This window comes from Punica granatum, chromosome 7, assembly GCF_007655135.1.
Source record: "Punica granatum isolate Tunisia-2019 chromosome 7, ASM765513v2, whole genome shotgun sequence".
Lineage (NCBI taxonomy): Eukaryota > Viridiplantae > Streptophyta > Magnoliopsida > Myrtales > Lythraceae > Punica > Punica granatum.
Window position 1 is genome coordinate 16735230 of NC_045133.1, and position 70443 is coordinate 16805672.

At 38.0% G+C, this 70443-nt stretch overlaps 7 protein-coding genes, 2 long non-coding RNA genes and 2 other non-coding genes across 21 annotated transcripts in view; 6 read left to right on the forward strand and 5 right to left on the reverse strand.

Moving 5' to 3' along the window:
- The first annotated feature begins 9568 nt into the window (after positions 1-9568).
- Positions 9569-18020, forward strand: LOC116214837. Of its 10 annotated transcripts, none has more exons than XR_004158355.1 (10): positions 9569-10503; positions 11237-11277; positions 11367-11445; positions 12627-12695; positions 12793-12975; positions 13063-15032; positions 15433-15661; positions 15770-16025; positions 16389-16520; positions 16771-18020. It is a non-coding gene; the product is annotated as an uncharacterized LOC116214837 (long non-coding RNA). The 10 variants fall into 10 exon arrangements; XR_004158354.1 differs by having other exon boundaries at positions 11241-11277; XR_004158358.1 differs by lacking the exon at positions 12627-12695 and having other exon boundaries at positions 9570-10503; positions 11241-11277; positions 13063-14827; positions 14923-15032.
- Positions 18021-19239: 1219 nt separating this feature from the next.
- Positions 19240-22025, forward strand: LOC116213525 (transcription initiation factor TFIID subunit 11). Its single transcript, XM_031548510.1, has 5 exons — positions 19240-19918; positions 20632-20719; positions 20954-21053; positions 21151-21278; positions 21381-22025. The coding sequence occupies exons 1-4, from the start codon at positions 19617-19619 to the stop codon at positions 21276-21278; spliced, it is 618 nt and encodes a 205-aa protein (XP_031404370.1). The 5' UTR covers positions 19240-19616; the 3' UTR covers positions 21381-22025.
- Positions 22026-23055: 1030 nt separating this feature from the next.
- LOC116213527 lies at positions 23056-25765 on the forward strand. Of its 2 annotated transcripts, XR_004158097.1 has the most exons (5): positions 23056-23275; positions 23382-23443; positions 23540-24217; positions 24335-24504; positions 24701-25765. It is a non-coding gene; the product is annotated as an uncharacterized LOC116213527 (long non-coding RNA). The 2 variants fall into 2 exon arrangements; XR_004158096.1 differs by having other exon boundaries at positions 23056-23443.
- A 657-nt stretch (positions 25766-26422) lies between these two features.
- LOC116213524 (uncharacterized protein C3orf26 homolog) lies at positions 26423-30296 on the reverse strand. Its single transcript, XM_031548508.1, has 6 exons — positions 29927-30296; positions 29578-29773; positions 29343-29415; positions 27388-27437; positions 27041-27154; positions 26423-26910 (listed from the first exon to the last, which is right to left on the reverse strand). Exons 1-6 carry the CDS (start codon positions 30243-30245, stop codon positions 26775-26777), a joined length of 888 nt encoding a protein of 295 aa, XP_031404368.1. The 5' UTR covers positions 30246-30296; the 3' UTR covers positions 26423-26774.
- LOC116215764 lies at positions 28712-28793 on the reverse strand. The gene has a single exon (XR_004158564.1). It is a non-coding gene; the product is annotated as a small nucleolar RNA Z122 (small nucleolar RNA).
- On the reverse strand, positions 28980-29063 carry LOC116215763. Its single transcript, XR_004158563.1, has one exon. It is a non-coding gene; the product is annotated as a small nucleolar RNA Z122 (small nucleolar RNA).
- A 6714-nt stretch (positions 30297-37010) lies between the features above and the next one.
- Positions 37011-38354, forward strand: LOC116214436 (SUN domain-containing protein 2-like). Its single transcript, XM_031549842.1, has one exon. The coding sequence runs from the start codon at positions 37011-37013 to the stop codon at positions 38352-38354; it is 1344 nt and encodes a 447-aa protein (XP_031405702.1).
- Positions 38355-45842: 7488 nt separating this feature from the next.
- On the forward strand, positions 45843-48093 carry LOC116212631 (pirin-like protein). The gene is made up of 7 exons (XM_031547260.1): positions 45843-46245; positions 46350-46399; positions 46545-46583; positions 46695-46723; positions 46829-46891; positions 46996-47099; positions 47454-48093. Exons 1-7 carry the CDS (start codon positions 45998-46000, stop codon positions 47938-47940), a joined length of 1020 nt encoding a protein of 339 aa, XP_031403120.1. The 5' UTR covers positions 45843-45997; the 3' UTR covers positions 47941-48093.
- Positions 48094-49637: 1544 nt separating this feature from the next.
- LOC116214038 (ras-related protein RABA5c) lies at positions 49638-53459 on the reverse strand. Its single transcript, XM_031549260.1, has 2 exons — positions 52958-53459; positions 49638-50225 (listed from the first exon to the last, which is right to left on the reverse strand). The coding sequence occupies exons 1-2, from the start codon at positions 53289-53291 to the stop codon at positions 49909-49911; spliced, it is 651 nt and encodes a 216-aa protein (XP_031405120.1). The 5' UTR covers positions 53292-53459; the 3' UTR covers positions 49638-49908.
- Positions 53460-63592: 10133 nt separating this feature from the next.
- Positions 63593-64926, forward strand: LOC116214961. The gene is made up of 2 exons (XM_031550498.1): positions 63593-64582; positions 64696-64926. Exons 1-2 carry the CDS (start codon positions 64389-64391, stop codon positions 64862-64864), a joined length of 363 nt encoding a protein of 120 aa, XP_031406358.1. The 5' UTR covers positions 63593-64388; the 3' UTR covers positions 64865-64926.
- Positions 64927-67977: 3051 nt separating this feature from the next.
- LOC116213016 (transcription factor bHLH128) overlaps positions 67978-70443 on the reverse strand; it is a 2797-nt gene continuing 331 nt past the window's right edge. The window contains 6 exon segments of the mRNA XM_031547814.1: positions 67978-68496; positions 68948-69016; positions 69241-69306; positions 69758-69889; positions 70226-70340; positions 70342-70443. The exon segment at positions 70342-70443 is cut by the window's right edge and continues 331 nt beyond it. Coding sequence (XP_031403674.1) covers positions 68443-68496; positions 68948-69016; positions 69241-69306; positions 69758-69889; positions 70226-70340; positions 70342-70443 — 538 coding nt within the window. The 3' untranslated portion in view covers positions 67978-68442.

Here is a 70443-nt window from a genome sequence, read left to right on the forward strand (position 1 = left end):
CTAACTAGCATATATGTTCACCTGAGCAATCATGGGTTTGATATACGACTACTCGTTCATTATATTTCAAAAAGTATTGAAGAACTTTATTATTAAAAACATAAGGTATATTTTCTGGTTCAGTTTTGGTTAAGTGATAGATCAGTAAGTTCATGAAGTGAAGGATCTCAAGATTTCATCGTCTCCCAATGCTTCTAATTTCTTGATATTCTGTGTTTTGCTTCAAGAAATTCTCATCATCATTATTGCAGGGGAATAGGATTTGGATTAAAAGTTCAAAAAATATAAGGTGTATTTTCTGTTCCAGTTTTGGTTTAGTAATAGATCAGTAAGGTCATGAAGTAAAGGATCTCGAAATTTCATTGTTTCCCAGTGCTTATAGTTTCTCCATGACCTGTGCTTTGATTCAGGAAATTTTGATCATCCATTATTGCCGTGGAATAGGGTTTGGCTGAGTTGAGTTGTTCATTCCCGGTCTCGTGATCCACGTAGTCCCGAGGAAAGATGACTTCCTATTCGCATACGGAGAAGCTGGAGGGCCCAGGAGTCAGGACACCGGAGTCTGTGGCTGACCGACAAAACTTTAGGGATATGGGCGTCGTACAACAACTCCAACCCCACCAGTAATAGAAAATGTAATGGTAGAACTGAAGTGATAAAAACGGAGGGTTAGACTCGCTGATAAGTTGACAACAAGCAGTAAGTCAAGTTCAGGGTTCGATTCTCTCGGGGGTTGATATCTGGGGTTTAATTGGCTGACCCCAGGCCCTACAATACACTACCCGGTGGATTAGTCGGTTGATGAAAGTGGGTCTTGATTTGTCATCAGATGATGATGATGTCCACTCCTGGCCCGATGCGCTTAACGACAGGGTCTCCCTTCAAATTAGCATTTCTTAGGGGTAAGAAAATATCGACAGGTGAAAATTTTTCTTTACCTTTTTTGCTCTTTTTTTTCCACGGAAATCAATTTATATTTAGAGTGTAGAATAAGGCAATTAGACAATTGATTCCTTCTAATTACAAGTGACATATACATTGTCAGTGCAGATTTAACAGACGTCTTTATGTGTATTTGTTTCAACTTAATTGTGAACTAGCCAGTTATACTTGCGTTACAGGAGATCAATTATTATGAAAGAGTTATTTTGAGAATATTAATTAAGGTATCGGTTCGAGTCTTGTGAATGGAGAAAATCCATGATGTGAGAGTTTTGATACTTAATGGGCCGACCTGACTCGACTTGATTAGTCAGAGTTAAATTGGGCTTCTGGACAGCATGATACCGAAAAAAGAGCTATTTTCATATATATATATATATATATAATGTAACTTGTTGCCTAAAATTTGAAAATATTAATTAGTTTATGTTGCCAGAATAGTTTTAAATAACGTCCCAGATTTTCTATTTGCATAATTTAATCTAAGCCATATTAAAATAATATTAAATTCATCATATTGAGTTTGCTCTATTGAAATAAAACTTTGAAGAGTTTTATTCAACATGATGCCTACAGGGGAGAATGAGAGAATGGGGAACATAAAGAAGCTCCACTCTGGTCACACAGGGCTATTCCTGTGCATATCATCAAAATATTAGGAACAAATAGCAGGAAAAACTCATTGTAGTTTGTGGATTATTAATTTGAAGACCTATCTAATTATTATTCATGTTGTTAATCCCAAGTGCAAGTTTGTGAGGAGAGTGAAATAATAAGAAGTTAAGTTTGAGATTTTAGAATATGTGGCTATTAATGGAGAATAGTTTTGTTATTATATATTATAAAACTTGAACTATATTGAAAAGCAAGGTTAGTTTTAATATTGAGTTTTTAAAATTTTTACATATTTATTTTTTTATGTAGATTTGATTTTAATGTAATTTGGAAAATTTTTAATTAAATAATAAAAGTAATTAATTCCATGAGCAATAAAAGATAAATATCAACCAATTGAAAGGATCAGCGGATTTGGGGTTGAGTGTTTAAAATTTACGTGGCATTATACGTAGAGTCTTGTATTTCGCCATATTACATATTGTATAGAATATATAAATACATAGATATAACTTAGAGTCGACATCACGATAATCTTTAGTGGCTAATATTTTTTTTTTCATTTAACAACGGCAACACATAAAAAAATGGATGAAAATGATAAAAATAAAATTAAGTAACAGATATTGTTAGTTATTATGAGAGAGTTATGCCAATAAAAATGTCATAGAGAAATGGATTAATCATTTTAGGATCATGATGGGATAATTAATGAAATTAATCAAAGCATGCTCACTCAGACTTTAAACATCGGAATTTTTGTTGAGTAAATCATCACGCTTGCTTTCAGTCATCCAATGCTTTAATTAAAAAAATAATTGACTAATAATCTTCTGGGCATGAAAGAAGTGAAATGGATGAATATGTGTGTATGTATGTGTTCTGGTCACTTAGAATTAGACAAGAAAAAACGGATTGATGAGATCACTTGGCTTAAAAAATGAAATGTCTCCCACTATGATGTCTCTATTTCAGTCGGATAGGATTGAAACGGTTAATTAGGATCAATTTGCCTGATTAAAGGATTATTGCACGAAAATGGACTAGCCAATACTCGTTCATGTTGGATTAGTTGATGAAACCGGTAAATCATGCTCACTTGGCTTTAAAACCGGTAAAACGATGTGGATAGTTCATGATAGGTCACGGCCATGGGTGCCGACTTGCTAATTTCCACAATTTCGCTTTTTAAATGGGATCCCATGCTCTCTTTCTCTCTGTTGTGTTTGTTTATTCGGAGCCGAGTGGTGATAGGATTTATCAGATATTGATGTGGTCAACTAGGTGTAAACGGGATACGAAATGAATTAATTGAGTTTGCATAGTTTCGGCTACTTAGGGGACAAGTAATTAAATTGATTAATTTCTCAAAATTGGATAGGAGAAATGAAAATTGAGTGTTATGTGAAGTGTATGCGTGTTGATTTGCTAAATAATCGGTCAATTGGAAGTCTACATTGGATAATTGCATACACACGACTCTTAATTCGCGGGATTGGGAATTTAATTACACGTTTAGATTACTGAGTCCAGGATAAACATGGAAAGACTCCAACGGTCTTGAGGGTAGGATTCTTAGGATTGGGGTTTAAAACCGACTAAAGTCCTCGCTTGACAATTTAAATGACTTAGCGAAATGGATGGGCAATTTTGTCTGAATAAATTGGATTAATGAATAAAAATAGATAATCACTTAAACTCGACTTTTAATTTATGGATCAAAGGAAATAACTCACTAATCGAGTCATAGGATTAATAAGTCAGTCATTTGATCTTGAGGTGCTAGGAGATTTTTAGATTTTTGGGAAATTTTTGAATCAAGTAACTAGGGATTTTTCCAAAAGAAATTGGAATAATTGGTACACACAAACTCGTAAATAAAAATGGATAGACTTAGGAAACCAAACTTAGATTTTTCTAGGATAGGGGTCTTAGACCCATTTTCTATTCTTCGAGCTCTAGGCTCACTTTCGACCCACTTGGCCCGATGAATGTTGTAAATAATGTATGCATGTGAATGTGTGTTTGCGGGCAAATGCCTTCTCAATTCGTAATTTTTTTTTGTCATTATTTCCTGAAAATACTAATTCATATAATAAATACTTAAACCCATAAGAAAATAGAACTCATAAAAGACTCGAGACTAAGTAAAAAATGTTCAAGCTCGATAAGGACTTTCGACCCAAAACTTGCAAACAATTGGACTTGGAGTAAAATGGACAAGTTAGGGAATTAAACCGGTGCATGGGTACCAATTTGGGCGTACAGATTTACTAGTACGTAACATGGCTCCCAAACTCAATTTGTGGTTCAAGACCGGCAATTCAATCTCTAGGTGGTTAGTATCTTGATCACTTAGAGGTTTAAATAGATGGCTTACCGGCCTATAAAAATGGTTAAGTGGCGACTCCTAAACCCCGAGTCCCAATCTCCGATCAAATCTAACATAATCATTTCAAAGTCGGTCGGGACTTAAAAACTCCGTACCGACACTTTATATCATGGACCCAGGCCTAGTTGCTGAGATAAGGCTGTCACTACACATCCAATACAATTCAGAAACAACATTGCTATGACCAAAATGAAAGAACATTAAGAATTATCAAAAATTAAGCAACCGAGACTGATATTTTTGGCCTATTTCTATTAATCTAATTGCGAGTTAGAGTACCATCTAGATATTTGTCCTAAACTAACACTATGTGTGGATATTCTTCATTAAAGGGTTTGGAAGGTTATGAACGGTTCAGCAGATCCCCAGAGACTTGAAGTACAATGCGGAGGAGTTCATACTTTTAAAGGATTATACTTAATATTTTAAGTGCTTTATTTTTTTAGATAGAGTAGAGCATGATATAATAAAGTGGACTTAAATGAAATAGAACATGATTCTAGTAAAGTGAAATTAAATGGAGTAGAATTAACCTTTAATGAGTCAACCCGACTTGATTAGATTAGTCGAAGCCCAATTAGACTTTCGAATACAAGAGTTTACACCGAAAAAAAAAATCACTTGCAATAAAAAGGAATCCATTAGCTAGTTGCCTTCCCCTTCACTCCGAATAGAAAAATGACCTCCGTAGACCCCCCAAAAAAAAAAGAAGAAGTCAAAAAAAGGTAAAGGAAATTTTCTCCCTTTTTGCCTTTAATAAAGGCTAATTTGGAAAGCGTTTAATGAAGAAGACTGGGGCCGATTGACTCCGTCACCATCCATCCGCCACAAGTCCATATCATATCATCTCTCATATATAATTAATTCTATATAATAATCATTAGTTCATTCATCTCTACCGTTAACGTTTGTTCATTCGTTCATCTAAGATTGAGTACCATCTAGATCTTAATTATCCTAAACTAACGCTATGTTTGGATATTCTTCATTAAAGGGTGCGGAAAGGGAGGTGTTTGGAAGGTTATGAAAGGCTAAGGTAGGCGCTAGCGACTTGTAGTAAAATGTAGAGGAGTCGTATATACCTTTAGAGGATTATAACTAATATTTTAAGTGGTTATTTTTTAAACAAAAATTTTCAGCATCTACATCTATAATATATAATAGCGAAACGAAAAAGTATATTCAACGAGGTTGTATCGTATGTCATCGAAGGATTAACTCAAGTCCTTAGCTCTCTATTGCATAACTTCATCTACAAGGAAGGTTCATTCTAATTAATTATAAAGATAATCTCTAAAAATATTACATAACCATTTAAGAAGTTAATATTTTTAAATTCATACACGGAAAACTAGATAAGTTGGAAAAAAAATTAGCTAAGTGGAAATATCTTCTCACATAGAATTTGCGACAATCCTCTCCCTCTCTGTCTCTCTATTATCTTATTTTTTTAAATAATTCCTTCTCTCTGTCTCTCTGTTATTCCTTCGCTCATTCATCCCTTATTATTATTATTTTTATAATTTTCCATGAAAATAATTAATCGCCGAAGAGTTTTTAGTTGGGGGAATTATGGAGGGTTATGGAAGGGAGGATAACTTATTCTTCCACCTGCACTTCCTTCGATTCCGATTCCGATTCCGATTCCAATTCCAGTTCCTCTTCCCCTCTTCCAAGTTTTCCCCATGAAGTAAACAATTTTTTTAGGTAATTCACAACTAAAGGACAAAATTATGCCATGAGAAGTTGGAGGACCAAGTTATGCTGTTGGTATAGGTTTGATCAGGACCTAGGCTTTTCTTTTTAATTGTATCATCTGGCTAATGCGCGTGGTCTTAGCTATCATAAAGGGCTAAGGATCGAACTAACTGGCATATATGTTCACCTGTGCAATCATATGGGTTTGATATACGACTACTCGTTCATCATATTTCAAAAAGTATTGAAGAACTTTATTATTAAAAACATAAGGTATATTTTCTGGTTCAGTTTTGGTTTAGTGATAGATCAGTAAGTTCACGAAGTGAAGGATCTCAAGATTTCATCGTCTCCCAATGCTTCTAATTTCTTGATATTCTGCGTTTTGCTTCAAGAAATTCTCATCATCATTATTGCAGGGGAATTGGATTTGGATTAAAATTTCAAAAAGAATTGATAAATCCTCTATTATTAAAAATATAAGGTCTAATTTTCTGGTTCAGTTTTGGTTTAGTCAGTAAGGTCATGAAGTGAAGGATCGCGAAATTTCATTGTTTCCCAGTGCTTATAATTTCTCGATGACCTGTGTTTTGATTCAGGAAATTTTGATCACCCATTATTGCAGGGGGATAGGGTTTGGATAATAAGTTCCCTTTCCTGAAGGAGGCGGGCACGAGAAGTACCACCATTGGTATTGATGAAAGCAACCTCACGAGTCCTCTCCTGGAGTTCCATTGTTGAAAACTCTGCTTGATAATCCTGTCTCTGAATACTTAGAAACTGTCCCAATAACCGACAATTCCTCGGACCGGGACCTGGCTGAGTTGAGTTGTTCATTCCCAGTCTCGTGATCCAAATAGTCCGGAGGAAGAATGACTTCCTATTCGCATGTGGAGAAGCTGGAGGGCCCAGGAGTCGGGACACTGCATAGAGCTTCAGAGTCTCTGGCTGACCGACAAAGCTTTAGGGATGATATGGTTGTGTGTCCTTGAATGATTCGGGGGCCGGGGCATCGTACAGCAATCCCGACCCCAACTTTGTGGTCGTCGATGCCCCCAAAGGATGCTGGCGACCAAAGAAGTGGCGTTTGGGCTACCGTTCGACGCACCCGGCCCCTCCCTCCCCCACCGGATGTACTTCATTCGAGCAGATCCTTTCTTTTTTATTTTCAAATTGAATTTTTTTTTTGAGCAAGGATTGGGAGTTCTCGGTTGTCCATATTTACAGGAAAAGTAACTGTTGTGTGGATTGGCTTACCGAGAAAAAGTATCTTTTAGTTAAAAAAAATATTAAAATAAAACTAAAATCCGCATCAGCATCCGTTAATAGAAAAATGTAATGGTGAAACTGAAGTGCCAAAAACATGACAACTTGATGATCAGAATTAAAAAGATAAAAGGTTTAAGACTAAACTGACAAAAGCTTCAAAAGTTGAGGACCAAAATTGTCTTTTCCTCTTAAATAAAAGATAGGGAGGATAACTTTATAAAATCAAATAAAAGATAACTGCAGGGGACACTATGACCTGTTTACTTTTAGAAAATTACTTTTCACTTTTCATTTTTATTTTTCTTCTCCTTTTCTAAATTTATTTCTCCATCGAAAAATATAACAGAATGTTTACTAATGTTAAATTAGAAAGCTTTCTAATGTGATAATAATTGGAGTAACCACCATAAAAAGAAGATATAAAATAAATTTATAAATAGAAAAGTCAATAGAAAAGGAAAGCTATTAATTAGAATATAAAGAAAGAAATAATGGGCAAATGAAAAATTGAAGAACTAATAAAAGAGCTTCTCTAATCTATATATAATTTAGAATAATGGAGAAGAAATTTTTTTTGGAAAATTATTTCAATTCAATATAAGTAAATATATTCTTTGTAGTTTTCCTATTTTTAGAAAATTTTCCTAGAAACTTGAAGAATTATCCTGAAGTAAACGGGCTCTAAGTTTTCCCTTTGGGACAAAATTACAGCAAGCCCGGGTTGAGGCCCGCACAGGAAATATAAGGACCTTATCGAAATATTTGGATAAGTCTGAGGATTCATTTGGATAAATGAAAAGATATGCGAATCAATTCGAGGAAGAAGTTTTGGGCACCGATACGTATAGGCCCCCATGGCGGGAAAATCTTCCCGCGAGCGGCAGAGAACTTTGGGAAAATCTTCAAATGAGATCTCGGAGGTCTGCTTCAACGGAAGATGATGATGATGACGATGATGATTCGCATCCCACGGACTGTTCCTGTCTGCAATTTCAACCAGCAGAGGAGAGGAAACGGTAAGACTCTTATTATTGAATTCCCTTTTCCATTCTGTTCAAATTGCAAGTGGAAGGGTTGGTTGATGTTTATGGAACTTGATCAGGTTCTCGTGGTTGATTTCTCCATTTTGAGCTGGGATTAGAAGCTAATCGTTGCAAGGTCTGCTTGTTTGCGGGTTTTGCTGCATTCCTAATATGAACTAATAGGTGTGGGAATACAAACTGCGGTAGCACTAAGGCCGGATTTAGTATGGACTAAAGGGAGTGGAGTTAAATCGTCATGTGAAATTGGACATGTCTTTGTGGGAAGTCTGTTCCGCTTCCCCTTTCCCACTCCTCGCGCTGGTTGTGACGGAAGGACGAGCATGTTAGTCTGCAGGGTGAATGCACATGGAAATGTTTTAAGTGTACAACTCCTCGTCATGTGAATTTTAGCTCGGACCATATCTGTAGTTCATGCAGTTGAATCTCGGTGGATTTTCATCCTTTTCAAGTTGCTTCTTTGAGTGCCGTCCCTTTGCGATCAATAAGAAGTTGTAAAGCTTCTGCCGAGATTCGCAAAGACGGAGAGGAGATTCCTCTCTTAGCTCAAAGATGCTTTGCCTTTGCATTAATGTTTAACATGCTAGCGTCTTTATTGCGTGCTTGAAAGAATTATGAGATCCCAAGTGCGTGATTGAAATGCAATCTATGAGATAGTTGACTCTCTCGGTTTTTCTGTTGACCACCTTTTGCGTATGTGCAATGAGATCATTTGGCTTTCTACACAACCTTTTTTCTCCAAATCAAACGTGCCCGTGATTTCTGCGGTTACTATGCTTTTGAGGAAAAACCCCTTGCTATGCTAAAAGTTCATAATTACAATCTCTAACGTTCATGTGGAGATGGTTGTAGCTGCCTTTGGCCTTTTGAACTATTCATTTATTGAAAATCTTGTTGCTCTATGATAGTATCAATCTTGGGACTAAAGCTAGTATTCTTACTGAAAATGATAAGAACAGTGATGTTTGGGCTTCAAAAACACCTCTGCCGCATGGTTTTGTTATCTAATGCTTTCTTTCATCAAGTATAAATGCTCTATGGAAATATCGTCAATGAGTTCCTCCTCTTCTTGCATTTCAAGTGCATATCTAGTTTGCCTTGTTTTGTTGCACATTTTTCTAGATTTTTAAAAACGAAAAAATATTATTATTTAATGATGTAAATAGAGGCATAAATGATTTGCCTTTTGTCAAGCAATACTACCATGCAACGTTGTTTATATTAATTTTAACTTTCCAATCAAGGTTACCATGCAGGGCAACACGAGGCATTAATTCCAACACCGCTTCTTGTATAGACAATAAGTTGAGGTCTCCTAGGAATGGCTGTTACACTGCAATGCGACTTTTGTAAGGAGCAGAAGAAGAGGGTGTGTTAAATCTCAGAGAATACTCCGGCAAACTTCCTGTTACCAGATTCTATAAGGCAGGTGCTTTGATCTTCCTTTTGTTTTTCTAATGCAAAATAGTGCCTGCAATGTGTAATGATTCTGATTGCTTTGCGATAGATGTTCTGTGATAATTTCATTTTTGAGGATGTTCCTGAATGTGTTGTGATAATACCATTTTTTCTATGATATTTGACATGAAAACCAGTTTCCTGAGTGATTTAATGGATCTGATGATGCTCGCAAAAGGAAAATTGACGGCATGCTGGAGTGAATGAAGGAGCCAGCCTTTCATCTACAAATTGAAAACGGAAGCTTGATTAACTTGTACATTTATCCTTTTGCCTTTTCTGTTTGGATTTGGATCTAGAGTTCTTCAGGAAGTAGCTTTTAAGGTGGTCGATTGACCTTGAAAACGATATGGTGTCAAGCAATGAAAATCTGCTTAGTGTACTAGTAAACTGACATCACAATATCCAGCAGTGTGTTTCTCCACCCAGATATTAGTGGAGAATTTACTGATGAAACTGAGAAGAGCTACGAAGTCTATGCATCTCAAATCCCTCGAGGAAAGTTTCTGCCACAGTGCTCATGGTTTTCAAATTGAGCACTCCCTAATGTTTTTGTTTATGTACTGTTATGGAATATGTTGTCCTATGAAGTATAGATACTTCTGCATATTGATTCAAATACATCTTTTGTTTCATAATAGTTTTTCTACTTGGATAGTTTGTTCTTCAAGAGCAGTTTCATGGGAACTTCACTGGATTTTAAATTAATAGCCAATATATCACTATCAGTCCAATGATTAGATTTCTATTGGATATGTAGGTTTCACCACTTTCCTAGATAAATTAACCCCTCAAATTCTCCCTTGGTGGCTTGGACACTATAAAAAATTTTCAGATTATCTAGTATGTATCTGGTATAACTGTGTGTTGGTTTGCAAGGAAACTAACATTTAAGGCTGGAGAATACTGGCAGGCCAAAAGAAGAAGTGATCAATGATGTCATGTGGAGAGCATAGAAGGAGTATGCGGATTCTTGAACTAGGACAAAGAAAGGTTCAAAAGGCAGTTAACAAGGAGAAACCTGAGATCAGTTTCGGCACTTCTGAAGGTCAATCTAGTCAAAGGCAGAAGGAGAAAATCAAACCTAAGGTAAACTTTTACTTATGGCAATTAGCTTCACTTGAATAACAAGATTGTAAGTTCTACATTCCAACCACCGTTATCCGATGTTCGCTCGACATGTATAGGCATTCACACTTAAAATTTGACTGATACTGGATTTACTTGGTCTCTATAAGCAGCGTTATAAGGCAGTTTAGTGCAGCATTAATCATTTAAAACTTCCTTAAATGAAGACTTGGAAATAATAATCAGTAGTGTTCAGATATTCCATTTACTTTTGCTGGTAGCAAAACTTTTGCTGTTGGGAAAGACATCTGGTTCCTCAGATGTTTTTGGTCACTGACTTATGAGGCAAACGAATCTTAGAGTTGTTATGGTTAGATAGAGTATGTCAAGGCTGCTTTATTTTCCACCATTAAGTTCTGGACTATCTGTATCATTGCACGAAGTGCGTGTGTTCTTGGCCATAAGGTAAAATCAAGAAGCAATTCCTGAGTAAAATGAGAGATTTAACATCTTAATTCAATAGCCATATATAGATGAGCTTGTTTGTCTGTGTCCATCAACATATTTTTCTTTTATTTATTCGAGAAATGATTCAAGCTGTCCAATAATGCATCTCCTGATGGCTCTTCTTGGCCCCATAAAGAAAGATGATATATGTACTCTAGCCTATTGTGGAATCTAAGGTTGTGCTACTCTATCTTTTTATTTTCACTAAGTGGTTTGTTATCCTCGTTGACTTCTATGCTAATCAAAGTTAGGTCAATCATGCCTCAAGCATCAGAGCTACAAATTCCGGTAACTACTTTGCCATCATTACTTCTTTCATCTCTATATATGATACCAGAGAAAATTTTTATAAAAATTTCTGCTACTTGGTATATCAGGTGAAGCAGTTGCAGTGTCATCTAATACTCCATTACCTCCAACCAGTGCTCTTGAACTGTTACTTGATGTGCTGCAAAGGTATGCTCTTTTGGAGGTTTCTGGTATATTTGGTATATGAGGCCTAAGTAATTTGATGTACTGTGTACATGAAATCAACTACGAGTTGCAGAAAGAAATTCCGGCTGCTTTTTTAATTTCTTGTTGGGATATTGTTTCCTTAAGAAATCTCGTAATAGCTGGTTGGTGATTGTTGAGGAGTAAAATGGGATAAATCCCACATCCGAAAAGAAAAGGAAAATCCATGGGTTAATATATGGCTTGGGTACCACCACTTATTAGCTTGAGCTTTTAAATGGATATGAATCCGACCCCGTATAAGCCCAATGAAAATTCAATATGGTATCTACGCCTAGGTTACGTGTATGCGTACCTACGCACGTGTGCACACCCACACCACGCCAGGCCCAGTATGTCGAGTGCAGCCAAGAGTGCACCTCGTGTTAGTGTCCCCCCTCACCCGAGCACGAAAGATGAGCCCGGCTCGAGGTCAATTGTTGAGGGCGGGTGTTTAAGGGCACGTGACAACGTGTAGTCAGAAATAGACCACACGTTGCACATGAGGGCGGGTGTTGATGAGTAAAATGGGATAAATCTCACATCGGAAAAGAAAAGGAAAATACATGGGTTAATATATGGCTTGGGTACCACCACTTATCAGCTTGATCTTTTAAGTAGATATGGGCCCGAGCCCGTATAAGCCAAATGAAAATTCAATAGTGATAATATGTAGGAGAGATACCATCAGGATTTTCGAAGAGCCATGAATGCTGCAGAGGTTTGTATCTGAGTGTTGTCTTGTATCTGTGCTTCATCAAATATTGAATCATTATTACTCGAGCAAGATGTTGTTTCCACAGTTGGCCGAAGGCTGTGATGTTGTGAATGATCCAATGGATTTTGCAGCAATTTCATCAAAACTTAGCAGAGGAGAAACCCTATAAGTGAGAAACCTCCGTTAGCAGAGGAGAAACCCTATAAGTGAGAAACCTCAGTCTCTACATTGTTCTTTCCTAAGATGATTCCAATAATGTAGTCTAAATACCATCTGCCTCAGCTTTTAATTGGGATCAAACCGAAAATTTAAGAATGTTGACTGACAGTGGAGGTCACAAATCTATTGAATAAGTCATGGTTACGTAGACTAATTGGGTGCTGAAAGGTGGAATGCCTAATTTATTTACACTTATCTCATATGTCAGCATGACATTTTCCAAGTATTCAGCAACGCTATGCTTTTCAATGATTGCAGGATCGTCTTTTTTATAAAGGTATTTACAGTAATATGTTCTAGGCACAGGTTATTCTGATGAGTTCATATGACAAGTCAGTTTTCTTTCTTTTTGAACTTATGGGTTTCTCTCGCAGGCCTGTGCAGCTAGAGATGTTGCCAAAAAGTTATTTGTGAATTTTCTGAATCATGGACTATGAAGCTAATTTCGGATGGAGCTGGTGGCACTTAGGGATCTGATAACTGCAGTTAAGTAATTAGAGGTATTCAACATATGAGAGGATAATGATGGAGTATATGTAACAATTGAAGGAATTTGGGTATGCTTATTTTCCTTAGAGCTCATTCTTCCTCATTTTACTGTCCTTAATTGTGTAGATCAATCATTGTTCTCTTGGTTATGGCAGAATGCTAGTCGCAAAGGCAGCATGTTGAATTTTACAAGTGGTTTGGGCCCAGTAGCTCTGATGTTGGCTCAGAGTATGTTGGATATATAATGGACCTCCGAAAGTTTCATGGATACCGAGCTTTTAACCACCAGAAAGTTTCATGGACAGCATATCCTGGAAGCAGGATGCCCTATTCTGTCCATCAGAATCCCTTTGGAAGCAGTATGAGGACTTCCGATCAGAACCCAGTTTGTAACCACCAGCAAGTTGCAGCGCAGCATCTACTGGAAGCGGGAAGCTTCCTTCTGTCTATGAGAATCCCATTGGGAACCCTGCTGTCAAGTTAATCTTCAAATTCAAAATCTTTCCGGCATAAGTTCTTGGTGCTGTCAAGTTCTGCCATCGATAGTGAATTCATGATTGTGATAATAAAGTTAGGTTTCAACAGATTATTCCAACAATTGTGTTCATTTAGTAATGTTCATCTTTAGTAATTAAGAATGGTCTTAGAGTACATTGTATAAAAATTTATCGTTCGAGCATATAAAAACTAGTCGGTGGTTTCAAACAAGGATAATTAAGAATTTAGTAACTAATTTTGAGATGGATGATTATTATCTGTCGTATTCTTCTTGTTGGTATCATTGTTACAATGTAGTCAGAGATCCAGAACAGGGATAGAATTTGAGTTCTACTTGATAGGAGCCCTCTTGAAGAATTAGCTGAATTTCTAGATGAGACATTTCTCGATATTTCTCTATGGCAGAACATGTTTGTCGAATCTCGATGTTAATCCTCGAGTCAGTAGTAGACATACCAGTTAATAACTCTGTTGTGTTGGTGAATCTATGTTCGTTAGCCTCGCAAAGATGTTGAAATGTAATTATCGACATAAAATTCACCGCTATTAATTGCACCCTATTCTTTTCGCAATAAATCGATTTTTGCTGTCGAGTTCAGGCATTATATGTTATGGGAAATTTAAGTATTATTCTTAGTTGGCATAATAATACATATCTACCATTCATTCATATCTACCATTCATTGAAGGTAAAACGTCAATCGTACTTTCCTTCCATATGTTATGCATGACGACTTTCTATTTTGGCAATACATACCATTTAGAGGGAAGAATTGATGTTTGAAATATGTTTTGTTCAATTTGAAATCAGTTTACTCCAACTAATGAAATTTCCATAAGCCAGTTGATCTGTACTATTACATTTTTGGCAATATGCAGGTATAGTCTTACTCGAAGGATATGGATACGGCCTTTTCTCTGCAGTTCTTCTGCTGAACAGTACATGGACCTGAGCCAAAGTTCTTGTCCTTAACCAACTCAGGCCGTGGCCTGCCGGCCCAGAACCACCTCCGTACCTCCAGCCCGATTGGTAGACCTGTTGAGCTCTATCATTGCCAGAAGTTGGATGAATCCTGAAGGCAATTTCAGCTCTACGACTTGATCTCATCATATCGTGATTGCGCCATGGATAAAGAGATTGTGAACCGCCACCATTTGTTGCGGGCAGTGTTTGTTGTATTCCGAAATCTAAAGATTTCATTTCTGGTGCTCTATTAAGGTTAATGACCTGCATATTCATCTACGTCAGGTTCGACAAGTATCTCTCTCTTGGTCCATTCTCGATCTTCCATGCGGAGGAGGAAGATGTGGTCAAGTTTGTAGATGCAGAAACCGGGAAAGGAAAACCAAAAGGAGCTGCATAAGGACTGTGAGATGTTTCTGCAACATGGTTAGACAGATTTCCCTTAAAAACCCCTTGAAGTACGGACTCCAAACCCTTCATGAACTCTAGCAACCTCGTTTTATACCCCAGATGATCTCTGTTATAATTCTAGCAAGCTCTCCTTATTCCCCAGATCCTCTCCGTAATTTCACCAGTTGTAGCACAAACTTTGACACGGAGGCTAGCTCTCCTTATTTGCAGAACTTGCAAGCTCCAGAACCTCACGGAAGTACAGCCTCTCCAGTAAGGCCGATTCAATTCCTTGGAAGCTTTTGAACTGCTCTTTAATTTATTGCTAGATTTGTTTTGATACCTTCCAATTTTAGATCTACCACAGAATTTTTTCTACTGTTGCTCTGTCTGGCTTGTTTTGATACATTTGGACGCCGTGTTCATAAAAAAAGAAAAAAAAAGAAACAAAAGGAGTATTATGCTGCATACGGCAATGTTTGAGATACAAAGGCCCTGAAAATGTGGAGATAATTTTCTCTTCTTGCATAATTATCATGATGCATTTCCAAGATATTTCTTCTTTTCTTTGCTGGTGAAGTGTGAATATAATTCAACTCCTATAGAATTTGTCACTAATAAACGGTGCCGCTCTTGTGACAATTTCATACAAAAATATTGTTTCATTTGGCAGGTTACGACAATATGCATATAAGTAATTGTCAACATTTCTCGTATGTGGTCAAATCTAACGAGTTTACCATCAAAAGGGAAAAAAAAAAAATCAAAGCCCCGCACAAAGAACCATTGCAGCAATATCTATATAAGGTGCATGATGGAGCTATACAAGAGACGTCGCCAAATGGTAGGCGTCTCTTCAACGAAGCTACACAATACAAGATATCTTTAAGAAGGTGTTCATGGTAATATCCCTTTCTATCCATTTCTATGAAGATGAGTCGGTTGCTTCATCTATAGTTCCAAATTTCAATTGTATCCAAGTTTGTTCTTGTATTGATTAATTGAAACAGAATTGTTTGCCGCTTCATCTACTGAATACTGAAAGTGCAAAGAGAGAAGTCGAGCAATCATGGCAAGCGGGGAGCGTAGGAGTGCAGAATTCTTGAAATAGAAGCAAAGAAAGGCCCATGAAGCAGTAAAGAAGAAGAATCGATCAATCCAACAATGAGGAGGGGCAGTCGAGCCAAAGCCCTGATAGAAAAGATAAAAGACAGATCTCTGCAAGATTTTGCTGTTAATCCACTCAAACAGCAGGATCCTAGAATTGTAAGGCTTATTTATTCCTCTTTAGAATCTCTATTTGCTGTTAGATTTTGACCACTTAGATGGACCTGTGTTTCTGATTATGTTGATACCTTGTCATTTAGAGCATATTTGATCAGTTGATTTTGTTGCATCACATGTCGACCTGGAATAGGGGGGGAAAAAATCTATCTACACTATAGCTTGTAACAGAAGTTCAAAATTCTGGTTTTTTGGATATATTAAGGTTAATATCCATTTTATTTCGCGTAAATCATGTTCTGTATTGCAGGTCTAGTGGAATGCAATTTGTATAAGCAACTATAGTTATAATTTTATTTTTCTTCGGCATATGCAATTCACTTTTGTGCTCGTTCCCCGTCTCAGGATCTAGATGTCAAACGAAAATAGAAAACACAGTACAAAGATGTGCCATCTTCGATCTTTTCCCTTCCTTGCTTGGTGAGAGTACGGCAATTCAGCTCAGCTATTCGGAGCGGCTCAAAAGCTCTACTGCAAGTAAGTGATGCTTTCTAGCTTAATCCTTGACTAGAAATTCTTTTTATTTATATGTGAGGAAATTGACAAAATCTTTAGAAGAAGAAAAAGAAAGTTCTGAAGTATTGACATAATACGAGGGAACTTGAAATGCTATTGAAAGTTCTTTTGATTCTCGAGGGTTTTGGCCTTTGTCAAGAATAGGAGCTTGTACAGCTGAATAGCTGCTTTCTTGCACCATGTTCATGATTATTGTGCTTCTGCTTGGTAGGCCAACTGAAGCTCTACTAATTACAGAGATCATCTGGGGTATAAGGAGAGGTTGCTGGAGTTCATTAAGAGTTTGGAGCCGGTATCTCAAGGGGTTTCACGGGAAATCTGCGTGACCATGATGCAGAAACCTCTCATAGTCCTTAGGTGAGCTCAAATAATCAACCAAAAAGAAGTTCTGGTAATCTTGTTCCACAATGTTCAGGAAGGTGGGTATTCTCTGCTGCTTTAATGAACCCAGCGAGAATTCTCGGAGATTCACAAGTAACAGGTGGGCACTATAAACATAAGTAAAGGTGGAGAAAAACCGTGCGTATTTGCTGGAAGGAACTTTGGCCACGGTCAAAGCTCAGGAGTTGCTCCAAGGGGAACTCCAATAGAAAATTCGGGTGGCTACGTTGGGGAAGGCGTTCATTCCATGAACAAATGGTCAGAGCTTACTATGGGCTTCCCACAAGGACATGGGTTATGCAGCTCCTTTTGGTTCTCCATTCCCGGTCTCTGCATCTACAAACTTGATCACATCTTCCTCCTCTACATGGAAGATCGAGAATGGACCAAGAGAAAGATACTTGACGAACCCGACACAGAAGAATATGCAGGTCATTAACCTTAGTAGAACAACGGAAATGAAATCTTTAGATTTGAGAATAGAACAAACTCTGGCTATAGCAAATTGTCGTGGTTCACAATCTTTTTATCCATGGCACACTCATTATATGATGAGATCAAGTCGTAATCGAGGTGCTGAAATTGCCATCGGCATTCATCCAACTTCTGGCATTGACAGCTCAAAAGGTCTACCAATCAGGCTGGAGGTACGGAGGTGGTTTTGGGCAGGCAGGCTAAGATTTGAACTGGTTAAGGACGACAACTCCGAGGCCTCGGCCATTCATGAGCCATCCACGTCGGCCAGCAGCTCACCGAATAGAGATCCACTTCTTAGGACCACCTGGGACGTTGCGCCAACAGCAAAGCCAACCTTCTACTTCTGGTGGCCTGGTCGAGATTGTGTCAGGTTCTAGTGATAATGCTGCATATGAGTGCCGACGATCTCCCCTGGTGATCCCTTTTGCGAGCCTTGTATTTTACTTTTTTTCAACTTTGTAAAAATGCTAAAACTGTTGCATATGCTAAAAGAGATATGATCCGACATCTCTTGTTGTTAAGCCTTTTGGCGTTCCATTACATGCAATACGTTGTTGATGACATGCTACTCTTCTTATGAATGAAAGAGAACCGTCCCTAACATTTCTTGTTCTCAATTATATTGCATGAATCATATGAAATGAAAAATTGAACTGAAAGATCTTCATAAAAACTCATGACACTTGATTTGTATTTTAGGGACAGCTTGTCTACAGTCTATATAGCAAATGCCCTAATAAGGGTCCTCTCCTCTTTCTTTATTTCATTTTTACTAACTGTTCTTTTAAAATTTATTCATAAATTTTAGAAGCTTTTGAGGAAATTTGAATTTAAAAATTTAACCGAATCTTTAATTTTGCCTTGCAGGAAAATTCAATGTAATATTTTATTAGCAATTCAAATTAATTTATTTTTACTTAAATTTAGTTTCATTTATTTTCTAATTTTAAATTTTTATATATTTCGCAAAAAATATCAATTTTATTGATTCAATATTATTTTATTGTCATAATTGATGGATGATGATAAATGAGAAATATATTAGGGAGATTTCACTCCAAATCACAAGATAATAAAAAGTATATAAAAGACTATAACAATTTTGAAATTGTCATATTCATTTACAAATCTAAACTATAATTTCTTTATAAGATAAACTCGCAGCAACACGTGAATTTTTGGTAATTATTAGAAAATTTGGAATTGGCAGTCCTCAAGATGTTGTTGGAGAATTTTCAATGAGAAAATCTCAAAATTACACGTCTATTCAAGTAAATTGCCTATATTTTTTTCAAAGGGTATATTATAACATACAACATGATTTTTTTACCTAGTCATATTATAGCACAAATAATTTCCCATACAACACAATTTCTTTCTTTCTTTTTTTTTTTTTTTTTTTGCTGCACTACATGCTGCTGGAATTATGGAAAAAGATGGACGAAATACTGACATTATTACTTTTTTTGAGATATTAGTGCACATATACAAATTTGTGGACTTAAAGCAAATTAAATAATTTTTTAAAGAAAAAAAGGAAAGAAAGAAAAACTAGGATAGAGAAAAAAAAATCGCACTATATAATGAAATTATTTTAATTTGTGCTACAATATGGAAATGGTCAAAATATTGTAATGTATTGTATGATATAATTTACTCTTTTCTTCAAATTGTTTTTACCTTTTTATGTAAGATTTTTTAAAAAATAATTAGTTATATATTAGTTACATATGTATATCGAATGTATTGTAAAATTTTGAGAAAACTGTGAAATATACGTGAAAGATGGACTATAATTATATGTGATGCAAGAGATTTTTAGAAGTCGAATTTGATGTAAAGTCTATTTTAGAGTATATTTTACAGTTCTCTCTAAAATTTTCAATTTATCGGGGGCCTGAACTCCGCCTCTTCATCCCCGCCGCCGGCAACCCTCTTGGCTCCCTGTCCCTCTTCCTCAGCCACACCGCTCTTCTCTCAGGTAAGCCCATCTCCTCAACCGTCCTGTCCACCTCCTCCCCTTCTCCGACCGCTGTCCCTTCCGCTCTTGTCCTGGTGAGATCGCAGCAGCCGCCGCTCCCCTCTCAACGCCTCCTTCACCAAGCCCACAGCCGCTGTCCACTCTTCCCAGCCGTCGCCGACCCTCTCGTCGCAGCTCTCCCTCTCTGTCTAGCCTTTCCCTCCCAGCTTCCGGCCCAAATGAAACAATTCAAGGATCCCTTCGAGGCGGCGTTCGAGGAGCAGGAGGAGTCGCCGCCTGAATCCCCGTCCCCTGCTGACGAGTTCAACCCTCAACCATCGGCGGCTCCCGCCGACACTGTGCCTGTGCAGGAAGAGGATGACCTAATCGCCCCGTCCACCTCGGCGCTGTTCCCAGCCTCCGCTGCCGCTGCAGCTGCAAAACCGAAGGACGAAGAGGATGAGGAAGAGGAGGAGAACATGGAGGTTGAGCTCGCGAAGCTTCCATCCGGTGGGGATCCTCATAAAATGGTCAAGATGCAGTGAGTTCTCTTCTTCTTACCGTTTCACTTGCCTTGGTAACATCTGCTAGGTTTTGAAATTGATAATTCTGTCAAGAATGGATGTACCCATTGAAGCTACACGTAGGTTAGAGTGAGATAATAGTCAAAGTTTGAAGGAAAATTGATTGAAGGATCAAAGTGATAAGATGGGTGCATTGGATAAGTTTTATCCCTCACCTTCTGTTACTTGAAGGAGTAAATTGTTAGAAGCAGCTAGTCATTGGGTTGAGGAATCTCGGCTTTGCTCTTACCATGCGAGTACAATGTCTCGTGCGTTATCTTGTATATACTAATTAGACAATCTGTGTAGTATCTTTGGAATGCCTCGGAGATGCACGGTTTGCACATGTAAATAGGATCAAATGCAAAATCATCCGCTTACATGATGTGGGTTGTAATCAAGTTGCTATCTTTTTTAGTATGCTGTGGAGGAGGACTGGCCTGGGAGATAAATTCTGGGTGTAGTAATAGCTAACCGAGTCAGCCTTGGGATCGAGAATTGGGAGAATTGTCACCTAGGAAGTGAAATTAAAATGAAATTAGGCTCTTCAAATGGGTTATTGGCATGTTGCTTTATCAACTATACTAAGGATGGCCTTTAAGTAGAGCTTCTTTCATTCTTGTTGTTTTGTCCTCTGTCGTAAAGATATGAAACCGCATCTCTCTAATGTGTAAAATCTTATTCCGAGCAGAGCAATTTTATCCCAGTTCACTGAGGAGCAGATGAATCGATACGAGTCTTTTCGAAGGTCTGGCTTCCAGAAAGCTACCATGAAAAGGGTATCTCTCTCATCTCACTGTCTCAAGTGCAACTCAGTCAATAATGCACTGTTGTCATAGGAGGAAAACTAATTGGATGGAATTCCTTAATAGAAGGGTTTCCCTTTATGTAGTGATTCCATTCTGTCTCATTCACTTTCCTTCCAACAACAGATGCCGCCATAATTATATCTTTTGTCGATGATTATTGCGTAATGCCTTATGCTGTTGCCATTCCTGTGTCTATGAATGCAGCTGCTAACAAGTGTTACAGGAAGTCAGAAAATCTCAATGCCCATGACAATTGTAATGTCAGGAATTGCAAAAATGTTTGTTGGAGAACTTATTGAGACAGGTATTCACGTCAGCTATCTGTTTCCGGTAATTGAAGAAACATCATTGAGAACATCATGAAAGAATTATGGTAAATGATTGTTTTTCAAATGATGCAGCTCGGATAGTTATGGCAGAGAGGAATGAATCAGGGCCAATCAGGCCTTGCCATATCAGAGAAGCATATAGAAGGCTAAAGCTTGAAGGCAAAGTGCCCAAGAGGACGGTGCCAAGGCTCTTCCGCTAGGTCTTAGCCCTCTCAACTTCTCCCAAATTCCCAGAACTCACAAATTCGTGCTTATAGTCTGGCCTTTTGATCCGGTTCTGTACATTCTTGTATCCATCCCAGTTAACCTGCAGAACCAGTAATGCCCGACTGCCCAAGCAGTTGAAGTGGCCGTTTTTCCTGTGCTATCGAAACCTAACCGCTCGAAATTGGTGTTAGCGTTTCATGGATACGTCTATTTCCTTCCTGGAGTGTTTTGCCTGTGATTTATTTACCTTCACAGAGGACAGTTCAGTGACTGAAAGTCAGCTCATGCAAATACAAGTCGTGTGTTCGTACTTGAATCCTTAGTTTCAAGAGAGAAAAAGAAGGATGAAGGGGCAGCATGGAAACTCTGAGATAGCAGTATTTGCAAGCCCAAGCTTCTTGAGATTTGGAGAGAATGATAATTTTACTTCAAGCTTACTTTCATTGAAGTGATTGCTTGATATTAGTAAGCAAATTCTTTGTTCCATCAAGATGCAAATATAAACAAGTGGATAGGACCAGATGATGAAGGATTTCACTTTTCCAGAATCCGACATGAAGGAGATTGGAAGTAACATTTTCTTCTGCAGTTAGTAGTTGCGTTATGATACTTGGTTCAACAAGTCCTTTTGTGATGAGTGGTATTACTGTGGTATTTATGTATGTATTTATCCTGCATTGTTATTGTGATTATAAATATCATCATCTAGCCACGCCTAAAGGAAGAAAACGTTTGAATCAGTTGGATACATCAGTTTTGATGCTGTTAAGCTTTGTCTGGATTAATTTGGGGGGAGAGGGTTTGGACGGGGTGTATTGTATCTCAAGATCCATTTATTCAAGTTGGAAATGTGCTTGCTCGTATCAAAAGACAAAAGAAACTTGTGATGTCAAGTTGAAATTTACTCGATATTGAATGAATGGTACCTTAGCTCTCTCTTATCAAAAAGAAAAAGGAACCTTCAGCTCTCTGGGTGTTGCCAAAAATTGTGAACATGTGTGGAATGTGGAGAACGGGGAAACAACTCTAGTCACAGATGATGCAAGGAAAGAAACGACATTACTGCTACTCGATCAAGCTAAGGAAACTACAATCATGGACAAGTAAACTACTCGACTGGCTACGGCATTTGCCGATTGGTGGATCTTGCTGGTTGACTACTCTCGCCGCTATCTTCAAAGCTTTCCGTTCCAAAATGCCTTTATGTCACTTGAGCGATATAGAGTGGGTGGAATTAATATTTATGAGAGCTTCTCTATACAATACAGGTTATATTAGGAATTATGAAAAATCAAGAGATATTACGATGAGGTTCAGACTTTTATGTAAGGAAGATGATGATCATGATGATAATAATTATCATCTTCATCATCATAATAATTATTATTATTATGACTCGAAAAATCACTTAACAGGATGAGCTCAATTCTACTTGTCATCGCCCGTCTCCCCCCAAATAAATGATCATTCAATTCTTTTGTTGATTGGTTTCATTTGGAAAAACCCAAGGGCGAGAATAAGCTTGAAATTCAATGAAGTTTGAGATTCAAGCTGCCCGGTTAATACAAGCTCAAGCTTGCATTAGATGTCTTTATGCTTGATTCTAGGGAGTGTAATTGTGGAAAGAATAAAGATATGTTTCTAATAAGTTAAATTCTCTTCTTATCTTTATTGTGGACGGCCCAAGCAATCTATCCCTGAGATCGTCCCTCAATCTCTGCTTCTAAGCTGGTTTCAGATCAGAACTCTCCTTCTTAGTCTTGGGTTTGTTCTTGGAGCTGCTTCTTTCTTTCTTTTTTTCTTTGCTCAATGATCTTTGTCCTCCAAGTTCATTTCGCTCAATCGTGCAAATTATTCGATCGTCTCTTGTATTATAGGGGTGAATGAATTGAGGAAGGCTGTTGCTTTACGTTAATGTCTCATGTCTGTCTGTGTCTTCTTCGTGGATTTGCGTTTTGAGGTTTTCTTAGACCAGTTTCAAGTTGTGTGTGTATGTTTCCACCTGTTTGTTCTTTCGTTTGATCTTTGTTCTACTATTATTGTTATAGGTCTGATCATGGAATTATCTTCCTGATTTTGCTTTTTAAGTTGTGTAGATTTGGTTGGCTTTTGCATATCCAATGGAGCGCTGGTTGTACTTCACATCTGCGTAAATTAGGTTCCTGTTCTGTCTGCTCCATGATGATCTGTGCTGGTCGTTGTTCTATATAGATAGATAGGTGTTCTCACGTTAAAGAGCTGACCTTGTTTGCAGTTCTCTTAATTTTTGGAGGAAGAAGACATGCGCTTCGATGTCGATCACTACAAGATTCTCGGGCTGCCATCCGGTGAGAATGGGGCGAACCTCTCCGAGAAGGAGATTTCCAGAGCATGCCATGCAAAAGCCAAGAAGTTTCACCCCGATAAGAGACCGGACAACCCAAATGCTAATGCAGACTTCCAGCGGTTGAGCAGGTCCTATGAATTTCTGAAGGACTAGAAGTCTCGGAAGCATGACCTGTTGAGGAAGATGGCAAAGCGCGAGCCACCGCCGAAGCAGCAGCAGCACTGGATGCATCAGGATTCTAAGAGGAGGAAAATGGTGTCTAACAGGGAGAGGGAACAGGCGCATCGGGCGGCTTTTGCCCCTGACTCTTCTACTATGGCGGCCCGACAGGAGGAGAGGTTTGTCCGAGACCTCGAGGAGGAGATTGCTAGAATGCATGAGATGTGCGCAAATAAGATGGCTGCGCCACCTGCTCCCAAGGGGACCAACTGCAAGCTCAGGGGAGGAGAGTATGGTTGGCTCCTCTCCCGGGTTGGATAAGGCAAAGGTTCTCCAAGTCACATGGGAGAAGGTCGGTGTTGATTATAGCCGAGAGAGGCTGAAGGAGATTTCCTCCAAGTTTGGTGTGGTTGAAGACGCCGTGATTAGGAGTTCCAGGAAGCAAAGGTCCGCGCTTGTTGAGATGGGATCGAGAGATTGAATTGTGTTTTATCTTATTTGTATCATTGCCTTGCTTTTGTATTTTCATACAAATGGAAACTCATGGATGATAATTATTGGTAGGTTGCTGCTATGGAAATCTCTCAAATCCTTTGGCAGTCGTGCCTCTTCGGCCAATTGTACCGACCGACTTGCCCAGCTTTCAGAAACCTGTGGAAGATGATCACCTCGACAATCTTGTTGGAGCAGGTTATCAAGCCTTCAAGGACTCGGTCTTGCAGAAACTCCAAAAGGTATAGATTTTCCAAATTGTTTCTCATTAATTGTATTCGTTGTATTTTTTTACTTATTATCTCTTTTGATTGAAAAAGAAAAAAAAGAAGTCCTATCTGAATTTGCTTTGATTGTGATCTTATTGCAATAGTTTAAATGAACAAGCCATTTTACGACGACGATTGTGTATAATTCATGAACTCTGTTGATGGACAGGCTGCTGAGAACATTCGGGAGTTGGCAACAAGCTAGCTTCAAGAATCGCTCCAACCTGAATTGACTGCAACTCTGGCCGATAAAAAATATTGCCATCACGTCCAAAGCTTATGGAATTCATGCGAAGACACAGTCTACGTTGTCGCTTCATGTTATTTGAGTTTGTGTTAGCTTACTCAAGGGGAAGGCAAAGCGTATTCATCACTGATGCCCATGGCAATTATAATGTCAGGAATTGCAGAAATGTTTGTCGGGTTACTTGTTGAGACAGGTATTGACATCAGCTTTCTATTTCCAGTTATTGAAGAAATATCATTGAGAACATGAAAGAAGTATGGTGAATGATTGTTCTTAATATGGTGCAATAGCATAGTTATGACAGAGGAATGAAACAGGGGTCAATCAGGCCTTGCCATATTGTAGAAAAATTCTAGAAGGCTAAAGCTCGAAGGCAAAGTGCCGAAGAAGACAGTGCCAAGGCTCTTCCGCTAGGTCTTCGCTCTATGTTCTCCCCCCAAATTCCCAAAACTCACGAGTTTGAGCTTACAGTACCATCTTCTGATCCGGTTGTATACATTATTATATCCAATTGCCTAAACTGCAGAGCCAGTAACATCCGATTGCCTAAACTGTAGAAGTAGCTCTTTTCCCTGCTCTAAATGTTCTCTCTGTGATTTTTTTTCTTTCACAGGGGATGATTTAGTGAATGAAACTGAAAGTTAGCTCTTGCAAATAGAAGTCGTAGGTTCGTACTCGAATTTAACCTCGAGAGGAAAAGGAGGACGAAGAAGAGGCACTTAGGAAACTCTAATATAGCAGTATTTGCAAGCCCCAGCTTCCTGATACTTGAGAGAACAATAGTTTTTGATTGTTCGCGTTTTACTTTCACTGAAGTGATTGCTTGATGTGTGTAAGCAAATTCTGTGTTCCATCAGAATGTATGAGAAACAAGTAGATAGGACCAGACGATGACGGTTATACTTTTCTGGAGCCGGACATGGAAGAGATGAAAGTAGTTTTTTCTTATTCTGTAAGTTGCCTTACTATACTTGTTTTGAAAGGTCCTTTCATGACCAGTAGTATTACTGTAGTATGTACATGTCCAGAATCGTCGTCGTGATTATAATTGTCATCATCTACCCATAACCGAAGGAAGAAAACGCTTGAATCAGTTGGATACATCAGCACTGATGCTACTAAGCTTTGTCTGGTGATTCGGAGGGAGGGGGCTAGGAAGGGGAGCATTGCATCTCCTGATCCAGAATTGTTCTTGCTCAATTCTGGCTCAGTTGACATTTGTGATTGTTTTAACCTCTGTCAGTAATAACCGCAGTATCACAACTCACCTCAGCCGGTCCTCCCTAACTGGTCTCTTCCAATGAATTCTCGCATTCGCCTCCTTGCAACAACTCTAGGGTACTTGAAGATCCTACATTGAGAAATTGAGACAGCCACGGCCAGCTTTTGATCAGAGCTTCTTGGGTTCTTGTGGTAAAACCGTTCCTCTTGCCGAGCTCTTCAAAAGGTCAGGGCATCCACTGGTTCTTACCATATCCAGAAAGGTGATGGCCACCAGCTACCACACCAAAGGTGGTAGAAATATTATTACCATATATCTTACTGGCTGCCGATCATCAGCGGCGATGGACCGTGTTTTTCTCGGGGTTCTGTAAAATTATTATCTATCAGACTATTTTGGTTGATAGAAATATGTTAGGAGTCTGTCCCAAACAAAGTACTGGCAAGCTTGGAATTTGCCATCCATCAATAAATAGAATAAATGTTAATGAGTTGAACATTAAGATTCTGTTTACAATGCTCATACAACAAAAGCTCTCGCCGCATCTTCTTGAGATTTTATCTCGTATCCGGCATAAGCTATACGTAAAATATTTCAGTCTCCAGTCCCAAAACCTTGTGGACTTCCTGAGGAAAAATCTGAAGCAGAGAGAATCTTGCGAGCTAAGCTGCCACTGGAACCCTGTACATCCAAATTCTCGATGGCTTTGCTTTGTTAGAGACTAGGTAGGCAGATGTTTTGTCATTGCAATACTCGTGCCTTGTATATGAACTATCACTCGTCCTTAGGAACTCTTTTCTTATGCAAAAACTTGGCGTTACTTTGTATCGGGCCGTAGAGGCAGATCTTTGTGTTGCCATCAAGTAATCGTTGGTGAAAATAATTCTTGTATAGATCCCAGAATTCATCTCTGCACCACAGCAAATCTTTGCACATGAGGAAGAAGTCGAGCAACGAATATTGATGAACTATGCTTTCCCAGCAGCAAAGACCAAGAAAAGGATTTAAGCAAAATGGTGCTAAACTAAACCAAAACCAACCTGACTTGTGGAAGTGTTAGAAGGGAATAGCCCTTGACATCTACATGCAAGTCGATAAGAAGCACCGATAACCGGGAAAGGCCCAATGCCTCTATATTGATCAGCTTCTTTATTCTGCAATCAGTCAAAGCACCCGGACAATCATAAGAGAAACCTTTTTGTTCTTTTCTTCTTTTTTCCCCCTTTTTGCCTCAATCATAATAGAACAATTTCAAATCAAGAATTTGCATCGTATAGGACAAAGCGCTAGTATTTCGGCTCCATATATCAGTATCAAATATGCAAACAGCAAGCAACTTCCAAATAAAAAATTGCAAAGGGAATAAAGAAAGGTTAACGAGACAGACCTGCTTGGTGTGCCCCCTGCAATGTTCACACGGTTTTTTAACAAGGTTACCTGTAAAAGGGCAACAGAAAGAATGGTAAATTGAATGCGTGCGGCAAACCTTTTGTCCAGTAATAAGGTGACAAAAAAAAAAAACTAACGCAACAGATAGGATGTTCATCAACAGGTTTTTTATCTACAACATTAAGGGCAACTGCTCATGCCAGCAGACCATGAGGTGATGTTGAGAGAGCTAGTATAGCAGATTAAAGACCACATTTGTAATCAGATCAGAAAATTAAAAATGGGAAATTAATTAGAAAAATCATGTTGTTCATATGATTAATTATCAGAATAAATATATATATAAATATATCACTAGCTGTCGTAATTGACTCAAATAAGCTATTCTAACAGAAAGCCGATGCTCCATCAACCCAGTTCCCCACCAAAATAAGGGCCAATGCTATGATATAAAGCAGCCTCCGTCACAACACCTAAAAATAGAGACAATTATGCAGTATAAAGGCATTTATTTACCCAAAATATTGATTCAGCAAAGAAAAAAATTGAAAAAGAAAAATGCAAATGATGGTAATCTGGGATCATATCAACATTCAAAAGATAATAAGCAGATCAGCACGGCATAAACTAATTAGATGGTCCTACTAGCCAAAGCCACAGAAGTACAAACTTGTTCACTAAGCAATTTTTCCAGAAACGATAAAATGACATTAGTTCCATTGGTTTGTCTTCAATTTTCTTCTGATGGTTTCATATGATGCAAAAAAATGGACAACTATGTGGCTGTATTATTTGATATTACAAACTAAGTCTAGCATACAACATCAGTTGTAGTTTTCCAATTTATTAGAGCCAGCGAATTAATTCCTTTGAAAAAAGCCATAGAAAACAACAGTAATGGGCAGTTGATAACCTCCACCCATAAGACGAATGGTAGAAGAACCCTAGCAGCTTGATTATAAGAATACTCATATCCCTAATACTAGGGGAACTTCATGTACTTTTGATCTATTAACTTATGCAAATTCAAAAATTTATCTCTTTTTCGATCTCATATGACATGATTTCCCAAGCTCCATAATTAAGCTAAAAAATGAGGCAACTGAAACATAATATATATATATAATATGAACCAACTATTGCTCTCATAGATAACTGATTGTAAAATAGGCTAGTTATCGATTCAGCAGTGTCATGCCTTAAACTACAATAGCTACTGATAGAAAAAAGTAGAATTGTCGATCAAAGAAAAAAATAAATAATGATATACATATATGTCTTGAGCATATAGGAATCAAAACATAAGTACTTCAAATCCTAGAAGAGGGATCAGACTGACGTGCAAAGTACTCAGCATAGCTGATGCCTTTGAGATAAGTATAAATGTTGTCATCATCTCCCAAATACGAAATGTAATAATTCAAACATTAATATAATAATTATTAGGGATGATGATGCTGATGATGACAATTATAACCATTAGAAAGACAGTAGTAAAATAAGCACAAAGCTATTCCTGGCCAGAAAAAAGTGTCACCAAGAAGATATATCAAGACAAGGAAATAGTAGAGGCCAAAAAACCTGGAGGAATTTGGGATCAGACTGACGTGCAAATTAATATTCAGCACGGCTGATGCCTTAGCCAATTAAACTATGATATCATCATATCCCAAACTCCAAAATGAAAAGAAATCAATGAAACAAAGGGAAAAAATGGATTGGCAAGAATACGCGATCACAACAGAGGCAGGACCGAATGAGAAAGAGGAAGCGGAGAGGCACAGGGTTAACACGCTATGATCAAACATTAATTAAGCTTTCAACAGTATTGCCAACTCCTACATAGAATTCAAAAACTGACATTGACTGCAATACCATTATAAGCTGAAATGATCAAAATGTTGCATGTCATAAATCACAGTGCAAACACAGTAGTATAGAGGATGAAGTCACCTGTTCTTCAACTTTGATATGCTTTGAGAATAGCTTTGCAGCATTGCATTCCTTTGTCAATGACCGAAAACCCCTGCACGCATATAAGGAAATGAAAAATTCTAGTAAAAGATGGTAAAACGTTGTTATTTTACAAAGAAACACTCTCAAAGATGTAGCCGCTCTGACTTCATCTCAACCGTAATTTCACTTTCTCGATGCTTATATTGACCAGTAAAAGGAAAGCAATCGAGACCTCAAAACTTCAATTGCTCTAATAGCTGACGTTGCAATGACAAGAACTGCAGGGCTCCCTGGATCAACTTTTCCTCCCACGAGATCCTTTTCGTAGAGCACTTCCTTCCATGACGGGCCAAAAGCCACCTTTATTTGTTTCCCCAAGCTTTTATCGTCTCCATCCGAGCATTCCGGCAAATCCAAAATGCAAGTCTCTGCATAAAGCCAGAACGCAAAATGTCAGAAGAGTCAAAATTAACGATTGATTTCTTCCACTTGCAGCTTACTTTAGCATTAAATCAAGCAATGAAGAACAAAACTGAAGCGCAAATGCAAGTAAAGAAAGGACCAAAGTATTAGCCGCTTACCATTGATCGATTCGAGCTCGAGAGAGGAAAGCTGGACGTTGTTGGCGGATTGATACTGGTCAATGAAGAACTTCAGCTGCTCCGACGGTGTTAATGGCTGCGAATCGCCGTCATTGATTTGAGCGGTTTCGTTGGCTCCGCCATCGTCCGGCGGCTTCAGCTTCTGCTTCGGCTGCTTCTTAATCTTCTTATTCTTCTTCTCGGCGTTTCCGTCCGAGGAGGCATTGTTGGCTGTCGGCGTCGGCTTCTTCTTGAATGGAGCTGCTTTGACGCTGAGACTGTCGTTAGGGTTTCTGAGGGAGGGTTTACGGCTCTCCATCGTTTCGTTTCGTTTCGTCTCGCCGTCTAGGGTTTAAGTAGGGTCTCTCCTAACGAGGGGTTTTTATAAAGTTTGGAGTTGGATGAAGCGGGAGCTAACGGGTAACTTAAAATGGGGGAACCGGTTCAACCGGCAAATCCGTCTGGACTGGTCCCCATTATTTTATTAATATATAAAAGGTTCAATAATCGCATGTTATTGCGGGTCCAAATAATTAGGATTGAAAATTTTAACTTATTTCTTGATTATTTGATCAAAATCAAATAATATATGAATTGTTATTTTCAGCACTTATTCATGGAATAAATTAAGACAAGCGTCAAGTTCTTTGAACCAATCAGTTGCAGTGTTATTACAATCTTAAATCATTATTCTAGTCCCAAATGTATTATCTATGGTAAGTATGTTGTTTATATGCTTATATCATTATTTCTCGAATTACAATATTATACTATAATGTTTTAGGTAAGCACATATCTTATTATATAAAGTACCATATTAATCTATAAATCCAAGTTTTAGTTCGGCGCTATTAGTTTAAAATATATGGATATTTGAATTTATTATTGAACTTAACGAAATCAATCCATTTTATTATATCAACTTTTGCTATAAGAGAAAAGAAAGATAAAAGAAAGAATTGAAAATTTCAGTTAAAACTCGAGACATCACAATGAAAAATATTTTAGCACACCAATAACAATTAACACCCACTCCTTCCTCTCATTCTTCACTATTTTTATAGAAACAAATGTTGAACAGTATAATTTTGTGGAAAATAAATAACCAAGTGAATATCAAAATGATACTTGGTTTCACTATTGTGGGTGTGACCTAATTTGTTTAACTATATACATATTGCTATGTGTTAATTTTGAAATTCTTTTGAAGGATGTGAAAAGAAATCAAACCAAGGGGCAAAAGAATGGAAAAAGATAAAACCTTGTAGGAAAATTAATATTTAAAATGAGGAAAGAATGGGTAGTGTTATGAACCTTCGAGTTGAATCCACGTGTGATCCTTGTGCCCTCAAATACCCTGCAAAAGGGGAAGATCGGGGTGGTGGGTTGGCCAATTTCCCTCTCCGACACTTAAGTCAATCAGGGTTCTTACGTGAGCAATAGAACATAAATTGTAGATGACGGACATACCTCAATATTTATAAGCGATCTTCGATTCCTCAATATATCTCGGATATCATATCTCAACAAATCAGGAAACACCTCACACACCCTCTACAGCACCTCAAGCAACTAAAATGCTTCGATGGATCGGATTGGGCCTCGTTGAATTGAGTGGAGCTTCGCGGGCCCTCATGGCCTATAAGGAGTCGAGCCCAAAACCCGATTCCTAACAGTTAGAATGAAGAAAAAGGGATACGTGCCATATTCTCCTTACAATGGACCTGTAAACAAGAGATTTAGTTTTATTAGAGATTATTATAAATTTTTCTTATATTATCTTATCTTAATCATTTAAAATTAGTCTGTCTCTTTCTTAGTGGGGCTTTGGTTTGAGGTAATCCATGTGGATTATTGAGAATCTGATTTTTAAATCCCTAAGTTCACCTTATTATCATTTTTGGCTAAACCAGATTATTGGTAATCTAAATGCCCCAAGATAATCTACATTTCAAGCTCAACTGGTAATGTACTTTCCGAACAGGGAGTGACTATCTAGATTACCAGTAAGATTACCACTAATGATACCAAATATGGTAATGAATATTGGCATTAATTTTAAAAGTTGAATCTATTTTAGTGGGAATCTAATGCTGTGTTTGATTTGTTAGTGTGATTTTAGAATCATGATTTTGATTTTAACTCAACACACTACATAACAAAAATACACGTTTTCCAAGTCAAATTTTTAATTTCATCTCATTTGTCCTTTTCCACAATCAAAATCAAAATCAAAATCAAAGTTACTTTAACTCTGAAATCAAATACACCATAAATTACCTATTATCTCAAATGGTAATGCACCAAACATCACCTTAAGGAGGGGTGATTTTCCCAAATTGGGGACCGACCCTTCTCTTTCCTTTTTTTTTTTGGGTCTTTTTCATAATTTTCAAATTTTTATTTAATTTGAGTACATGAATTTTTTCAGTGTGCACCACCTGACATCTGAAGGCTCAATGGGTCTGATTACTCTATGTTCAAATGATGTCAACCTGTTAAAGGGTAAAAACTCTTCCATCATAATTTTTTCCAAATCATAATACTTGTACCCGATACCTTACTTAATAGGAACAAATACCAAATTACCTCAAATCAGTCCACGTTGAACATATTTCAATTTATCACCAATTTAAGTAATTTTTTTCTCATTTGTGACATTAAAAATGTTATTATATTTCGATGAAATGTAATGTTATATCAGCTATTGACTGAGACTAATTCTTGATCCATATTGCAAGTAAAGTTTGTCTACTTAAAATTAGCGGACCACTTTAAAGCCTATTATACTACAATTATGATTTTCTAATTTGATATATTAAAATGAAAATTCAGATTACGAAGATAAATTGGATTTTATATAATGCAAAATTTAATTAATTCAATCTTTTGAAAAAATTGAATCATTTTTTCGACCCGCCCCATCACGAGGGTGTGCACCCTAGTTTATAATTAAATTATTATGTATATCCATATCAATAATCTAATTTAATTATCCAATTATAATATATAAAAGCTGAAGCGTGAGAAATGAAAACTCCGTTTTCCAACCTTTAGCTTGCGGTTGAGTGTAGCGTAAGTCATGGGAGCTCCAATTGCTAATTCTCAACTCATGATTAAGTGTCTTCTCGATTAACTGGGTAAGATAATTAATTTTTTTGAAAGGAGATTCATGCATTTGAATATTTTAATTCTAATACAATCAACAATTAATTTTATGTTGAAAATCGCGAATAAGTATTTAAAGTATTCTATAAAACTATTTTTTAAATTTTCCAATAAAGAAACATTTTTTAAAAATAATTCAATCTTGAGAAATTAAATAATTTCTCCATATTATATATCAAATAATTATATCTTATTAATTGTATATTATGTTGAAAATTGCTAATAAGTATTTAAAGTATTTTTTAAAGAAATGTTTTTTAAAATAATATGATCTTGAGAAATTAAATAATTTCTCCATATTATATATCAAATAATTATATATTATTAATTGTATATTAGGTTGAAAATGGCAAATAAGTATTTAAAGGATTCTATAAAACTATTTTTAAAATTTTCCAATAAAGAATCATTTTTTAAAATAATCTGATCTTGAGAAATTAAATAATTTATCCATACTATATATATCAAATAATTACATAATATTAATTTCTCAAATCACCTGCGTAACACGCGGGACTGTACCTACTTTAGATAAAGACTTATGTGTTTGATTACAAAATTCATAACAAAGAGAGAAAAGTTCAACACAATTTAAATTCCCATCTCTTAAATGATTCGAGTTGCAAATTAATTAGAAATTTTGAATTAACTTATTATGTTAAATTAAATAAGCACTTAATCATTAAGCAAATGCAATTCTACTATTTAGGGTTTAATTTAAAAAACGTCCCAATTATTACTTTTACTTAATTATAGCAAAAATTGAAATCATTGAAAATTTAAGCATGTATATTAATAATTGTTTTCCATAAAAATATTTCGTAGTCCCGTCCTCCCATCCATGGTCTGTGATAGCTCCGACCTTCCTTCCAGTAGTCCTCAAACCACTACGACCTCTTCCCTCCCCTTCTCGTCGCAAGTATACAGACAGATTGTGCTCGACCAAACCAGAAATGGTTGGATCTTGCTCAGGTCCATCCTGATCTGAGCACGATCTGAGTAGATCGAGCATGATCTGACCAGTCATGGTCGGCCCTTGCTCGATCTAGCTAGAAATCACGCAGTTGATGTAAGACCTAGCAGTTGGTCTAATCGGGTCATCAAGTCGGGGACGAATTTGTCGGGTCGGGTCGAGTAATTTGGTACGGGTCGGGACTCTTCGAATAACAAAGCCTAATCACTCTAATCGAGTCGGAGGAAGCCAAATCTGTCTGTAACGAAGTCATGCTGATGGCGTACCGTTGGTCGCAGGGGCCCTCTCCCTCCTCCTCTCGGTCTCTGATCGGTGCGTGTGGCAGCAGCCTCCCCCCCCCCGTTTGTGTCTCGCCTAATCCCTCTCCTACAACTCAACTTCAGGCAGTACAAATGACGCTCTAATTTTTTTTCTTCTACGACGGCAGTGCACCGGCTTTGGAGATGATACGTGTTCAACTGACTTGCGATGATGAATGCTCTTCCCCCATTTGGATACCGGCTTCAGATGTCGATACCTCTTACGTTAATAAAAATGGGCGACTTCTTTGTCTTCAGCTTATCGGCCCACCACCAGTGCCTCCCCCCTACATTAAGGAATTGTTCCCTCAAATAGTCTTGGACCACAGCTACATTTTCTGCTCTCGTAATTTGACTACTTTTGTTTACTAGTGTGTTAGCTTTGGGCTCCTCAAGCCTACCTCGGTTGTTTTGTATGTCTTGTTGCAGAGTAGAGTGGCAAAAGCTGGTTTGATGGACGGCCTAGCGTCTTCCTCGACATGGTCACTGGTCTGTACCGACCGAGACTGCTAAACTATCCTCAGTTTGAATACTAACGTGGTCACTGGTTTGAACCGATCGAGGTTCCTTAGCGGTTATTAGTTTGACCATGTCGGCTTGGTCGATTGCCTTCCTCGACCCGTCGGATTGGTCAGCAGCCTAGTGTCCTCCCTGACTTGCCGTATTGGTCGACAGCCCTCCCCAGCCTTGGCTCTGATTCTACGCATCGGTACTGTTCTGTAAAGGGTTACTAGCACACGAGTACAGCTCAGGGCCCCACTGCTTTCCTTTGTTATCGTGGTCTCTACGAACCCTCGATAAACAAATTGTTGAATTCTACATGGATATATTGCTTGAGAACCCTTCCCTAGTTTACCCGGATCCATATGGGATGGCAAAGGGTTTTGATCGAAATCTCGAAATCTCATATTGCTACATTGCTTTACACTTCAATTTCTTCTGTGTAGTATATCTGGGAGAATTTGATTAATTCTAATATCGTAATATTCGATTCTTGAGCATTTTCATATTGTACTCTTGTCATGTAATTTTTATATGTTATGAATGAATCCTCAAAATTCATTAAAAAAAAAAACAAAGGGGTTGGGGGAAGTGAGGACGCGATGTTAAGTCGGCCACAACCACACCTGCCAGTGGTAACCATTGTCGGGCATACATTGCTGGGATTTTGTCCTCCATCTCTCGGTAGGACAAAACTTTTTTTTTATTTCTTTTTTCTTTTCAGTTTTCCTAATTTTATATTTTCTAAATTATTTTTGTTTTTGAAAATTTAAAAATTATTTCTCCAATAATAAATGTTAGCATAAGTTGCTATAAAAAAAAATTATATTGAAATTACATCCTTTACTTTCTGGCCATTATTTTTGTTACATTTACCGAAAAAAATAAAGTTGATTTTTTCTTTTAAATTATATCTTTTCCCCCCTTTAAATGCTCGGTTGATCAAAAGATCTTCTTTTGGGTGAGTACCGTGCTATTCAAAAAACCCGTGGACCCTGACTAATGCAATTCAAGGCGGATCGACTTACTAAGAGGAAAAATTCTCCCGATCATTCACCCAAAAAAAGCTCTATTAATCAAGGATTTTCTTCATTCACAAAACTCAAACCCGAGATTTTATTTAAGAGTGAATAAGTGTCAAACCACCTGAATCAATCCTTGTTTGTGCGATGAAAAGATTTTTGATATTTAAAACGGTACTCATATATTTTTTGAAATTCAAATTGATCTCGTATCTCTCACACCTACAAGATCCGTTGGTGTTAACATAACTACCATGTATGGAGAAATGGATATTGTAGTATTTGGTTTGTGTTTCAATGTGTTTTACCTGGCATGTAGAATATGAATTACTAGGGTAAGTAAAAGGTTGTCATGATAAGGACAAAGAACGATCAATTATAAGATGAAAGCCACTAATCTCTAATCAAGAGAGGAGAGCTATGGAGAAATTTGTGCATCAAAGGGGCATTTGATCAATCAACATGGTTTCCTTCTCTGCTATGAAGTAAAGGTATATCCTCCACCCAGTTATACTCGCCATCCATGATATTAGCTAACAGGATTCTCATTCGTATTTGATTCTTACCCAATCTCATGCGGTTAGCACCTCCTGTCTTCATATTAATGGAATGTTACATTGCTGATTTTCAAGAACTGGTATTCAAGTATCAGCATAGGCATGTCTAGATCATACGCCAATCCCGTGCAAAAGCTCGATTGTTGTCTGTCATATTTTCATATGCCGCGATGATGAACAACCTTATCTGTTAAAGTATCGATCATTTTGGTTTCTCGTGCTGTTGTCCCCGTATAATGAGTTTCTCAAGAAGTTCTCTCTTGTGTCTTGAGGGGGTGTTATCTAGGCGCCATGATACTTTTCCTTATCATTCCCGCGTTTTATTTGCCTTTTATTGCTATGATTGTTTTGATGTTATCATGTCAAAAGCATGGTCCCGACCCGCTAAGTCAGATTTTCAGCGTCTGAATGTCTTGTGAACTGACTGCCAGGATTAATGGATTTGGCTCAGATTGGCCACACAACACTCTAGCTTTATTTTTTTGTATCTGTTTTTAAGTGCATAAACTTTGACGTCTCCTACCCTGTCCTGAGTTTCCCAGAAAATTATCAACACACCAAACAATGACAACGTCGAGCACGGACAGCTCGCAAACCTCAGAATCTCCAGAGAGCCCTCAGAAACCTTCAGTCTCCACTACAAACTTGAGGAAGAGAGCGGTTTCGAAGAACAAACAAGAGGAAGAAGAAACCGTCATTGCCAACAGAGACAATTCGTCCCCATCACCTCAACAGGAAGATGTGGAATCTGCATTTCTTGGGATCCAAGAAACCGTGAAGAACATGAGGAAACTGTTCCCAATACTTGCAATGGGTCTCTTAACTCTGTTCCTAATTAATTTGCTAGTACGACCAATTGGAACTGGGAAACCAAGATCGGATTCCCAAGAAAAGAGCATTTTTCCTGCTGAGTTTGGCGAGCATGTGACTGAATTCGAGTCTGTAATGCAGAAACTGCGTGATCAAGTGGAGGCATTTGACGAAGCAAGAAAACTTATGCAAGAGAAATTGGAATCATTGGAAGAGAAATTGGATTCACTGGACGAGAAATTGGCAAGGATGGATTCGGAAAATTCTGTGACCCAGACAGCATTGGAAAACTTGAAGCTCGAATTGTCCGAGTTCAACCAATCCTTGTCAGAACTTCACAAAGTTCCTGACAATATAGCTGGAAATCTAAATGAATCAACACTAGCCCAAAAATTCGCCAAGATCTCGGATTTTACAAGAATTTTGGTAGAGGAAGAAATTGAAAGGCATGAGGCAGACGGGATTGGCAAAGTAGACTATGCTTTGGCCTCAGGAGGAGCAACCATTTTAAGACACTCAGAACCCGAATTTCCTGTCAATGAACACAAGCACTTGGTCCATCCCGACGCGATTAAAATGCTGCAACCAAGCTTCGGGGAACCAGGTCACTGCTTCTCATTTAAGGGAGATTCTGGGTATGCAGAAATTCGATTGAGGACTGAAATTTTTCCTGAATCGGTCACATTGGAACATGTTTCGCACAGAGTCGCATACAATTTGTCCTCTGCTCCGAAGGACTGCAACGTTACTGGTTGGCTTGAGAGAAACGGTTCGGCTTCTGTGAATGCCCAGAATGAGACAATCGAGGTGCATAACTTGGTGAGTTTCAGGTATGATCTCAAGAAGAAGAACTTGCAGACATTCGAGGTCAAGAAGAAGTTGAATTATTCGGAGGAATTGGTGGTGAGTGTGGTGAGGTTTGAGTTTGCTTCGAACTATGGAGGCAATCATACTTGCATTTATCGATTCAGGGTCCATGGACATGAAGCCAATGGTGCTTTTGGGAGGGTCCGTAGATGTCGAAATTCGGCAACGGGTAAATTATTAGTAAATAGATCAGTTTTGTTGTTGGCTATGTTTGTGTTTCTTGCCATTTAGAACTTCATTTCTTTGCTTGCAATTTGGATTAAATCGAATTGGTAGCCTTTTGTAGTTTCTTCATTTATTCTTGGACGAGAGAATTCTATTTATAATTATTCCGTCTTATGGACGAAGAAAAATCTATACATATTTTAGAGCCACTAATCCATAGCTTAAATGAGTGCACTGATTGGAAATCAAACTCAAAATCTCTTGAATTTTTTACGAGCATGCATGCTCCTATGTCCTTTCTGAGTCTTATGCTGACTTGAGAAGGTGGAAAAGCATATGACATGCATTAGTGGGCTGCTTGACAAACTCATTATTACCACATGAAAAGTATATCATCATAAAGTCACAAATTGCTTCTTATATGTCTTATCTGATTAAACCAATAAATGAACCTATCAGTCCACTTATTAAACTTGATCTTTCTTCAATTCAAATGTCTCGGATTCAACTCTAGTAGTTAGTAAAAGAGTGTAACATGTTGCGACAACAAACAAAGAAACTTCCACACTCATAATGGGCTGCTCATATCTTTGGACCGAGCCAGGATTTGAATTTAGGGGGGTTGAGCTCTTTAAGAGGGCAATTAGAAAAAAAAAATCGAATTGGGAAGCGAATCTGAAAATTTTTTGGTGCGTTTGATTTTAGAGTTAAAGTAAGTTTGATTTTGATTTTAATTTTGATTGTGGAAAAGGACAAATGAGATGAGATTATAAATTTAACTTGGGAAACGTGTATTTTTTGTTGTGTTGTGTATTGAGTTAAAATCAAAATCATGATTATAAAATCAAACTTACAAATCAAACGGGGCCTAACAAAATAATCGTGCATAAATTTCCTCTAAACGTCGAAAATTTAGGAGGGTGACTGCTGCTCGGCGCTTTTCCCTTGATCCATCCCTACTCACGTCGGATCTCTGCCAAATTAGAAAGATATTTTACTACGCAAACATTTATAGGCAAATTAGTTTTAGAGTTAGTTATTTTGAACTTAAATAAAAATTCATTAGTTTACTATACACAACAACCGATAAATATAAATATAACCATAACTATAAATATAAATATAAGAGAAGTATAATTAAGTATAAAGTTTATATTAAAATTAGTTTATTTTTAGGTATATTTAATGTAAACGGTTAATAATTGTATATACAATTAATTGACGATAATGGTTACAAATGCACGTGGGGCTTCCATTTTGCCGAATAAGAATATTTGGTTATATATATATAGATTCAGTTAAGAGATTCTGGAACTCAAACTCAGTTACTGTAACATTGAACATGAAGACAATCCAATCAAACAGGGCCGTCAAGCTAAAGACCCCGAGTTGTCTTATAAGGACTCCTTCGCATGCATACGACTTCAAAATTACAGGGCCATGCAGGGAAGATTGGCATGACATGGGATGGCATCATGCATCGGCGGGATTTATGTATTGGGCTGGATAGAGTGTTCTCTCCTCCTCAGCACACCCTTGAAAATAATTAAATAATTAGTGCGTTGTACTGGACCAGATCCTAGTCTTACGTTCGAATTTTATGGACCCGTTTGACATGTAAATTTGATTTTAGAATCATAATTTTGATTTTAACTCAACACACTATACAATAAAAATATACGTTTCTCAAGTCAAATTTATAATCTCATCTCATTTGTCATTTTCCACAATCAAAATCAAAATCAAAATCAAATTTACTTTAACTCTAAAATCAAACGCATAGTATAATTTTGTATGTAATCCTAAAGCAAAAAAAAAAATTATATAAATAAATGCAAAAATGATAAAATCGAAGGCCTTTTCTTTCCTTTTCCTCAACCGAAGCAAACGCAATGCTTAGGCACTGTTGATGTCACTCTAAATTAGATTCGGTTAACAGTTTAGGGCATATCAATTTAAGGGTGTGTTTGGATTTTAAAATTTTTTTAACTCAATTCAATTCAATTCCACTTATTTTCAATTCAACAACACAATTATTACTTAATCATTATTTTATCTCTACTATTCATTACTTTTTCACACTATTTTTCATAATTCAACAACACAATCATTACTTAATTATTATTTCATCTCAACTATTCATTACTTTTTCACATGTTTTCTCACAATTCAACAATACAATTATTACAAACTAATTAAAATAAAAACTCAACTCGAAATCCAAATACATTCTAAATCGTTCGTCCTTTAGGAATTTGGAGAATTTTGTATCTCCAACCACAAGAATTCAACATATATTTCTCATTGATTAGTGTCAATATCTCACATGCATGTATGAAAAGGGAATAAGCATGATAATCAAAACTGATATGTGTGTGTATAGATATATTCGATGACAAGAACTTGATTTATAACTCGTACGCAACGTTTTTAGGGCCAGGATTGCATTTGCAGCCCTTACGCAGGGATCATGTGCTTCACAGTTGATTTTGATATTAATCCAAACAGTAATAATATGGGTTGATTCAAGCGATTCGACGTTTATTCATCTTAAATAAGATTTTGGATTTGAGTCTTGTGAATGAAAAAAATCTATACAGAGAAAATTTTATCTACTTAGTGGACTGATCCGACTTGAACTGAATTAGTCGGGATCCAAAAGGTTTTTGAATACCAAGATACACACCCAAAATATTAATCCAAACAGTTCTTTTGGGTGAGTGGACATAGAAAGTGATATTTTTCTTTGACATGTTCTTCGTAATTAGAAATTATAAAAGAGTTGCCAGGCCTGACAAAATCACATTACAGTTGGCATGGCTCATCACCCATCACGTCCCCATGTGATTAATTTTCAACATTTACCCACTTACAGATCTTAACAATAAATTCTTAAATATTTAAAATATGAGTGTTAGATACTATTTTCCTCTCCCAAGGAGTTTTTTTTTTCTTTTTTATAGAAACATTGGGTGGCCAGTAAATTTTTAACAGCTTTGCCTAGGGAATTTGATTTCTATAGTTTTCAACACATTTGCAATTTTAAAATAGAACAAATGAAAACGTCTCAACCTGGTGATAATATTCACACTGATCTATGTTTCTAAATTATTATGATTATTATTAATATTAACTAGTAAATAATAATCCACACTGTCATTTTATAAGATTTATTCAAACTGGTCTAGTTATGTTTTTGTGATTCCTAAGGACTTAAAAACTTAAAAATTAAAACCTTAATATAAGGCCCAAATGAAAGCTTATAGAGAATGGATTGGAAAAAGATTGGAAAAAGATTGGTCTGGGACTGCCAAGATTTTGAAGTTGTAGAAATCAATGGTCGAAAGAGAAATTGCATGAAGTACAAGGCAAAAGTCCTCTTCGGAAACAAGATTTAGTAGATCATTTCCATGTTAATAGTTTAAATGTGAAATTTTCAGAAATAAAAATTTAGAATTTATTTTTATTGTGTTGAGGTTTGGTTTTCTCATATTGAAACAAATAGAAAGAAAATCTTAGGAACATAAGAGGAATGATTCCACCACCTTGTATCTTAAAATTTTTGGACTGAATATGAGTTTAATCACTTATAAATTTAAGACAATTAAATATTTACAGTTACAAAAAAATGTCTGATAAAATATAATAAATTTCCTTAAAATTTGGAAAATGAAACTTGATCGAGGACCATTCGTTTAGAAAGTTGGCATTTAACTCCATATAATTGCTTTGACTAAATCATTTATCTTTTGGAAGTATACGTCAATTTTGTCCATAACTTTAAGAACTTTTTTTTTTAAGATTATACATTTATTTTTCACCAAATAAGTCACTGCATTACATAAATTATTCGCGTAACGTTTTTATTAATTTGAAAATGTTCACTTTAATTTGAGAAATAAAAGGCCTGAAAAATATTCAATCTATTTTTTCAACAAATGGAGTTAAATGTTATTTTCTCAAACTTCAAAGGAGAGTATTGCATTTTATCTGAAATTATATTATATATCTTTTGGAGCGATAAAGTTTTGAACAGTTATATAATTATAAGTTGATCAATAAGGATGACATTTTTCATGATGAGATGCTGATGACCACCATGCGTGTATCACATCACACTGTTGTCATCGTCCCGTCATCTACAAACAGTCGAATTTATTGAACGGAAGCTTTATTAATATAGTAAAGACAAACAGATATTTCTCTCTTTATTGAAAAAGAAAAAGAACACAGATGCAGTCAAAGGATTAACTCAAAAAAAAAACTTGGATTTACTCTATGTCCTAAATACAATCGATAATAGTTTTTTTTGGAAACTTGGATATTTAATTTAAGTTATTATTGTTATAGTTATTTTTTCTAATTTCTAGTTATTAAAGAGTCCCGTACGTGGGCAATGAAAATATGAGAAATAAATGGTTATAAAAAATCATGAGTTTTCATAGAAAAATAATTTATAATTTCATTATTTTGCGTTTATGAGGTAAACAAAATGTATGTATTGTTATCGAAGATTACGTCTGTTGGGAACCCTTTCAAGGCCCACTTTTTTTTTTGTTTTTCTGTTTTTTAGTAATCGACTACTCGACCGGGCGGTGTATTGTATGGCCTGAAACCCGTCAATTAAACCTCAGATGCCGACCTCCGAAAGAATCTAACTCTGAACCTAGCCTACTGCTTGTTGTCAGCTTACCAGCGAGTCCAATCCCTCGTTGATCTTTCAAGGCCCACTTGTGATCACTTGGTCGATGATATATAAAATGGATTGTGATCACACACTTCCCCGATAGAATGTAAAACGGATTGCAGCTACTTCACTGGTAGAACAGAAGAAGAAAACGAAAAAAGAAAAAGAAATTGCTCCTTCACCAAGAGGGTCGAACAACAGCTTTTTCCACTAGGCCCGGTGGCCGAATTGGAAGTTGGCAGATTAGTACTGAACCAGATTCTTTCGATAGCGAAAATGAACATTGTGCAAGAGCAGCATGCTAATCTTGAGAGAGAGAGAGAGAGAGAGAATGGGGGAGATCGGCATTGGTTCCCAGTCACATTTGAAAATAAGTTCTTTTTTTTTTAATTTCTGAGAAATAATATTTAGTTTCAACTTCAAGAATATAAAGAAATAATTTAATCTCTTTTTAATAAAAAAAAGTTGTTTTTATATTTTTAAACATTAATCTAAGAGCAATCAAAGTAAAATATCGTGAGTAATAACATATCCAAAATTTTTCTAAACCCAAAGATTTGTAATCATTCATGTCCAATCCCGTTCTCTGATTCTACCGGTAACTAAATGCGTGATATATAAATAATACATTCATTAAGAGCATCAAACTTATGTCGTAAATAAACAGGTTTCATCTGTGTGATTCATTTAAACGTATGGTTGGACACGCATTTTAATAACAAGTATTTAGTCTGTTATCAGATATTTAAGAGAAAACTAACATTTCAATCCTCAAATATGTGGCGAGCCACCACTTAAGAACCTGAATAAGTTTTGCCACCGCTTAGGTCCTCCAATCCCGATTTCATTTTACAATTAGATCTGAGCGTCAATTCCTTTAAAGAAAATCTGAGATGAACATTTACGTGGCGTTAACAGCGTCAACATTAAGAATATTATCTTTTAAAGAAAATTTCACAAAAAGACATTATTTTAGTATAATTTTTTTAACAAATATTATTTTAAATTTTAAATAAACATCGGGAAATAGACCGATTGGGGCTCTCAAGCTGGCCATCCCCTACCCTAGGCGAGATCTTCATGAGCACCGCATACCTCTAGCAACCTTGCCTCAAGGGCGGTGGCCGACCGGGGAGTCCCCAACCGGTCTGGGCCCTTCCTAAGAGAGAGAGGAAGGAAACAGATGGGTCTGGAGGCTTCTCGATCAACGTGTCTACGGTGACTTCGCTTGAGAAGGTGGTTGCTAGCACACAAGTCCCTAGCCGCTCTGCCCTCCCCTCGCTCTCTATTTCGAAAAACAACTACATGACACTCTCGGCTTTTTCGCCTTTATCAGTCTCTCCAAATTAATCTTATATCAATATGAATTTCTCCTTGTGTCAATATATTGAATTACATGTGAAATTAATTTGTTATATTTTCTGAATTTATGAGCTGAATGTGTGCTTTTCCCCTGATAATAGCACCAGTGTGTTTGTATATGTTGGCCGTGTTCTCACATAAACATAAGCACGCTAACATTAATAGTTTTTTTTTTCCTTGAAAACTAAGATAAATAGGTCTGATGCTTATATTGTATAAATTCAGTTATAATATCAATCGTATAAAGTATGTCCATCTTCCGAGTTACTGGAAGTTTTATATCTGATTCAGGGCATTTAATCAAATTAGCCAGCTGGACTAATTTAAACATGTAATGTAATTTTATATTGGTACGGCGGAATGAAATGAAAATGAATGCAATGAATTATATATTGTGAAATATATTTTTATTGAGAGAAAAATGATTTCTTTTTTATATTTAAATTTAAAAATGTGGATGAATGTAATTTAGATGGATGACTATATTTATGAAGATTACAATTTATATATAATACGATGTAACCTGAGATGGCATGGAGAAATGCAAGTATGTCTCATTCCTATTGAATTGAAACGAACGGACAAAATTAAGACAGCCAATGAGAACGCCACGTCCTAAATATTTGACTTTTTTTTTATAAAACGTTCCAGAAGGAAAAAACACGAAGGGAACAATCATCATGATGACGGCGCCTTGACGCCAGCGTCTATATAACTGGTCAGTCCGGCCCGAAAACTTTTGCCGCCACGCGCTCCAACTTCCTTATGTCCTTCCTGCCCCAGCGATCCAACTTCCTCGATTTGAAATTTATTTTCATTTATTTATTAATTTTTATTTACTAAGAAGTGGTGTCTCGATTTCATCCAATTAATCTCCACAATTCATTTGAACACTTTACAAATACACAAGACTTATCAGCTCAGGTGGATCGATCCGTGTAGGTGGTCCCATGAAAAATATTCCCTAGCATAATTTTCAAATGACTCGAAGTCCAATTTGGCTCGTAAATTTGAAATTAAATTTTTGCAAATGAAAAAACCCCCACATGTCGATGGGCGAATCATGAAATTATTCCAATTTTGGATTACATATGATTGATGCATACATATTGATTGCAACAAATAGATGTGTGAACGTAAAAGCACTGCAAAATTTGCTGGGGGTGATCCATTTGTGCCCTCATTACTATGCCAGTCTCTTGGCCAGGCAACTTACAGGTACGTTTTTTGGATCATCTGCTTCCACGGGCTTGTGGGGTGTTAATTCGATACCAAAACTAGCAATCTCCAAGCGATTTTTTTCTCTTTGTATGAAAATACAGTTTGGGTATTATACTATATCCAAATTTATAGATCCCAAAATTGAATCAAATCTTTTAATTCATCAGACCAGACTGTGTCAAAATAAGGAATTAAATAAAATATTTACTCCCCATTGCAAATATGGCAATTCCCATAATTTTAATTTCAACTTCTCTCTCATCCCATTTCCCATTTGACATTTGCCATCCTTTCTCCTACTCCATAGCCATTTTCTCTTCTACTTCTTCTTCCTCCTCTGCCTTCCTGCTCCTTCCAAATCACCCAACTCATCTCCACATATAAATACCCAACCAAACATCCCAAAGACACAAACAAAAACCCAACAAAGCAAAAGCTTATGAGAGCTGCTGCCTTCCAAAAGTCTCTCGTCTCACTGTTCCATAAGAATCCCACACTAGCTTCTGCAGTCATCAAGGGCGGTCTTGGATCCTCTGTCTCCGACTTTCCACGAAACATTTTTCGCGCTAGCTGCCATACCATGTCTCAAGATTCTCAGTTCGAGAGCCCGAGAACCGTCGTGAAGAAGGTCTTGGCTAAGCAGCAGAAGGAAGGGGAAGGGGCCACCGTCAGAAGGAGCATTGGAAGGTTCCCGTTCTCGAAATCCCTTTGATCGCCTTCCTTTCCTCTGTTCGTGAGATGATTTTCTCGTTCAGTAACGAACCCGATTGTTCTTGGATAATCTTTTTCAGGATGGAATTAAGGAACTTGGATCCATTTCTTATGCTGGATGAATTCTACGGTACTGCATCTTTGATCCCGATGACCAGTTGACTCAGACTTATTAAATTCATTTAATCACTTAATTAGTTTTTTTTTTTCTGAAATAATTAATTAATTAATTATTTCGAATAATGTAATTAAATAGTGATCCTTGATTGTTGCAGTGTCCCCTCCTGCTGGATTCCCTGACCATCCACATAGAGGTCTCACACACGTACCATCAAATTTCGGTTTTTTTTTTTTTTTTTGTCGGAACGAATTCTATTATTCTTCGTGTACAATCGGTATGACGGATGTTCTTAATGATTTTTCAGGTTTTGAAACTGTCACCTACATGCTGCAGGTAATTAATCGCTATCTCTCCATCTCACCAAACCCAAAAAAGAATTGATTTCATTCAATAACGATGAATTCGGGGAGATTGAATTCTCTTTGCTTCGAATTTCAGGGAGCCTTCACCCACCAAGACTTTGCCGGTCACAAGGGAACGATCGGAACCGGCGATGTTCAGGTACAACGTCAAACTTCAAACTCCGACAAATCTCCACCATAAAAACAATTCCGACTTTGAATTTTTTGATATGATAATTGAAAAATGTGTCGTGTTGTGAACAGTGGATGACCGCAGGAAGGGGAATAATCCACTCGGAGATGCCTGCTACTGATGGGGTCAACAAAGGGCTGCAGCTTTGGATCAATCTTTCCTCCAGAGACAAAATGTGAGACAACTTATTCCGAGTCTCTCAGAGTAACCGACTGATCAAGTTGTTAAATCGGGAATGCCCTCGGAGTACTTTTAGCAGTTTTGCACTTATTTTGCTCTGAATTGCTATTGCAACAGTTGGTTTGGGTTCATATCGGATTTGGTTTTCATTAACTCTCATCATCATGCTCTTAACCGCGCAATTCTGAACCATTAGTTTCTTTTTTCGAGTTTTTTCGGTTTAGCATGCTTATATCTGTTTTTTTGGTATTATGCTTGATGAAAGGGCTTTTCAGATTTATGCTAAGTTCTGATCTTTATCGGCCCTTCTTGATTTATAGAATCTGACATAAGAGAAACCGACTTGCAGGATCGAGCCGAGGTACCAGGAGCTCCCGAGCGAGGACATACCGACAGCAGAAGCGGATGGGGTTGAGGTCCGTGTGATTGCTGGGGAGTCCATGGGGGTCCGATCCCCCGTCTACACCCGGACTCCAACAATGTACCTCGATTTCACACTGAAGCCCAGGGCGCAGGCCCACCAGCCCATCCCGGAGGACTGGACAGCGTTTCTTTACGTGATTGAAGGCGAGGGGCTGTTTGGGACCCTGAACTCGCCACCAGCAGGGGCCCACAACGTGCTTGTGCTGGGCAAAGGGGACGGCCTGAGTGTGTGGAACAACGGATCGAAGCCGCTAAGGTTCGTGCTGATAGCAGGGCAGCCGCTGCACGAGCCGGTGGTGCAGTACGGGCCGTTCGTGATGAATTCGCAGGCCCAGATCGATCAGGCGATCGACGACTATCAATACGCCAAGAACGGGTTTGAGATGGCAAAGCATTGGAGGTCTCAGTCTTAGGGAGGGAAAATGACTTGGGAGCCACGATTATTGATATATTTTGATTATTATTAATTTTCTTGTCCTTTTGCAATGCGTCGATTATTTAAAACAAAAAAAAAATCACTTAGGAAAATAATGAAGAAATAAATAGCACAGATTTTTCTTCTTCTCTCTCTCTTCTCCATTGTTGCAATGAACGACACAATCTAATGCAACTTATGAATTGGCAAATGGGCCCTGCATGATCCGATGGTCTCATCGAATCGTTCCTAACCCGTAAAATTAAGTTAAGGTAAGAATCTTCGAGTCACGAGAGGTCGCTATCGGTCGGGCCGTTTTCCATTGTGGGTTGGAAGAAAGGGGTGCTTCTAGAAGGTGTGCAGTAGGAAGTGTGCAATCAGGGTGATCCACTAAATTCTATGATGGAGATAAGCTTTTATCATTATCATGGCCTTTTGGTTTCCCTCTCTCCCCTCCAAAGTTCATCAAAGATATTTTCTCTCTCTTCCCATGCCAAAAGGCAACATTTTTATCATTCCTTTGTCACAATATGTGGCTAATGGTGGATGAAAAGTTCGAAAAAGTGCTTCGTCCTTCGACTATTGATATCGGTCACTCATCTTCCATAAGTGCGAGCGGATATGTTTTGAATTTATCGGTGCCACGAATATATAAGAAGTTTACTTTATTAAATAATTAAGGATTGAATATAATGATCATCAAACGATTAGAATTATACCTGTGTTTTGGCATCTAAAATTAGATGACAGTATTTTTCTCTTTTTACTTTTCTTTGCTTTTGAGTTTTAATGGGAGTTGAAATTAGTGGGTAGGGATTCGAAAATCCTTTTGCCTTTTATTTTCCCTCCTCATTTGAGAGATTGGGTTCTTAATCATCATATCAACACCACCCAAGAAGTTGACCTTCCACCAACAAATATTGGAAAATTGCTTAGAGCCACTTCAAGAAAAAGCTTGAAGTCGGAGTGACACATCCTCGAAAAAGCTTATCTAGTACATTTTAAGGACCGATATTTGCGTCTTGTAAAAGTAATCTTTCTTTTGATAATATTGACATAATAAAAAGTTAATCTAACAGTCACAGAAGGTCGGAACCATTATAATTTTCCAGTTCCTCAGGGTAATGTGCTCAATCATCCAACGTTGTCACATCGTTTGTGTCTGTGTGCGCCGGAGGGAGATTTAAAAGATCTGCATCCACACAAATAGCCACAATCTGACTTGTGAGACATGACATAGCCACACAAATAGTGTCTATGAAAGTGAGGCTGCGGTCCTTTGCCATTGGGAGTCCTCATCATTCAATTTTGGTTGAAAATCGGGCATATCACGACTCTGACTTGTGAAAAATAACATATCCCTACTGATATATAATCAACTTCATCGTTCATCATGATGTCATGTAGTCATGCTCGAGAGAGCTGGCAACTATCAGCAAGCTAAGCAGTGCAGGGCAAATCCTCAAGTAATAGAGAATGAAACTTAATAAGATACTAACAAGAATGCGATTCAATAATCTTACAATTCTAATATCCCTCATCCCTCATCGTTTCATCCTACTGACCGCCCCATAGGGGAATACACTTGAACGAAGTTAAGATAGTTAACATAAGCTTCGGAATTCTGCCCTGTTTCTTACAGAAAACAGTAATACTTATTCGTCATGCAGCCAGATACATCGGTAGATGAAAGGATAAACATAATCCCAGTCCTCTGACAAGTCAAAATTTCATCCAATTCCACCTTATTATGCACAATTACATATATTAGTTCAATAAATATCCAAAAGTGACCTCTGTTATATGTTCTTGACCTGAATAAATAAGATTTTGTTCTATGATGCCATACAATTGAAACAACCATAATTATCGAAGAAACAAGCAAAGAACCAAATCCATCCAACTTAATCAAATTGACAACCCGACCTTAGAACCACACTCCTCTTGAGCTAGAAAGTGAGAAGAGTCACCTTGAACAGCAAGAAAAGCCCTGATTCGACTTTGAATCAGTTCCATTACCAACAAGTGTTACCCTGTTCACAGATAATTCTGCTTTGTACGCATCCGAATTTAGAACCTTCCTGCTGACACTGTTATAGATCTCTTTGATTACAAGCTCGAAAGCTGTCTTAACATTTGTTGAATTGAGGGCTGATGTCTCCATGAAAAATAGACCTTCTGATTCAGCTAGGCTTTTTCCTTCCTCGACACTCACATCCCGGATGTTCTCTAAGTCACATTTGTTCCCGACCAACATTCTTGCAACAGTTGTGTCAGAATGAGCTGCACATGGTTCATTTTACTTCAAGCTGTTAGAGATATGAACATGTGGCTGAAGACGAAAAACTTGGAGTGAATACCCAAAATAAGCAACTGATTCCACATTAGAGAATGAAAAGTCCATGAACTGTCGACTAGTGAAACAAATAATCGTATTATCTAGAGAAGAGCCATCAAATTTAATAGGAAAGGTGCAGGAGTGCTCCTCACGGGCCACCTTTAAGGGTGCTTTTGGAAGGAGGGAAGAGGTAGTGGGAGGGAGATGGAGGAATTCGTATATAATTTTTCTTATTACTTCGTCCATTTCCCTCCCTCTCCCTTTGTCCCAAACAGCTTATGTTTGGGACAGGGGAGATGTGATCAAACATCCTTTATCCCTATACAAATGGTAGACCCTCAGGGAAGCTCAACAATGCTAACCGGGAACATTTACTTTTGAGGCAACAAACATTACGTTGGTCTTTTTTTTTTTTTTTTGGCCACATAATGGTCATTTGATCTAAAAAATCTAGTAAGAAATGGGCAGGAAGTGTAAAGTTATATTAAAATGAAAGAGTAGGGTTGGTTGATTACTGGATTCATAGATGATCTACATGTATCATGATCCTCATCCAATCTGACGGCTTAAGCTGTTTATTATAAATGTAAAACCGGACTTTTCCCATAGTAACACCAATTATAAGCAGAAAACTCCAACAATGCAATAATATAGCAAAAATACAGTACATTCAATTCTTTAGAGGAGGTTGGTGCAACAGGAGCTGAGGAAATGGAAAACTAAAGTATCATAAAGAGGTCTGGGCAAATGAGAAGACATTTAGGGGATGAGCCGATGAGAGGACATAGATAAACGAAAGACACCAGCATAAAACATGAAGATATAGATAAATGAAAAAAGCCAGCATAAAAATTTGTGGCAGGGACCCCAAGGAAACCTTGGAGAACTCTCAAGAAATGGCTCGAAAGGGGCATTCACTAAAAACATGATCCAGAAGAAAGCCGAGAGACCTTCCTAGGAGTAAGCATTGCTGCTCTTTTGCTCCCAATCAAGTACCTCAGACCCACAAAATTTAATGCAATAGCAACAAGATAAGACATTCGATGATTCTTACACTACTATTATGGTTCTCAGATATGTCCACTTTCCACTACAGTAAATATGAAAGAGAAAAACATCTACTCTGACAGGTCAAACTCGCAGGAGATGCTATTAGAAATGAGAATACAAGAATCAGAAGATGAGAGAACCAGAAAATTGTTTATGCCCTAGAATTTTTTTGTAACAAGTGAAATTTTGTTATATAACAGCATCCATGTGCATTAATCTGCTTGTATTGTCCAGCCGAAACTCATAGGAAGAAAACTCTGCATAACATATATAGCCAACATGACCATCTTTATGAGGGCATAGTCTATAATTTTATTAGTTAAAGCCAAATACCAAGACGAGGAAGCAAAGAGAGGTGCATGGTACATGTACAAAAGATAGTTAATAAAATGAAGTAGAAGTGCATGAAGCCTATCAAATGCTTTAGTAAGAAGTGGGATTATATAGAGGAGAGTCATCGTGATTGTAGTGGGGGTTGCATGACATGAGAGGACGCCATCAGAGCTCTCGCAGAAAGCATGACAATATGGAGAAAAAATTGGTACCACAACATGATCCTTTACCTTTTGTTGTAATTTCTCTATTCCTGAGCCCATTTACAAGATCAGCACAGATAGCAACGGGATTAACGAGTTCAGTTAGATCCATTTGCACAAACATGTTAAATGTTAAGTTTTATCTAACGTAGTTATTTATACTGTTATACATATTGACAGCTACTTCAATCTGCATCTCTGAAGAAAATTGATGAAACTATGTGGAGAGGTAACATTGCAGCATCTAATCAGATTAGTCAAAGCAAAGTACATAACAACACACAAGCAGGGAAGAAGAAAGAAAAGAGAAGGAGAAAGAGGAGGAAAAGAAGATGACCATTAGAAGCAACCCATCACCAACCTCTATTTCTGGGACTAGTTATCAAGGAACAGAAGGCCCAAGACACAAAATATGACAACTCTCAATAGAAGTGCATCAAAGAAGGGAAGAAGAGGCATCAGAAAGCACAAGCAACCCGTGACAACATCTACTTTTCGCTTTGTCAGATCAACCAACCAAGACACATCCCATATATAGCCCTAGCACCCATCAACTTTGCCAAATCAGTTCTAAAACCCACGGTACAACATTTTCATCGCCAGATCCTTAACCCAACTCATCGAACTAAAGAATCCGGAAATCGCCCAGAGCCAAAACTCACATCCCCAACCAAATCGCACCAACTGCCCTCAAATGGCAAGGACATAAAGCATGAACCTTTTACATAACAGCCTTCTGTCCTCAAGGGTTTGAACAGCCTAACATTGACGGCATTCCATTGCAACATGGTTTGATCTGATTGAGATCAGGCTGATGCCATTAGGCCGCAAATTCGACTCGAATTTTCACATCTAACACTATATGATCTCACAATTTCTCTTGCAGCACAAAGATCTGATAGACGGCAATGAACTCATCGGCACTGACCCACTAAAGCTCATCTCAGACTCGAGATAGCTACAGATCTGAAAATCGTGCTGGAGTCATATCTAAACAGAGACCCAGTCTACGCAACTTCCACTACCAATCACCCAAAATGTTTGGAACTAAGTACGAAGTTAGCTAGTGGGGAGCAAGGGGGGCGGCTTACTCTTGAGCTCATCGAGCCAGCGGCCGACGTTCTCAAAGGTGGTGCGGCGGCTGATGTCGTAGACGACGAGGGCGCCGACGGCGCCGCGGTAGTAGGCGGAGGTGACGGCACGGAAGCGCTCCTGGCCGGCGGTGTCCCAAATCTGGGCCTTGACTTCCTTGCCGTCGATGTCCATGCTCTGGGTCTGGAACTCGACGCCGATGGTGGCCTTGGAGTGGGGGTTGAACTCGTTGCGCGCGTAGCGGGAGAGGAGGTTCGACTTGCCGACGGCCGAGTCCCCGATTATCACGATCTTGAATAGGTACTCCTCCCCTCCCTCCTCGTCCGACGACATTGCCAGCGGCTGCTGTGCCCTCAGCAGAACCTTCCCCTTCCCCTTCTTCTTCTTGTCCTTCTTCTTCCTCCTCCGCCGGGATGCTCGCTTCGACCTTGAAAGCAGAGAGTGAGAGAGAGAGAGAGAGAGAGAGAGGGGGGAAACCTTGAAGACGTGGGAAAGTGGTCTGAATTAGTGGAGACGACAGAGAGAGAGGATTGATGGAGTTGGGGATTCTGTGTCCGCCAGGCGTATGCGCTCAAGCGTGAAGAGGTGGGCCCCTAAGTTCCCTGGGCCATAAGATGTGTTGGAATAGGCGCATACGCCGAGGGTACGCTCGAGTGTGGAATGGGGATCAGAGCTGGCACAGACAGGAGACCGCTGAGGATCGTAACGTAATATCAGTATCGAAAGTGATTTCCGGGCCCACCGACCGATCTTCGAATTCAAAGTTTATGATATTTTTTTTTTTCCTTCCTAATTTTTTTCTTTGAGGTTTTATCAGTTTCTTTTAGAAGAAACATTCTGGCTGGTCCTCCAAATATCAATTTACCAACAATTTGATCCTCCAACGATTTTTACCAACAATTCGAACCTCTAAAGACGAATCCGTCAGAAAAATTGGCCCCGACGTTAACGGGCCGCCCATGCCGTCACAAAAAGCTGATTTGGCGCTTGCTTGGCTAATGACCATTAAAATATCAATTTTTTTTAGTTAACGGGCCCCTCTCTTGTCGTTTTACATCTCCCGCCCCCATAAAATGACGTCGTTCATTTCCATCCCCTCCTTCGCTCAAAACACCAGAAAAAAATGTCGTTTCTATTAGAAGCTCCTTTCACTCCACTCTGTAAAATCGAATCCCCCCAAACTTGAAATCATAATTCTATGAAAATTTGGGGCAGAATGAGTGAAGAAACAGAGGAGAAGAAGGAGCAAACAAAGGAGAAGAAGGACGAAGAATATCGAAGAAGCTCTCCTCCCCTCACCCCACCTTTAAGCATGAGAGTCAACACTCCCATTGCTGCAAAACTCGCGGTGGGTATGATGATGGCTCTTCGACTCATACTCTTAACACCCAGCTATAGTTGTTTAAGCATGGATAGAGATGGATCCGTCTTCTGTAATTGCATGAGGGAATGACGAGATCTACAGAGAGCTGATGGGAGGAGAATGGGGGAATTTGATTTTGCAGAGTTGAGGGAGGAGACTGTTATGGGAACGACGTCGTTTAGTTGTTGGGGGCCGGGGGATAATGTGAACAAATGGTTGGTAAATTGATTTTCAGAAGACCAAATTGAATGTTTTCATTGGTCACAAATCTATAGAAATTTCCCATTTCCGAGAAGATCTTAATGGTACTATTTTATAATGATATAGTGAGAATAAATAACAAAGTTACAACAATTAAAAATAAGGATAAAATATTCTATAAAAAAAATTAAGATTAAAATATACTCTCCTTTCTAAAGATTTTGTTTTACGATACCCTATCCAATTCTTAACCAAAATAGATACTATATTCCATTGATATTGTTGACTTAATAACTCAACTTTTATTTGTTTTTCACTTTTATCCTAATTCTTTTTTCTTTTGAATTATTCTCATTTTCAACCATACACGGTTTATCCGCTTTGGTCTTATTGTTCGAATTTTCAATAGACCTACTAATGTGCAATACTTTTAAGAATAAATAACTTTTCGAAATTAAAAAAGAAAGGGGAATTCCTCGTCAACAACTAGTGAGTCTTTCAACGATCTAAAGCATGGGTGTCTGTTGGTGAAACCTCCACCCCTCAATAGTAACATATGAAACTACGATGATCGAAACGGCGAGATAATGCCTAATACTGATCAATATTTTTGTGAATAAAAGATTTTTAGAATAAAATTACAAAATAGAAGAACACCATAGGGAGCCTACTTAAAGTTGACAACTATATGATTGCCCTTTGAACTCCTCGGTCATCTAGGGTAGGATGCGACAGGCCCTCTACCACGCCCCTAACACTCATCCTTCCTTACCTACACCCCTCATAAGTTATCGTCAACCTGTGGCTCCCGCGCCGAGTAGTGGCAGCATCATTCCTCTTCTACACCTTATTGATGTTTCCTTTTCTATTTATTAATATTTATAAATTATTTTATTATCCATAAACTGCATGGTTGTAAGTTTATATGCTTATATTCTGCGGTAACTACTACTAACCGTCCATTGAAGTTACGGACAACTATTTTTCTGGTTTATAACCTCGGGTGGTGGTATGGTTGCCAAGAAAGGCTCCATCATTAATACTATTTCAAAGATCTTAATTTAAGATATCGATGTTACTGGCTCTGTCTCACGATTGCAAATGCCCCCATTATAGATAATTGAAAACCTTCATTCCGCATGGGACGGAGCCAAAACTTTCTTTCAATGGCGGCAAAATAATGAATATAGGAGGAAAATTTTGCAATGCAAGGTGAAAATTTGGGGGGGGGGGGGGGCAATGTAAGGGCAAATTTTCAAAAAACATAATTTTTAGGGCAAAATATGGTAGAGGCTTATACTTTGGGGGGTAAATTACACCCCCTCCCCCATCCCAATGTGGCCTCGTCGATGCTTAATGGTCACCAGTGAGCTCGAATGGAATAGCTATAAGAGTTTTTTTTCCTTTCTCTCAATATATATTTAATTCCTAATGTTTAAAGATTTTTTTTATTCGCAAAAAAATTTGCATATTAATAGATTTGGTGGTGATTCAAACAGAAAGACCAAATGTGGACTAACCATTTAACCTTGAGGACAAATATTGAACATAAAGATGAATTAGGAAGAAGAAAAATAAACTAAATATTAACGACCAAAATATATATATTTTTCCACATGGCTTATGGGTTCTATTAAGAATGGATCGAAGTATTTATTTTGGTAAAGAAGGTGGGGAGAATCATTAAACAAAATTTCAAGGGAGCGGAACGTACCATAAAAATAATTATGATAATTATTTGAATGATTAACACATTTTTTTATCCGTTACGACTTGAGTGGTGCTTTCTCACTTCATATGATGAGGTAGGATTACTAAAAAATTTCTTAGAATTTCCACTTCAATGCCTAATGCCTAAGGAGAGTGTATAAAAGAATTATTGAGAGAAAATTGAATTTATGAGTTTCAATCTAGCTGGCAAATATTTATAATTGTGAAGTGATATGATAGGGCATTTCATAATTGGGGATACTGGATTTTTTACTTGATTGACAATTTGGGTAATACCTAGGGCATTTGACGCGGTTAATGTCCATGTCGTCTCTTGTTAAAACTCACTAATGATTTTGAACAAAAGCGTTAAACGAATTAGACGTTTAAGACTAGTTTAGTCAAAATGAAATTTAGAGAACTCAATTGACAATTTTATAAGCTCGGTATCATTCAGAATTGTCAATTAAATGCTACAAATATCACATGTAAATAATGAAAGATAGGTTGGACTTGTGAGCTGGGAAGTGAAGGATTCAGCCCAATGAGGGCATGGAGAGTTCAGATGTAATAAAACACACAATTCATCAGAAGAATATCTTCATGTTGATCATGAAAATGATTTGGAAGGAAGAAAGATTGGCGAGAAGATATGGTTTGACTTGTGACCCAAGTTGTAAGTGCTTTAGTTTTACGCTGATATATTCACCTGCAAATTGAATTATGCATGAATAGTTGATACCAAGTTGAATGACAAAAACTATGCTTTCTCCCTATATTCTATCAAATAAATCCTTCAATTATCCTCCCATCACACTGGCATGTCTGGCTAATATATGGATGCATTCAGTCTCCTTTGTGTTGCACCTCAAAGGGAAGGCCCTACCCCACCCGTCGATGGTTGTTAATACCCCCACCAGACCTCTCAATGGCTAATTTTCCAGTCGGCCATGTCGAATCCCATTCTCCTTTCTTCATTGGCTTTATAATTAGCAAGTTTCCTCCTCCCTCGTTCCGATATTTGGCAGATAATCTCGCTCTCTGTCTTTCCGATGAAGGTGTTTCCACGACTTATCCTGTTCTGGATATGCTTAGGCCGTGTCCTTACCATGGGTAAGAGGCTGAGCTCCTTCTCAAATCTAAAATCTGGGGCACTTTAGATTAGCTCAGATCTTCAAAGACTCAAGGTTGATCCGTCAAGATCAAAGCCAAATTCCCTAGATCTAGGCTAGGTTTTCTACAAAATAAATCTTTTCATTGAACATCGTCGTTAATCTTGCAAGATCGGGGTCTCTAATATTTATTTGGAAGCCTTCTGGTCAGTAGGAGGTCTAAACCAAGGCTTTAGAAGGTTGAACTACAATTATACTGTGTTTATATGCCTAGATGATTATTCATCTTGTAAATTTTCCCTCGTGTTTTGGTATAAGTGGTTCCTTTTATTGTCTCAATCTTGTGATTTTTCTTGAGTAATTTTTCTTACACTTTCCTAGGTAATGAATGAAATCCTCGTTCAATGAGAGTATTCGTGTTTCTTTATTAACTATTATAACCTCCCCTCCCTTTAAAAAAAAAAACCCTCGTTACTACCATTAAAAGAAATAGGCGAACAACTTGTGTATGGACTTTCAATCAATTAATCAAACGCACACATTTCCTTTTATATTTAATTTCTCACATTTTTCAGCTCGGCTTTGCACCATACGGATTACCGATGATTCCTTTTTTTTATATTAGCAATGACACTCATGATTGACTCCCACGCGAAACACTTTTGATCAAAAGAGATACTTTATTTCCAACAAATTGTCCTTCTTTTTATTCGAAACTTGACCTCGAATTCTGTAAGTTAGATCACTTTCTAGTTTTTCTTTTGTGGACTAGCCAGAAAGAGTGATGTTGGTGAGTAAAACCTTTTTATCCATCGATTGTAACTCGATGAAGAAAGGATCGAGAATAGCGGCAAGGATGAAGAGAAGACGACAATTGTTGGCTAGGGAGTTGAGGGCCAGCACATCCTGCATCGGTTTATTTGTTGGGCTTCCCTCCAATTTGGAGGAAGTTGGGCTCAAATTGTATTGGGCTTTAATAAGCCCAATAACCCATTTTTATTAGGGTTACTGGCAGAATATATATAAGTAGCAGATCAGCAGCAGATTAGGGGGGTTGGTGAGCCGCAGCAGCAGAGCAGCAGCTGCAGAAAATCAGCACAGAATAACAGAGGGAGCAGAGCAGAATTCGGACAAAACAGGGGCAGCGCGCAGCTGGAGATCAAACCTCGATCGGGACATCAAACGAACTCCGATTGGGACGAAATTTTGACAGCAGCTTCACAACACGTGGGGCTAACTTCTGAACGGTCAGAATTTCTATTCGAGCTCTGTAGGTGCTGTTTCAGCTGATTTTGTGAACCACCCGGTGTGGGTGACGAATTTAGTATTTGGGTGATCCAAGAGAGTGTTTCTCTTGAGTTTGGTGATCCAAGGGTTTACCCTTGATGAAAGACATTGTATAATCTTCATAGTGGATGTTGATTCGGAGTTGGTCCCGTGGTTTTTCCCCCACATTGGGGTTTTCCACGTAAAATTCTTGGTGTGTTTTTACTTTACTACTGCTTGTTGGTTGATTTGATTAGTTCCTATCTCGATTACACTAGAAGGGGAGGAAGATTAATCGCTGCGTTATTGTTTGGTTGAGTACATCCCCTCCCCCAAAAGTGGTATCAGAGCTTCGGGTTAGAGAAGTTTGAGTTTTTTCGGTGTTTTCGAGATGGAGGAGTCTACAGGATCTATGTTCAAGTTGAATGCAACCAACTACTCTATATGGAAGTCTCGGATGGAGGATCTTCTATTTTGCAGGGATTTGTACGATCCTATTGAAGGGGATTCCGCGAAACCCAAATAAGGATGACAAGGCTTGGGAACGCACAAATCGGAAGACTATTGGTTTGATTCGGCAGTGGATAGACAATAGTATTTATCATCATGTTGCTCAGGAGACAAATGCAAAAGCTTTGTGGGATAAATTGACAAATCTCTATGCGAGGAAGACACCGCAAAATAAAGCATTCCTCGTGAAGAAGCTGGTTCATCTTCGTTTTCAGGATGGAGGTGATATGGCTGCGCACATGAGTAATTTCCAGGATATTATTAACCAGTTGACGAACCTGGAGATAATATACATTACCCGATGAGTTGCAGGCTTGTCTACTTTTAGGGACTCTACCGATAATTGGGACACACTTGTGGTTGCATTAAGCAATTCTGCGCCAAACGGAAGCTATCGTTGGCCACGGTGACAGACAGTTTATTTAATGAGGAGACTAGAAGGAAAGGCTCGGGGATTTCCATTCAGTCTGAAGCTTTGGTTACTGAACAACGGGGGAGAAGTCAAAGCAGAAATTTCTCTTCCAAGCATAGTAACTCACGTGGCAAATCGAGGGGCAGATCAAAGTCGAAGACGAGGAAAGTGGTCACTTGCTATCACTGTGGAAAGGAGGGACACTACAAAAGGGAGTGTAGAGCTCTGAAGAAAATCAGAATGGCAACGGTGAGAGCAAGAAGGAAGAAGGTACTACAGCAGTGGCATCTGATGGAGAGACCTACATCATTTGTGATGAAGCCTATGTGAATTTCACATGTCAGGACTCTACCTGGGTTGCAGATACAGGTGCCTCGTTTCATGTCACTCCTCATCGGGATTTCTTCTCATCTTACACTACCGGAGACTATGGTTATGTGAGAATGGGGAATGGACAGTCATGCAAGATTGTCGGTATTGGTGATGTCTGTCTAGAGACCGAGCTTGGCTGCAAGTTGTTTTTGAAGAAGGTGAGGCATGTTCCAGAAATTCGCCTTAACCTAATCTCGACGGGTCAACTTGATGATGAAGGCTACAGTAATGAATTCAGCAATGGGAGATGGAAGCTCTCCAAGGGTTCGTTGATTGTGGCACGGGGTCAGAAGACCGACACTCTCTACAGGCTGCGTGCCAAACACAATTCCGGTCAGGTTAATGTTGCTGAGGATTATCCTATCGAGCTATGGCATAGGAGACTTGGGCATATCAGCGAGAAAGGTATTCAAATTCTTGCTAGAAAGCAGTCTTTGCCCGTTAAAGGTATGCACTTGAGCACTTGTGATCACTGTTTAGCTGGTAAGCAGAGGAGAGTTTCTTTTGTTAGAAGTCGTCCCTCTAGATGCCATCATATACTTGATCTTGTGCATACAGATGTTTGTTTTATGTCGGATAGATCTCTTGGTGGTGCTCTCTATTTTGTGACATTTATAGATGATCACACCAGAAAGTTTGGGCTTACCCTATGAGAACTAAAGATCAGGTGACTGAGATTTTCAAGAACTTCCATGTAGCAGTGGAAAGAGAAACAGGCATGAAGCTGAAATGTGTCAGAGCTGATAATGGTGGTGAGTATAGAGGTCCTTTCGAGAACTATTGCAGGACTCACGGTATCAAACTTGAGAAGACGGTACCGAAGACACCACACACAGAACGGGCTTGCAGAGAGAATGAACCGCACAATTGTTGAGAGAGTTCGTTGTATGCTTTCTCAAGCGAAACTGTCTAAGCCTTTCTGGGGCGAGGCAATGAGGTCAGCGGTTGATCTTATTAATCTTACATCACACCGTCAGTTGCACTTGATGGAGATGTACCCCAGCAGGTGTGGACCGGCAAGAAAGTATCATACAATCATCTCAGAGTATTCGGGTGCAGGGCATCTGTTCACATTCCTCGAGATGAAAGATCAAAACTTGATGCCAAGGCAAAACAGTGCATCTTCTTGGGTTATGCACATGAAGAGTTCGGGTACAGGCTTTGGGACCCTGATAGCAAGAAGATCATCAGGAGCAGGGATTTGTCTTCTTTGAGGACCAGACAATCGAGGATTTGCAAAAGTTAGAGAAGGCCAGTGTAGGCAATCCTCACGAGATCTCTATTCCTGTACCGGTTGATGTAGAGCATCCAATGGAAGAGGTACCTGGTGAGTATGAAAAACCACGACTGGGGGTGAGATTCCTCAGGTAGATGATGATGTGACTACGGATGATACAGGCTCGCAGTTACAGTTAGAGCCTACAGATCTACCTAGACAATCTGATAGAATAAGACGATCATCTACAAGATATCCGCCTCATGATATGTGCTACTGACTGACGGGGGAGAACCTGAGTGCTATGATGAAGCTGTGGCACATGAGTACAAGGAGCACTGGTTGAAGGCGATGAATGAGGAGATGAACTCCTTGTCTGAAAATCACACGTATGACCTAGTGAAACTACCGCAAGATAAGAGAGCATTGAAGAACAATGGGTCTACAGGTTGAAGACAGAGAACTCGCGACCTCGATACAAAGCTCGACTGGTAGTGAAAGGTTTCAACCAGAAGAAAGGAGTTGACTTCGAGGAGATCTTCTCGCCTGTTGTCAAGATGTCATCGATCCGTTGTTCTCGCACTGGCAGCTAGTCTGAACTTGGAGATCGAGCAGCTCGATGTAAAAACAGCTTTCCTACATGGTGACTTGGAGGAAGAAATATATATGGAGCAGCCTGAAGGATTCCGAGTTAAAGGTAAGGAGCATTTGGTGTGCAGGCTGAGAAGAGCTTGTATGGGCTTAAGCAAGCACCTCGGCAGTGGTATAAAAAGTTTGACTCTTTCATGTTGAGCCATGGCTACACACGGACAACTTCAGATCATTGTGTGTTCGTGAAACAATTCTCGAATGGTGATTTATTTATCATTTTACTGTTATATGTGGATGATATGCTACTTGTTGGTCATGATATGAGCAAGATTATAGAGTTGAAGAAGGAGCTCAACAAGTCCTTTGCCATGAAGGATTTGGGACCGGCAAAGCAGATCCTTGGGATGCATATTTCTCGTGACAGATCATGTGGAAAACTTTGGCTTTCTCAAGAGAAGTACATCGAGAAGATTTTGGATCGGTTCAACATGGGTAATGCTAAACCAGTTTCATCACCACTTGCTTCTCATTTCAAACTTAGCTCGAAGCAATGTCCTACAAGTGAGAAGGAGAAAGAAGAAATGAAGAAAGTTCCTTACTCATCAGCTGTAGGAAGTTTAATGTATGCCATGGTCTGTACAGGCCAGATATTGCTCATTCTGTTGGTGTGGTAAGTCGTTTTCTCTCCAATCCGGGAAAGAGCATTGGAATGCGGTTAAATGGATCCTGAGGTATCTCAGAGGAACATCCAAGGTGTGTTTACACTTTGGCACTGGTAAGCCGGAGTTAGTGGGCTATACGGATGCGGATATGGCAGGAGATATTGATTCCCGGAAATCCACTTCGGGATACTTGATGACTTTTGCAGGGGGAGCTATCTCATGGCAATCAAGGCTTCAAAAGTGCATCGCTTTGTCTACAACGGAAGCCGAATACATTGCGGTGACCGAAGGTTGCAAGGAGATGTTGTGGTTGCAAAAGTTTTTGCAGGAGTTGAGCTTGAAGCAAGAAGGTATGTTCTACACTGTGATAGTCAAAGCGCCATTCATCTTTGCAAGAATCCCACTTTCCATTCGAGGTCGAAGCATATCGATATCAAGTTTCATTGGATTAGAGATGTGTTGGAGTCCAAGCTGGTGAAGCTAGACAAAGTGCACACTGATGAGAATGGAGCTGATATGATGACAAAACCTCTCGCTAGGGAGAAACTTCATGTTTGCCGAAGTATAGCCGGTATGCTTGAAGCCTCCAAATAGTCGGGAGGGGGAGTTTGTTGGCTTCCCTCCAATTTGGAGGAAGTTGGGCTCAAATTGTATTGGGCTTTTATAAGCCCAATAACCCATTTTATTAGGGTTCTGGCAGAATATATATGTAGCAATCAGCAGCAGATTGGGGGGTTGGTGACCGCAGCAGCAGAGCAGCAGTGCAGAAAATCAGCACAGAATACACAGAGGGAGCAGAGCAGAATTCGGACCAAACAGGGGCAGGCGCGCAGCTGGAGATCAAACCTCGATCGGGACATCAAACGAACTCCGATTGGGACGAAATTTTGACAGCAGCTTCACAACACGTGGGGCTAACTTCTGAACGGTCAGAATTTCTATTCGAGCTCTGTAGGTGCTGTTTCAGCTGATTTTGTGAACCACCCGGTGTGGGTGACGAATTTAGTATTTGGGTGATCCAAGAGATGTTTCTCTTGAGTTGGTGATCCAAGGGTTTACCCTTGATGAAAGACATTGTAATAATCTTCATAGTGGATTGTTGATTCGATTCGGAGTTGGTCCCGTGGTTTTTCCCCCACATTGGGGTTTTCCACGTAAAATTCTTGGTGTTGTTTTACTTTACTGCTTGTTGGTTTTTGATTAGTTCCTATCTCGATTACACTAGAAGGGGAGGAAGATTAATCGCTGCGTTATTGTTTGGTTGAGTACATCCCCTCCCCCCAACATTATCGTGTTTGCTGAGTGGAGATAACTATCTCATCTTGTCCCGGGCAATGATGATAGCACTAAAGGCTACAAACAAGCTTGATTTCGTGGATGGAACCATTCCATGACCAGTAGCGGGAGATCCCAACTTTGATCACTGGGAGATGTATAATTCAGCATTGTTCTTGTGGATTTTCAATACTTTGGAAAAGGCTCTGCAGTCAGGAGTGGTGTACGCCGACAATGCGAAAATTTTGTGGGATGACTTGTGAGAGAGATATTCGCAGGGAAATGAAAGTACGGCTTATCAGCTCAAAGTCGACATTTGCCTCTTGAGGCAGGAAGGTTTGGGTATTGCTATTTATTATTTAAGGCTTAAGGCATTATGGGATGAACTTGACAACTATTTGCAGATTCCCGAGTGTAATTGTGCTGCAGCTGGGAGATATACCGCGCAAGGGAGAGAAGAAAGGCCCATTAGTTCTTGATTGGGCTAGGTCCCAAGTGTAGCACGATGAGGTCCAAATCCTGAGCGCAGACCCACCTTATACCCTCAAAAGAACTCTACCAATTATATTGCACACACAAGGAGAGCCAAAAACAAGTGGCTCGTTCTCATGAAACCGAACCTGAGGTGGGGGTTTTTTTGGCAAATTGGGGACGGGAACGAAGCAGGAAGGAGGTGCATCGAGCAGCAGCAGCGGTAAGGCTTGTTACTACTGTGGCCGAGTCAACCATATTAAGATTCAATGTTGGCAGTTGCATGGGAATCCATCGAGCCAGGATGCTGGCCAGTGGAGAGACAAAAGGAAGAAGCTGATGGGAGGGAAGAGCAGCGGCATAGGGGCAGTGACACCAGCAGCCCCGAAGCCATCTCCAGCCAATCGGCAAAAGGGTCCTGGTGGCTACAAGGCACACGCAGCCCAAGTGACGCAATCAGTCGGTAAGATTGGAGCATTTATCGGAGTCATAGTTCTAAGGCTCCTTGGTATCTTTGGATCTAATGACGATAGCCCCTACCCCAACACTGGTAACCCACCTTGTTTTGATTAACAGTGTGATTGAATGGACTGTTGACAATGGGGCCTCTCGACATATGACAGGGAGGGCAAATATTCTTACTGATTTATCACTTCTGGCAAAGAGGTTGCCAGTGGATATTCCTAATGGAGACTTGGTTCTTAGGGTCATACACAAACAATCCGAGTTAAGCATGAAGTTATAGTCCATTATTATAACTAGAGAAGTAAGTATGTACGTATAATGAATGGAGTAATTTTTTTTTTATGTAAACTAATTAATTTGTTTACTAAATTTTAATTCAGTAAAATATATGAATATTAAGAATAATTTTCATAATATACATTAATTATCATTATTTAATGAAACAAATTTGTTGTCATCGCAAAGTAAACATAATCCCTAATTGTTTAATAATTTCCAATAATTGTATACAATTTTTTCCTACTGACTAAATATTTTATTTAATCTATGGCATTATATACATAATTAAATTTCACATTATTCTTAAATTAATTAATTGGTTAATATATTCCGATAATTTTAAATGAAAACTTTATTAATCAAATAGTATTTATTTGGGAAATATTACATTAATCTACAATAGTTATTTCAAAAACTACAATTAATTTTTAAAATTCATTAATCAGCATTATTACATCACAATTGCATATCATATCATTAAAATTAATATATATTCAAAATTATTTTTAATACATATTTAAAAATGTTAATCCAAAATTTAAATAAATACATCTAAAAAATAAATTAATGAAAATAAATTAAGAAAAACCCATCATATACCTATATATATATATATACACACACCGAGATATTAAAGTCACGGGAGCTATAGCTAGCTAATGGGACGGTGCTAGCTTAGATCTCGTTTCTTGGACGGAGCTGCTGTCATTGAAAAAAAAACTTATTTGGTACTTTCTATGTTTTTTTTTAATCTCTGTTAATTTTATTATCTTTTCTCATTAGAAGGTGTATCTTTATTCTGAATCGAATCTTTGTCCTTATTCTGCAGCTAACCATGTATGATCCGATCTAAAATGTATTTTTATGGTCGTTGCAAGCAGGGGCGGAGCCACGATTTTCATTGAGGGGGGCAAAAATATTACTTAAATAAATATTTCTTTTTCAGGAGGGTAAAATACTAATTTTATATTTTAAAAAAACATATATTTTTTGGGTAAAATTTAAAAAAATTCAAAGTTCAGGGGGCAATTGCCCCCCTAGCTATACATTAGCTCCGCTCCCGGTTGCAAGATAAGCAATCAATATAGAAAACGAACTTAAATTATTTTTTTCCCCAAGCATTTAAATTACTTAATATTATAGAATAAATAGCACTAGAGCTTCATGAATGTTTTTTTTTGCTGGGAGCATACTTGGAACAAATTTCAAATGGTTAGGATATCTAGTTATTGCCTTTTGACTTGTAATTGGATAAATTGTCACTATTATAGCACTGATGTTTTAGAGTTATAACTTGTCAGTTAAACTATGGCTATGACCTTTACTAAAATAATATTTGCAAATTACTTCTAATTTTAGAGTGAATGTTAAAATGAAAAAAAATGGAATTAATTATTAATTGATATTAGTTTAATTCTGAGTAGTACTGCACGGATTGAAATTTTCCATTCAACCATTTCTCATGGTTATAGCTTGAATTTGGTGCTTTTGCAAGCATTAATTATATTCCAAAATAAGGAGTCATTGCAAGTTGGGGGTTTTACCTCTTACTATTGTTTGCCACCCTTTTATCAGAATTTTTATGGTACCAATTTTAATAAGTCATATATGCACATTGGTACTAATCGTAGGGCAAAGAAATCACGCATTATTTTGGCACAATAATTGGCTCCTCTGGTCCCCTTTATATATTACCTTCAAACTCTCCACAATGAAGATTAATGAAGTTGTAAAGGCTTTCTACTTGGGGTGGGCAGGGTACGGTTTCTAGCGTAAATTGTAACCGTCCCGAATTTTCGGTTCAGGAATTTCAGTAACCGTAATTGTATCAAAATGAAAAAATTGTCCCGAAATAAACCGATTTTTTGGTTCAGTTAACCGGACCAAATCAATATTGAGAAATTTTTTTTAAAAAAAATCTGAAATCAAGAGCTTAGCTGACTCCAATCCATTCATCAAAAATTCAGCACATCACAAAGACAAAATTGAGGATTAGTCGATTAGGGGTTATTATATTGTTGGACATTTATTTATAATTATAGTATAATATTATTTTTTATATATAAAATATAGAGATCAATACGTAAAAGTGAAATGGAAATAGCCGAATTAAGACTAGGGACTCAAAGACAAAGATTTTACTGACTTTTATACTATATGAACATTAATAATAATTAATAATCATATATATTCGGGACGAGACGGGATGGTTAACCGCAATTTCTAATTTTGAAAACCGTAACCGTCCGTAATCAGTTTCTTCTTCAAATTCCCGAACCGGTTTACACTCGTAACCGATTAATTCGGCTTTTTTTTTTATCGATTCGAAATAGTTTTACGGGACGGTTTGGTTTTCGGGATTTTTAGCACAACCCTACTTTCTACTACAAAGTGAGTAGATATGGTCTTGGAGTTCGGAGATTCAAAATGCTATTATTTACTATAGACTTTTATCGAGATGATTTGTTATACATGGTCTGGATATCTACATAAATTTGGGAGGTACAATTATTGCAAAGGATGAGATTAGAGAGCATAATCTAAAGAATCATTTGAACAGTCAACTTATCAATTGAGCTTGTGATATTCTTTTGAGCGTACAAGATTATTCTTTTTCTTATTTTTTCTTGATAATTTAATTTTCATCGACTGATCTTTTGCAAGCAGCAAACATTTTAGTTCGGAAATTTTGCTTTGTGCATTTGCCCCCATTTTTGGGTTTTGAGAGGAGTACGTTAGACTCTTCATATTAATGGAGTCCCGAAGAATGGCTACTATCCTTAAAAATGATATTTCATCAAGTTTGGAAAATAAATAAGTAAATAAATGCAAGACAACCTTCTAGAAAATACAGATGGAACTAATTTAGACTACATAGACCTAAGGGCGAACATGTCATGAATATGTACTTGAACATATGTACCATAATAGATTTTTTTAGAAAACTATAAATGGCCTTTTGTATTTTGTAAGGACAATTTGAAGAATAACAACCAAAATAGATATTTAGCAAAATAGAAGTTCTTGCACAGTTGCGCGCAAATACAATTGTATATATGTAATTGTATGATATAAATATCTTTACTGTGGCCTTCTTTTCCAAAAAATATTTACAAAATTTACTACATATTATATTGATGAAAAATAGAAAATTGTAAACGCCTGCACTGCGCAGGTTACATGACTAGCTGCCAATATTTCCTTTAGTGAAACAAAATGTTAAAGGGTAGACGAGGGGGGAGAGTATACAAAAGGGCTACAAAAGTTTAATCAAACTACAAAAGGAAAAAATCACAATAAAGTCAAGCCAAACTCCATTACATATTTCCCTTAAAATGAAAGAGATCAGACAGATCAGCTCAACTTTCCTCACCCCCTACGACTGCAAAATGCCACATTTCAGCTTTTAGATATATACAGTATGCGGGTTCTATCCTGCATTATTTGGCCTAATCCGGAAAAACGAAAGAGCACATAACCGGAAAACAAAGATTTGTCAAGTTTGCTAGGTTACAACAAGAAGTAGCCCCGGAAGCTTCTACTTCACAACCGTCCAAATAGTTCCCGAAAAGGCCATCGCTATGAGCTCTGTGTGCATCCACAAGTGCAGTTGTCGAGCTCTTGTCGAAGCTTCTGCAGAAGCGAGGAGTGCATATGAAAATAAGGGGAAATTCACTGAAATTCAGAAAATACATAGACAGCATAGAACTGAACACCACCAAAACATAGCAGTGTAAAGATTCCATGGGACATATAACTTTTCTTTTCGGGGAAATTTCTGCATTAGAATGTGCTTGGGAAAGCTTTCCACAACATTTTGTTAATACCCTTTCGAGAGTAGAAAAACAGCTTTACCCATTGATTTAGTAATGCTCATCTAATAAGAGCAAGTGACACGCAGCAATCTAATGAAAACTACTCCGATTGACGAGACTTTTCACGCAATTAATCAGCTTATCGAAACTTTAGTCTGTGGTTAATCAATAAATGGCTAAACTATTGTATGTGAAGATCAAAACAGAGGAGGTCGATAAACTACTTCAAGAGAAATTTGTACAACAGGAGAAAATGCGTTTATACACACCTGAACTTGAGTTTGAAGGGTTCTAATATGCTGCACCGCCAGATCCAGCATGTCTGAGTAGCTCGTTTGCTGCTCAAAAAGAGATATTGCAAGGATTCAAGTGACCAAATTGAAACAAATCACCCATGGTAATTAAGGATTTTTGTAATTTTAAGAAATTATTACCCCAACAGAGATTCAAGAATAAGCTCAAGAGACGTTAGACTGATTTCTTGACACTTCTACCAAACTGATCTCAGAATGTATCACTACAGCATGTCTATGAAGGGAAGAAAACGTGCAACTATAATTACCTTATCCATGTTAGGGACAAGCTCCTGTAGCTTCTTCAGCCTACCACTTATTCTGGTCCTCCTTTCCTGTTAAATGTAAAGCAAACCTGCAATTAGATCGCATTTACATCCTACAAAACTAAACAGCAAAATAATTTCAATGTTCACGAACTAAGTAAAGCAGAAAAAGTTTGTCCATTCTGTTGTATCGGAAGTTGGGGGGTGGGTTGAACATTACCGTTGTTTTAAACAAATGCCCAAAGACTATTATAAAATCAGATGATCTCGAAAGCATTTCCAGAATTACACTAATGCAGCAACCACCATTTCCGAAGATAATCCTGTAGATTCATTATGTAGGTTCCAGAATTCCTTCCCATGTAAAGTGCAGTCTGTCATATATGTTGGAAATCCTTGACCGTTAAAGCAATAGTCTTATGAAATGCAATACTACATGATAGTTACCCATGATTGCAAATGGAGGACTTAGAACTTTCATGGTTCAAGCATAATGATTTTCTTGATAATAGTTACCCACCCTTTCAGCAATACTCCGTGGATGAGTTGCACAGCCACGCTTGGCCCGAATTTTGCATGGCACAGAGTCTTCGGGGATTTGAAGCAACTTCTCTACCGTGGCCATCTCAAGAGTTGTCTGTGGCAAGCTAAACTGAAAAGAATGCCAAGTAAAATTATCAAATGATAGACAAATGAAAGAGGAATAATATATTTATATGGAAGTCCATCATAAAAATTAAGAGAGAAGTAGCAATGCTTTCTAATATTCATGAACGCCAAAGTACAACAAGAAGCAATTGAATCGTATCTTTTGGCATTCATTCTTTGTTTTTCAAACCCAATGACGTTCATTCAAAGAGTTTAGGAAAAATAAATAAATAAATACAATGAGCATCTTTTTTCACCGCGCCTAAAATTTTGTCATAGGGTATAAATGAACCAGGAACTTCGGTTTCTGAAACAGAACTTGGGAGAGAGATTGTGACACCTGAGTTTCCAGCGGCTGAAAGCTGTAACTATCTCCGTCGATATTCTTAGCTCGCTTGCCTGGTGGTGCTGAAAAAACGATTGAATTGGCGTTCTCCCAAGAGTCTATTCCGAAACTCCGCCGAGAAGTAGTACTGGCCGAACGGGGAGGGCGCGGGTGGCGGCCTCTGGAGTTGCGGGTGAGGGTGCGGGGGAGCATGGTGGGGGGAAGCGAAGTCG

Excerpts from the sequence above, each read along its gene's own strand:
- LOC116213525 (XM_031548510.1), top strand. The coding sequence starts at position 19,617 with ATGAAACAATTCAAGGATCCCTTCGAGGCGGCGTTCGAGGAGCAGGAG. Across the intron at positions 19,919-20,631 it reads CATAAAATGGTCAAGATGCA|AGCAATTTTATCCCAGTTCA; the intron begins GTGAGTTCTCTT and ends TATTCCGAGCAG. Across the intron at positions 20,720-20,953 it reads AGAAAGCTACCATGAAAAGG|CTGCTAACAAGTGTTACAGG; the intron begins GTATCTCTCTCA and ends CTATGAATGCAG.
- LOC116213524 (XM_031548508.1), bottom strand. The coding sequence starts at position 30,245 with ATGGAGAGCCGTAAACCCTCCCTCAGAAACCCTAACGACAGTCTCAGC. Across the intron at positions 29,416-29,577 it reads AGAGCAATTGAAGTTTTGAG|GGGTTTTCGGTCATTGACAA; the intron begins GTCTCGATTGCT and ends ATATGCGTGCAG. Across the intron at positions 27,155-27,387 it reads GCAGGGGGCACACCAAGCAG|AATAAAGAAGCTGATCAATA; the intron begins GTCTGTCTCGTT and ends GACTGATTGCAG.
- LOC116214436 (XM_031549842.1), top strand. The coding sequence starts at position 37,011 with ATGACAACGTCGAGCACGGACAGCTCGCAAACCTCAGAATCTCCAGAG.
- LOC116212631 (XM_031547260.1), top strand. The coding sequence starts at position 45,998 with ATGAGAGCTGCTGCCTTCCAAAAGTCTCTCGTCTCACTGTTCCATAAG. Across the intron at positions 46,246-46,349 it reads GTCAGAAGGAGCATTGGAAG|GATGGAATTAAGGAACTTGG; the intron begins GTTCCCGTTCTC and ends AATCTTTTTCAG. Across the intron at positions 46,400-46,544 it reads TATGCTGGATGAATTCTACG|TGTCCCCTCCTGCTGGATTC; the intron begins GTACTGCATCTT and ends TGATTGTTGCAG.
- LOC116214038 (XM_031549260.1), bottom strand. The coding sequence starts at position 53,291 with ATGTCGTCGGACGAGGAGGGAGGGGAGGAGTACCTATTCAAGATCGTG. Across the intron at positions 50,226-52,957 it reads CTGGCTCGATGAGCTCAAGA|CTCATTCTGACACAACTGTT; the intron begins GTAAGCCGCCCC and ends AACCATGTGCAG.
- LOC116214961 (XM_031550498.1), top strand. The coding sequence starts at position 64,389 with ATGTTGGCAGTTGCATGGGAATCCATCGAGCCAGGATGCTGGCCAGTG. Across the intron at positions 64,583-64,695 it reads CCAAGTGACGCAATCAGTCG|TGTGATTGAATGGACTGTTG; the intron begins GTAAGATTGGAG and ends TTTGATTAACAG.